Source organism: Leiobunum rupestre, chromosome 4, assembly GCF_980474605.1.
Source record: "Leiobunum rupestre chromosome 4, qqLeiRupe1.1.hap1, whole genome shotgun sequence".
Taxonomy (NCBI): Eukaryota; Metazoa; Arthropoda; class Arachnida; order Opiliones; family Sclerosomatidae; genus Leiobunum; species Leiobunum rupestre.
In genome coordinates, this window is record NC_143387.1 from 6148302 (window position 1) to 6220390 (window position 72089).

Here is a 72089-nt window from a genome sequence, read left to right on the forward strand (position 1 = left end):
TTCCGTTGGAAAATTTATTCAAGAAGAAGGCCACAAACTAAGCACCATTGACGATGAAACTCAGTCATTAATTGTGGCTCGATCTGGTGTGACCGATGAAGGAGCTGGGCATAATGTATGTAACCATCACTTTACAACTCTAATTACCAAATATGCTCATTACCAACGAAAATGCTGCGATCCATTTGATATGCACAAAAGAAATATCACAAGTGAGTTCTAGCTCGGTTCTAGCTAATAGGTCGATGTGAAATGTCAGTAGGTAAAATTTTCCTTACCTTAAAGGGAATATAACCTTTGAAAAATTAAAGGGGTCTTCCATAAAGATTCCTTTGCAGGTTATATTCCCTTTAAAACGGCGTTCACACGTACACCCCGAAACCACTTAGAATCGATTTGAAACGGTTTCAGGAGAGATCGAACGGGTTGAAAACCAGTAACCAAAGCGCTTTTTGAAGCGATTATGAGGTGTAAGTGTGACCGAGGGTTAAGTTTAGGTGAATGGGAGGGAAGACGAAGGAACAGACGACGTTACGACGTAGACGAACCGACTAATGGCTGGTTTTCACTAAGACAAAACCGTCGCGACGGTGGGTGTGACCGTCAAAAAATTGTAATAGGCCTAACGGGGATTTTAAAGTTGACGCTCACCGTCGCGACCGTAACACCAGATCGAGCCACAATTAATGACTGAGTTTCATCGACAAAGGTGCTCAGATCTGTTATTCCTTGGGTTTTACAATGGCTTAGTTTGTGGCATTCTTCTTGAATAAATTTTTCAACGGAACACATTTCTAATGGGTTTTCTACTTCCATACTATTAACAATTTAGAAAAAGATGTACTAAAAAACACGTGATAAAACTCGAATCCTTATGAACAAGTAACATAACGAGCAGAATCTAGAGCAGACCAAATAAAGATAAAAGAGGTCAAGAAATAAGTAGTAATATTTTAGTGAAGAGAACGACCGATATAATACGGGATAAAAAGGTCACCATCTATCTTCGTTAAGTTGGATATAAATGGTTTTTAATTTGTCTTCATCTCAACGGAAGTCAACCAAGTTGAAAATTCCCAAAATTTGCATAGCGAATGCACAGATTATATTTCAATCTAAATAAAATTTATCAGCGCTGAATAAAAATATGGTGTTTTTTTCTTAAAAACGTGTTTTTCGTGAAAATAATGTTTGTTTAGTTTTGGGATCTTAACGCCCCGATATCACAAACATATTGCACATCATATAAAAGCTTAGGCTTATGGCTATCAATATATAGAAGAAACATTAAAATCGGAGTATGCCCTTTTTCAGTACTTGGCTTCAAAGTTGACCCCCCATGCACTAAATATTTTGAAAAACGTTCGATTTTATAAACAACCGTTACAGATACAATATTTTTGTTAGCATTTTAGAAATCAACGCTATGAATTGTCCTTGAGACGAGGTTCGTATGATATTAGCCGTGGTCGCAAAAATGTTATTCATCATAACGACTTTTGCGCAAACGAAACCTTAAAAACGTGGGGTATTTTCAAAAGTCTACAATTTCGGAACCACTCATTTTATTAGGCTAAAATTTCACAATTGGCCCTCCATTAGCCACAATTTACCGTATGTAAAATTTCATAAAAATCGGACGACCCATGGTTCCCTCTGTGTTCGAACCTCCGTGGAATGACCCAAGTGCTTTCTTATAAAAATATTCTAAAAATGTCGAAAAAGCTTGATAGAGTTTTATGGTTTTATAGAATGCCTATGGTGCACTAATACAGTGCCATGGGTGGACTCTCTTGACCTAAATCAAGGCCCAGTATTCCTCTTTTTCTAGTACTGTAAGTAGTATTACGGTGCATGGGTATACAAATCCACAATTTTCGGTTTTTTATGTCTTGAAAAAAATCTACGACGGAATTTTGAACATCATTTATAATAATAATACTAATTAAAAATAACCAATTTCAGTCATTTGAATCCTGTGTGAAATAAAAACCGCATAAAAATAGAATTGCTCTTTAAATCTTTACTAGATTTTACAGTGTCAGTGTACAATTTACAAAAACAAATAATGAATAGATGATTATTTAGTATTATTAGTAGCTACCAGGCGGCTGGAGCCCTGTCCCAAATAATAAAACCTCTTTTTTTGCTAAAATAATTGGTTTTATTTGCATAGGGGTGGCGCCACAGGGCTCTTAAACCTACTTTTGGAAATGAAAACTTCTCACCCATTCGCCATTCCTACAGGATTTTGACCAAATAAAAAAAAACAAGTTGGCAAGCCAAAATATACCTCTCCTCGGAAGAGTTTTTAATTTTCAGTGAAGCGTAACTGTATCCGTGGCTCTGCGGTAGAACGCTCACCTGTCGCTCAAGAGGGCTCGGGTTCGAATCCCGACCGATTAAAAAATTATACTGCACCCAATGACAAAAAGAGGGTGCTTTTGGAAAACCCTTTTCCCTGATTCTAAGAAACTGGGTACGCAGTGATTACGCTTTGCCCCGATAATACGAACGCGTTCGCAGGCCTGACAGACAGACCCACAGACAGACAGACACGGTGGTTGTATAACCCCTCCTAGGGTACAAAGTCCCCTCGGAGAGGTAAAAATTTTTAATTTAATAAATAAATATGAAAAAAATATCTTATAATAATTTTTGAAAATTGGGTAGTTGTGAAATAATTATTTGATGAAGACGCTTCATATTCGGGGGAGGAGGTGGAAGCCTCTATTACTCGATCTTAAACAACCGAAAGGTGAAGAGCTCACAGTGCCGGATTTAGAAAGTCATCTGCCCAACACTACGTGGTCCTATCTCCACCTCCGACTTCGGTCAGGTAGGGGCTGGATACTGAGCTTCGGCTCAGGGTAACGGAGAGTGTCCGTGCAAACCAGCCACCTCGGCGGATTGGGTAGCCTGCCGTGGTGGCGGCGGGTCTCCGTATGCGGGCACGGCGGTCCTGTTTTCCATCCTTTAGGGGTCCACCGGGATCTCCGGTGCCAGCTGTGCCGGGTTACTTGGGCTGCTGTGTGCTCGTCGTTCCCCTTTAGGAGCTCTCTCCAAAGGGTTTGACTCCTTACCTACGTAGGTAGGGTGTCGGCTGGAGTTGCTATAGCATCCACTCTTAATCCCACTGCTATGTGCGAAGTGGAGATTGGTCCTCCCATTGCTGCACCTTCTGCTGGGTTGAGTGGCTTGCGTCTAAGGTGCGACCATCAGTAGTAGGGTTCTGCTACCCATGCTGGATTTGTCACCTGTCCGGGCTTGGGGACGCTGGCGTAGGGCACTATGATGATAGGCCTCCGGTGGTATGGTCATTGTTACTAGGTACACCGGGCTATAAATTCTGACACACTGCCCAACACTACGTCCTAATGTCTCAGCCCATGAACACAGAGAAATTAAACCATGGGCAATGTCTTCAATTAGAAATATGGACTAGTTCTATGTGGACCTGTTCATAACTCTTGATTAAAATAGATCTTGCAAATTAATTCAAGTGACCGGGTTACAATGCGTAGGAGGGTGGTGGCTAGCCCTTCATGCCACACGAGCCAACATATCCCTACACTAAGTATTACCGCTAACCTCAACAAGTTTTTATGGAAGGGGAAACCGAAGAGCTCGAGGGAAACCCCTTAAACCAGTGGGGGAGAGAACTTGCAAACTCAACGCAAAACGAGTTGATCTGAGTTTTCACCCAGTGCCACAAGTTGGGATCGAACCCGGCTCCTCTTGCTGCGAGGTGAAAGTGCTAACCACTCCGCCACCTCACAGGCTGTTTAAAAATTCAGTACAGAAAATTTAAGGTGTTATAGGGGTTGAGTAAAGATGTACAACTGTCTTCGTGGTAATCCTCTGCAACGAATTGGACAAGCGCTAGAATGTTTTAAAGTTGGCCTAAGGACGCCTAACCATAGGCTACCACGCGAACACAAGAACCCAGATAGGAAAGCCGATTTTAGGGGTAGGGGGAAATTGGGACTTGATAATTTTTTTTTAAGCAAATGCTCAAAATGTCGTCCTCCAATTCTTAGAAAAAGAAGGCAGTGGCGAAGAAGAGATGAACGTATGTCCTGGAACACTCCAGGAGTGGTACGAATGGGTTCTGCAGCGGCGTGAATTCGTACAACTAAATCCACGTCTGATTCGACTGGAGTTTCGTAGATAAGATCTTTCATCCAGCCCTACAATATGAGACCTTTTGGTTTTTGAGAGTCCCTTAGGAGTTCGTTTTTGGTCGACATTGTTTCCGATGGCCACTGGGGAGCTCTGCTGCGCAGCGCAGCGCATCCCGTGCCGGCCTGGTTTCCTCTTCGCCATGACGACCAACTTTGACCTATTTACCTAGTTTTAAAAACTAGCTTTTAGAATTTTCGAAGTTTGTTGTAGTGAAGTACGAGGACTAGCAGCTGTCAGCCTGCCTGTATCGAAACTTTCGTTTGATATTTGTATCGTCTCACGGCTCGCGCGCTTGAGGTTAGGTGGGCCTAACCGAACTTACCGAAGTTAACTAGTCTATATCAAACATATCCTATTTGGGAAATTGGATTGAAACTTTGAAAGGGAAGAAAAAAAGCTGATTTAAAAATGTAGGGGGGATTCGGGGGAGTCATGTGCTAATTAAACCTTGATAGCACAATAACTCAGAAAATCGGTTTCCACCATCCTCCGAAAGGTAACTTAGTCCCGGCGAGGCCCCTTCAAATCGCGAGGCCCTGTGCTGTAGCACACTTAGCGTAAAAGCAGTGCTCTTAACACTGAGCAGAAAAATCGATGGTGAGCAGTTGCACTCTTGGTTTATCTGCTTTGCTAGCCCCAAAATTCCTCATCTGATTTAAGAAAATATGGAATAACCTAAAAACTGATGCGAGAAATAATAATACTGGTGGCAGATCAGTGGCGTAACTAGGAACTCCGCCCCCCCCCCCCCCCGCGAAAAATAACTCAGGGCACTTTTAAAAAGCACCGATTTTAATCATAAACGTTTGGGGGCCCCTAGTTCTCGGGGCCGCGGGGTCTGCGTGGTTGCTATTTACGCCACTGTGGCGGATCATATCCATATATTCCTAAAAATGACCCACTTTAAAGAAAACAGTTGTACGGATTATTGCAGAAGCGCAGGACAACCCGGTGGTATTTAGAGCTATGAAAAATCTGCCAATATTTCGGTATAAATAGTAATAATACAAGTAGATAATTATTAATTGTTAGTAAAACGTAAATTCACCATTTACAATCTGACTGCTTCCAGAGAGAGGGAGACGTTCAGAAGATGATTAGTGCAGCTTCTGGAGTAGGGAAAATTGTTAAGTAAGAAGTAATTGCCATAAAATAGATATTAGCTATACGTATATTGGCAATAAATTGAGTTCAGTACTCTAGCTTTACCAATATTCCATCATTATTATTTTAATTATTTTCCAATTTTAAGAGGACGGGGTATGTTTCTCTAAATCCGGAAATCATGCAAAAGACAGCAGAATAAAATAATAGGCGAAAATTTAGTATAGGTCCCCTCTACACTAGCACCCATTCCGTTAATTGGACCTACTTCGGTAAACATAAAATTTATATATATGAAGTGTAGTAAATTTGATTAAGACATTGATGTTTGCTAAAACAATACTATGGTACGATGTCAGTTGGTACGATTTAACTATTTACGATGTCAGTAGGTGATATTTCTATAAACACCCACCGTGATTATAGATTATGTGGTTCTTTTTACTGGTGAGCTACTTCACATTTAGGTATATCCCGCTTGGTGGCGCTATTACACCGTTAGGTATTTACCGCTTGGTGGTGCTATATCACAGGGAGGTATTTACCGCTTGGTGAATGATGATGGCGTTACTTCAGAGGACCTATACTTCAGTGGCCCCATCTTTATTTCACTCTTAAGGATAAGCTAAGGACAATTAATATTTGCGCGAAAAACCGTGTTCTTGTATTTTTTTCTTATATGGGGAATTCTTTCCTTATCATCCGTCAGGATTAAACCGAAACTTGACCACGTGGCCTATTCTTAGCCAATAACGTTTCCCAAACTTGTCTCCGAAATGTTGGTTACGAGACGTTCGTTTTGTCTAAGCTTCATTACGCAGGACGAGGCTTCGCCAGAAAACATTGACACAGGAAAATGGTAAATCGCGAAGGCTCATTATTTAAAATTTAAAATTAAATTAAGAAAATAAATATTGAGCATAATTAAATTCTTAATATATTATATTAGAGAAGATATTACAAAAAAATAATCACTGTTAAATTCATGGGAACAAATATTTAAAAATAAGAGTAGAAATTAATTTAATAATTATATGTTTTATCTGAAAATCGCTCCAAGGTGCTTTTTTGTCAATCACTATAATAGCTAGATATAAAATTTAAATATTTATCAAGGTGGCCATCTTAAAATATGAGCCAAATATGGATCATTTTTGGTTCTTACGCCTTTAAGGAGAGTTTTACCCTCACTTTATCTTAAGAACTATTGTTCTTAAGGATAACAGTACTTACTACTTAGAATACGATATTTGGGATAAAACAATAGTGTTAAGGACCATTTTTGATATCAACGAATCATATGGAGGGTTGTAGAATCGGACCCCAGACCATCGTGCACAGATATAACCCAATCAATACATCGTGTATTATTGATGTAAGCCAAGTTGATTTGGTAGTACGTATCTGCAAATTAAAATATTCCTACTTAAAATTTAATAATGTTATCATAATTTACCTTTGGCTCTTCAATTTGATCATTTTGTACCGACAAACTGCACGTGTTGAGTTTAACAATGGTTACTATTTATTTGGTACTAAATTCGAGGGAAGATTTTACTTGATTTCCCCCGTGTCGCAGGTATCGAATTTATTTATCAGGACGTTAGAGCCAATTTTTATTCCGTTATTGTAGATAAATGATATCACAAATATAAATGCAATAAAAATAGAATTATTTAATTTGACTTTGGTATTTATCAGAAATCAATATACAGGGTGTCCACTAAAAAATGAATCAGGGCGAATATCTCAAAATCTCTTTTAGGTACGATATTGAAATTTTCAAGTTGTATACCAGATGTAGGGGGAAACCTACTGCGAAAATGTCGATGACCTTGAACCATGTCTTCAAGGTCATCCAAAAACTAACTCGAGAACCATAAGTGTTAGAAAGTTGGTTCCAATTAGAAAAGTGTTCCACGTGACCTTTAAGTACAAATAGCTTTCACCTGATCGTATTTGCCCAATATTAAGCCGAGAAATGCTAGATGAAAAACAAGAAGTTCGTTAAGTTGATAACGGGTCGAAAGCGAGGTTCAGGAGCTTATAACTCTAAAGATACTCGTGTTAGAGTAATAAAATTTGCTACACATCATCATCAGGATTGAGGGTCTTTAGTTTAAAAATTTCAATGATCAAAAACTAACGCGAGAACCGTAAGTGTTAGAAAGTTATAGAAGTCGGGGACAGTTAATCATTACCCATGTTTAAATTGATTTTTTTCGGGAAACAAAATTAAACAAAGAAATTTACTAGTTAATATTTCGGAAAATGATTAAAAACATGTATTATTCGTAAAATTTTAGCTTTTATCGAAAAAACTTCGTTTTTCTGATTAATATCACAAATTTATCAAACATTTAATCGGATAATACAGAAATATAAATTACTTGATTAAAACGTTTTACGAATAATTTTCAGAGCTTTATCTAATGAATAAAAGTAAGCCATCCCCGACCTCTAGAAAGTTGGTTCCAATTAGAAGTGTTTCACGTCAAATTGTAGGTCTAATTCGATCGAATTTGAACTGTTTTTCAAAATCACAAAGGTCGTTAAAATGAAAATTGAAACAAAACGCGGATAACTCGAAACCAATTCGTGTTACATCGAAATTTTCTAGACAAACTCATTATGGTGGGAGTTTATCAAGTTTGTAAAATTGGATGACCTTGCGCCAGATATTACGGCACCATAACTTTCAGAGGGGGTTTGGGTAGTCGTGGAGATCGGTAAGGAGGGAAGATTCAAAGAGTTCCAAAAGCAACCTTGAGAATCTGACCCACGCAGCAAACTCGAGGGAAATTTAAAACTTATTTATTTCCCCGTGCCGCAGGTATCGAATTTATTTGTTCGGGATCCTTAGAGTCGTTATTGTCACAGTGCAGGCAAATGAAATCAATTTAAGTTATGCAAAAAATAGAACTCGTGGTTTATTATAGGACCTAGTAACAACAGATTCAACTTTGGTAATTATATAAACATTGGTAATGATCTGAAGATATTTAATACTTATATGCTATGGCGGGCTCTTCGGGGTGTACAATGAATATAGCAGGGGTAACTTTGGTTAGGCAACTAATTAAGTAGATTGGCTATGGTTGGCCGAATCTTATTAAAAGTGAAAATAGCCCAATGCCAATTTACGATTACTGAAAAAGGTTTAGCTATTATGGAATCTGATTGAGTTAAATTTATACGCAATACACTTTAGAAAAAACAATAGAATGGAAAAAAGCAATAGTTTAAAAGTACTTATCGTTCAAATAACCATCCTTAAACCAAGGAACGAACCGCAAATAATTTTCTACACCAAGAATTATCACGCACAACCACGAATCCGACGCGAAATTCCCGCAACAATACCGTGCACATTAATCACGTCGAACCGCGTCACCGGATGCTATATACCACATCCTGATCACATACTTGAAGAAACGTTTAGGGTAAAAACTGACTTGCTGCCTAAAGCTGACTTGGCTTTATATACTAGATAATTAGATGACCCTTATCTTATCAGGGTTTGTCAATAACGAAAACAAACCTACGGGGCTGCCAGGATAGGAAAGAGGAATTAAACAAAAAATAATATTATGAGCTGGTCCCTAGATGGCTATACCGAGGGTAGAAACGATAAAAAATAGAAAAATAACAAGATGATCATTCCCGAAAGTTAACGGGTCGTGATATATCCCCCACTTTAAAACCCGGTTCGTCCTCGAACATAAAAATAAATTAACTTGAGGGGTATACTGATATATAAAATAAATACTGAAGTCCTAATAATAAACACTTGAGACTATTGAAAAAAGTTCTTTAAATATTCATCATCGTTCATAATGAATTCATGGTTTGGGTCGGTGAAGTAGTTTCGGTCGTCAATGGTTGTTCATTTTTTTTTCGTTTGTACTGTATGAAGTCGTTGCTGTTTCTTGGGTGAGGGATAATTGATGGTCTTTATGACCGGAATGATTGGATCATAAGGATAACGGGTGTGTGGCTGGGGATTGATGCTGGTGGAGCGTTCCGAGGTACCAAAGGTTTGTTCCTTCTCGGGCTCGTGCTTCCGGATTAGGATGTCTGCATTAGCGATTCCGTGTTCGATACCTCTTGGGGTTCGCAACCAGATACTCTGCGCTTTTGTTGAATTCTCCAGGGAGATTGGTATTTTTGCATGGATGTCCATGATTGTGGGGCGAGTTGATGGTACTCCCCTTCCTTTACCTTGTGCTATGGTTGGCATTGGTTCCGAGGTGGAGTCAGAAGTTGAAACTGTGGCTGGTCTCAAACCTCGTCCTCGACCTCGTATTAGGCGTGGTCTTGGTTCTTCTAATGCTGGCCACTGTTGCTTACTTAGAGCCGTCAGACATGGATGTTCTGGTGATCCATGAATGAGGGAAACCGTTGCATTCGGCTTCGGAGTTTGGTCTTCTATGTCGTAATTCGAAAAAGTCATTAGAAATGGATTAAAGTTACTCGATAGTATACTATGGTTGGTCTTTTCCTCTCTGCCTGGGTTTTGAGGATTGTTCGGCCTTGGCTGTCCTTGGGAATAGTTGTTACACCCGGGCTTTGGTTGACCGTGGTTACTCTTGGTTTTCTGTCATGAATTTCAAATGGACTTACCTTGTGATCGATCAGTACCCATAACCTCTGAACGGAAGTGTCGGTGACGTCTGGTTTTTTTCTGGTAGTATTACCATCCGTGATAGGAACAGTCCAGCTTGACCCGTTGTGTGTTACAGACAATAACTGTCGATTGTAGTCGATACTAGCTCTCAAGTGGAAACGCCAATCCGATCCCAGAATAATAGGTGCCACGAGTTCTTCCAATAGATGGAATTGAAACTTTACATTCGGACCTGTCGGAGACTGAAGGTGAAGCGTCTGTTCTATGGGACCGTGTTTCTTCACGATACGCCCTTCTGCAGCCAACTGCACCTGGTCTACTTCAAGAGATTCGATAGGATAGTCTGGATGACTCTGGAGAAAATGGTTTTATTGAAATAGGAATACTCAGCTCCAGTATCGATCATAGCTTCGATCCATTTCTCATTTCACAGAACTTTTAGAAACATGAGACCCATATTCCTTGCTTTGACCGGGACGTTCTTCACTTGTGGCTGAGTTATAGAAACGTCGGAAGTTGCAAGGATATCTTCTTTTCGTATACTTGAAAGTTCTGATAATGCGGAATAACTAGGGATCTGGTAGTCCTTGGTCGGTATTTGTTAATTTGAATAATAGTATTTAGATGATGCAAACTAGGAGTAGGTGTAGGATACTCATTTCCTGAGGAATCCAGAATAAATGTTTGATAGTTTTCATCTGGTTCCTCTGGAGATGTCTTTACGGATGATACGGGTGTCTTTGGTCATGTTCCCTCTGTTTTGTTAGGAGTCGAGTATAGAACTCTGGGACAATCTCGCTTGTGATGATCGGAAGAGCCACATCCGAAACAACGATAACCTCCTTGGATTGGTGGTAGGTGAAATTTGACATGACGAACCGCTTCATCATGCCGTTCTCTCTGTAAAACTTTTTGAAAATGTATTAGTTGAGGTATGATTGATTGAAAGTCTCTTATGGATGTAACCCGGTGAAAGGATAAAATTGCGTTAAAGTCTGGTAGTAACCCGGCTTTGATTTCTCGTACTATTAAGGCATCATGAGGTCGTTCCGTGACATCTAATTTATTATAGAGTTGAAGCATCCGTGTGACTTACTTATCCAGCGCTTCAGATTCTTCTTGTCTGTAGTTATGTATCTGCAGCCAGAATGTGTCTGTATAAGTACTGTCTAGAAATTCTTGATCAAATAGTCTTTTGAATTCTGTCCAGGAATGCATCTGACCTGTATGTTGTCGGTACCAATACTTTGCTTGGCCTTCTAACATTAGTGGTAAAATGGTTAAAAGTTCATCATTTGTTAGTTGCATGGCGCATTGGTATTCGAGGATAGAGCCTTTAAAGTCTTTTGGGCTCTCATTGTCTTCTCCACTGAATCGAATAGGTGGAACCTTGATTGGGTTACGATGATATTGAGGTTGCATGGGTGCATATTGCATTGGTACGGGTATATATGGTATCGAACCCTGAGAGAGGTCAGAATAACCAGGTGGTTGTGGAACCCTCCCTCCTATTGTACTTGTGGTAGGGAGAATGTTATAGGGATAGTGGGACCCCCCGAATAAGGGCTAAATTGTAGTGGTTGATAAGATACATAAGGCATAGTTGGTAGACTATGTCTAACATTTGTTGGCATAGCACTAGAATTATTGGGTAATTGGTTCAAATAACTGAAATTAAATGGGGTATTTAGAGATTTGTTGAAAATATTTTGGAGAATATGGGGTACCCTTGATGTCGCTTGTGATCCCACATACTGCGAATATTCATAAGGACTCTGCCAGTGGGGAATTATATTGCCACTAGAAACATTGAAGTTATCGCTTACATTTTGAGTACTTAGTCTGGGGGCAGTATTTTTCATTGTTGTCGAAAATATTCGGGGGCATTCTGCAGACTTTCTTAGAAAAGTTGGGATACGTCTTCTTTCTTTCAACTTGCTTATGCAGTTTTCATAGGGAGTGAAGTCACATGCCGCATTACGTCAACAGAGACCGTACAAATTCGACCCCTCGCTCCGATTGGTTTTCGTTACGTCATAGAAAGACACCACGTGAGTGTGAGGCTGTAATCGCCATCTATGCGACTCCGAAAGACAAGGTTCAGTTCAGTTCAAAACAGTTTGCGCCTGCAGCTTAAGCTTAACTTATTTTAAGCCCCATGTTAGCTCTATTGTCGTCTGCTAGTTTTCAAAATGGCGTTTCCTTGTGCTGCTGCTGCTGCGATTATGAAAACAGAGAAAGAATTTACAGAAGAACTCGTCGAAATGCATTTGAAATGCCCGATAGAGTTTCTTCTTCAATCTAGAATGAGAAAAGACGACGTTCGTTTCTTAATTGATGAGTTAAGACCTCTTTTACAAAAAGAGAGGGTCAACAAGTACGTAGTTACTGTAGAGCATGAAATCTTGGCTACCCTTCTATTTTATGCCTCTGGTTCATTCCAAGGAGTGGTGGCAGCCAATTAAGAAAATGGTATGAGTCAACCCTCCGCAATAGAGCGTGTAACAACCGCGATAAATCAAAAGCTACGACACTTAATTTCGTATCAATATCGTGAGGAAATTGTTGAGAATACCAAGGTATGTTTCATAAATAGTGTATGACTTGACAATATATTGCAATTCTGTATACCTTTAGATGTCATTTTTGAGGTGGTGCCAGCTACCCGATATTCTGGGAGCGGTGGACTTTACGCACATCTGTATGGAGGAGCCAAGGTTTAACAGCCAAAAATATTTAGATCGTTTAGGCAACTACTCGATCAATGTTCAATTGGTACTTTAATAAGGGTAGAATATTAACCCTGAATGAAACTAAAATTATACATTCTCGTAGGTTTCTGATAATGAAACCAGAATTTTGGATACGGTAATAAATTGGCCTGGATGCGTTCATGACTCTTATTTGGTGTCACTGTGGGTTATACCAGACGTTTGAAGGTGGAGAAATGCCAACTGGTTATCTATTAGGGGATAATGGTTATGAACTACAGCCTTGTCTTGTAACTCCAATCATGAACCCTAGTACCCCCAAAGAGTTAGAATTTAATAAACGTCATAAATGAGGTAAACAAAATATTCAGTTCGCAAGGACTGACTACTTGTTCTTATGAGCAATTAGACTATCAACTTTTCAATTCGTTGTGCGTAGACTATAGTTATGAAATAAAATAATATTTCACAGTTAGGAACATAATCGAAAGGGTCAATGGCATTCTGAAATCAAGGTTAAGATGTCTTGACACATCAGGAGGGGCTTAATGTTATCAACCAGATAAAGTTGTGGCAATAACATTTGCTTGTTGTCTGTTACACAACGTCAGTCTTGACAGAAAAGTTCCGAATCCTGTTCCACCAGGTAATAAGGTTTTAGATATGCATTACAATTTGTATTAACTATGCACATTTCTATACTTACAGCTCAACTTGAGTCAGCCATTCGTAGAATTTCCAATGAGCACCAAATGGTTCCAGAAGCATTAGCCGCTGCTGAAGAGGGAAATAATTATCTGCAAAGGGGTCGAAGATTGAGGCAAAGCCTAGTTGACCTATGTGTGGTTGGCAGAGGTAATGTTAAATCTAACAAATATAGCACACACCATAAGTTATAATTATTTCTTTTCCACACCACCCATGAGGTAGAAATAAAGGCGCGTTTTTTTAATGAGGTTTCCCTTCATAACACTTAAATGTGCTCAGGCCTATCCTCAGTCATAATTCTTATTAAAGATTGGACTGATTTGTAGGTGGAGGTTGAAGGTCAGTAATAGTTGCCAACAGTGCAGAGAGGGTGTTGTTCTGCCTCTCTTGAATCGCTTCTAAGCGTTCTTGGCTCGCAGCTAAACGCTCAAGAATGCTGGTTTTCCTCTCTAGAGCGTTAGGTTGCCTTTCCAGTGCTCGAGTTTGTTTTTTCGACCCCTCAAGCACTGCTTTCTGGTTGGCACTTATGGTTTCAATACTGACCAACAACCTCTTTTCATCAAGAACAATCTCGTCAAATGTGGCAGTCACCTTATCCTTAAATGGCAGTGCTCTTTTTCTGGATATGTTACCTGAGAAATTTTAATAGAGTTATCGTCTGAGGGGAAACTGTTCCTGAATACGACTGACGACAGCCAAGTAGCCAGAAACTATTGGGGAAAGTGACCTCAATAGTCTCGTAGTGGAGTTTTCTCAAGCCGTGACATGCCGATAACTGAAGTAGCATCTTTCGAAGCCATTATTAATTAAAACAAAACGTTTACCAGTAGATGCTCCTGCGCCTGAAGTGGTAGAAGATGATTGTTGGTGCTGGACCTTTGAGCTGCTTCCAGCTCCATTGCCATCACTGTGGCCATCGACATTAAAGCATTAGACAAATACAAAGTTAATGAAACCAATGACTTTAAAGGCTTAAACATCTTACTGCTCATCTCCTGGCCAAAGGTTGAAAGAAACTGGGCAAGGACGTTGTCTCTGAAAATAGTAACTGCATTGGAAGAATTGAAAACAAATTTTTAATTAAGGGACCTTCTTATTCTTACTGTGCATTACCATCCTGAGTCTGAACGATTTCAGCAGAATCCCTTTAAATGTAAATGATATTATCACATTGTGTAATTATCATTGAGTTATAATTCAAATATTTATTATTTTAGATTAGTTTGATTGAACAATCTACCCAAGTATGTTAAATTATTAGTTTTACAATTGATAATTACACTTATTTATATTTAAATGGCATTCATAGGTCAATCTCACTGAAACGGACATCGAATCTCACTGAAACGGACATCGAATCTCACTGAAACGGACATCGAATCTCACTGAAACGGACATCGAATCTCACTGAAACGGACATCGAATCTCACTGAAACGGACATCGAATCTCACTGAAACGGACATCGAATCTCACTGAAACGGACATCGAATCTCACTGAAACGGACATCGAATCTCACTGAAACGGACATCGAATCTCACTGAAACGGACATCGAATCTCACTGAAACGGACATCGAATCTCACTGAAACGGACATCGAATCTCACTGAAACGGACATCGAATCTCACTGAAACGGACATCGAATCTCACTGAAACGGACATCGAATCTCACTGAAACGGACATCGAATCTCACTGAAACGGACATCGAATCTCACTGAAACGGACATCGAATCTCACTGAAACGGACATCGAATCTCACTGAAACGGACATCGAATCTCACTGAAACGGACATCGAATCTCACTGAAACGGACATCGAATCTCACTGAAACGGACATCGAATCTCACTGAAACGGACATCGAATCTCACTGAAACGGACATCGAATCTCACTGAAACGGACATCGAATCTCACTGAAACGGACATCGAATCTCACTGAAACGGACATCGAATCTCACTGAAACGGACATCGAATCTCACTGAAACGGACATCGAATCTCACTGAAACGGACATCGAATCTCACTGAAACGGACATCGAATCTCACTGAAACGGACATCGAATCTCACTGAAACGGACATCGAATCTCACTGAAACGGACATCGAATCTCACTGAAACGGACATCGAATCTCACTGAAACGGACATCGAATCTCACTGAAACGGACATCGAATCTCACTGAAACGGACATCGAATCTCACTGAAACGGACATCGAATCTCACTGAAACGGACATCGAATCTCACTGAAACGGACATCGAATCTCACTGAAACGGACATCGAATCTCACTGAAACGGACATCGAATCTCACTGAAACGGACATCGAATCTCACTGAAACGGACATCGAATCTCACTGAAACGGACATCGAATCTCACTGAAACGGACATCGAATCTCACTGAAACGGACATCGAATCTCACTGAAACGGACATCGAATCTCACTGAAACGGACATCGAATCTCACTGAAACGGACATCGAATCTCACTGAAACGGACATCGAATCTCACTGAAACGGACATCGAATCTCACTGAAACGGACATCGAATCTCACTGAAACGGACATCGAATCTCACTGAAACGGACATCGAATCTCACTGAAACGGACATCGAATCTCACTGAAACGGACATCGAATCTCACTGAAACGGACATCGAATCTCACTGAAACGGACATCGAATCTCACTGAAACGGACATCGAATCTCACTGAAACGGACATCGAATCTCACTGAAACGGACATCGAATCTCACTGAAACGGACATCGAATCTCACTGAAACGGACATCGAATCTCACTGAAACGGACATCGAATCTCACTGAAACGGACATCGAATCTCACTGAAACGGACATCGAATCTCACTGAAACGGACATCGAATCTCACTGAAACGGACATCGAATCTCACTGAAACGGACATCGAATCTCACTGAAACGGACATCGAATCTCACTGAAACGGACATCGAATCTCACTGGAACGGACATCGAATCTCACTGGAACGGACATCGAATCTCACTGGAACGGACATCGAATCTCACTGGAACGGACATCGAATCTCACTGGAACGGACATCGAATCTCACTGGAACGGACATCGAATCTCACTGGAACGGACATCGAATCTCACTGGAACGGACATCGAATCTCACTGGAACGGACATCGAATCTCACTGGAACGGACATCGAATCTCACTGGAACGGACATCGAATCTCACTGGAACGGACATCGAATCTCACTGGAACGGACATCGAATCTCACTGGAACGGACATCGAATCTCACTGGAACGGACATCGAATCTCACTGGAACGGACATCGAATCTCACTGGAACGGACATCGAATCTCACTGGAACGGACATCGAATCTCACTGGAACGGACATCGAATCTCACTGGAACGGACATCGAATCTCACTGGAACGGACATCGAATCTCACTGGAACGGACATCGAATCTCACTGGAACGGACATCGAATCTCACTGGAACGGACATCGAATCTCACTGGAACGGACATCGAATCTCACTGGAACGGACATCGAATCTCACTGGAACGGACATCGAATCTCACTGGAACGGACATCGAATCTCACTGGAACGGACATCGAATCTCACTGGAACGGACATCGAATCTCACTGGAACGGACATCGAATCTCACTGGAACGGACATCGAATCTCACTGGAACGGACATCGAATCTCACTGGAACGGACATCGAATTTCACTGTAAGTGAGGTAGATATTACTTACAATTTATTAATATGACATTTCAAGTAAAATACTATGAAATTGGTTTTCGAAAGGTTATATATATCATCTTGCTTACTTGGTGTTTTCAGGCACTCCAGACGTATTTCCTGAGTATGTGAGATCATCGTGACTAAATAGGCAACGTACAATTTCATACCACAGATCTGCTAGGAACTCGGAAAATGAAATATTGTCACCAAAGGATAGAATTGGTCCTTCAAAAGATTCAATGAAACCAGGACATATTGTATAGGATGGCCCAATTATTTTCAAATCAACTCTTACCATGTACCACTAGTCAATTCAGAACCCTCTGCAAGAAAACCACTACTGTTACTAGTATTCCCATCATCAGGCACCGTTGATTCTCCACTGATTTATAATAACATTCTATAAACTTTGTGTTGATGTCAGCGGTGTAGCCACGATTTCAGTTAGAGGGGGGGGGGGGGTTCATTTATTATTGTGAAATAAAATACATTTCACATCCCCCTTCCATGGGCCCCCGCAGGTTGGAACAAATGGGGCAACTGCCCCACTTTGACTGTCTGTGCCCCGTTGATCTCCCTTAAATTAAGTTTTCCCTATGCAATTACGAGGTTTAATATTACAATTTTTGCACTACCCTGGATATTGGCCCCCTTTGAACGATGTCTGTGGGTACACATGCGTCCCTATTCGAACTACGTTACTGGCTTTATTACCTCTCCGAGGGGACAAATTATATTAATCATATATTTAATTAAATATTTATAAATTATATTAATCTTATATTTAATTAAATATTTATAAATTATTTTAATCTTATATTTAATTAAATATTTATAAATTACATTAATCTTATATTTAATTAAATATTTATAAATTATATTAATCTTATATTTAATTAAATATTTATAAATTATATTAATCTTATATTTAATTAAATATTTATAAATTATATTAATCTTATATTTAATTAAATATTTATAAATTATATTAATCTTATATTTAATTAAATATTTTTAATTATATTAATCTTATATTTAATTAAATATTTATAAATTATATTAATCTTATATTTAATTAAATATTTATAAATTATATTAATCTTATATTTAATTAAATATTTATAAATTATATTAATCTTATATTTAATTAAATATTTATAAATTATATTAATAATAATTAAAATAATAATAATCAGCTAGGCTAATACCCAAGGCACCACCTTAGGCCTAAGTCATCAAGCGACTTTTGAAGCCATTAATTCAGGTGCCCGGGTTTCAATGCGTAGGAGGGTGGTGGCAAGCCCTGCATGCCACGAGATCGAGCAAACAGCTCCCTACACTAATTATTACCATTAACCTCGACAAGTTTTTATGGAAGGGGAAACCGAAGAACTCGGGGAAAAACCTCTTAAATCAGTGGGGAGAGAACTTGCAAACTCAACGCAGAAGGAGTTGTTCCGAGTTTTCACCCAGTGCCACAAGCTGGGATCGAACCCGGCTCCTCTTGCTGCGAGGCGAAAGTGCTAACCACTCCGCCACCCCACTATTAATCTTATATTTAATTAAATATTTTAGTATTTTAATGTAAAATTTTATCGTGATCAGGAATTGAACTCGGGTCGCATTGTTACCATGCGGATAGTTCACCGCCGAGCCATTGACTTCCTTAGGGAAAATATTAATGTGAAGGAACCATTATGATAAGGCGGATTTTGTTACTAAACGGATGAATACAATATCTGTGGATATTTTTTATTGAACATTGTTTTTTAATTTTTGGGAACTTCTTAAAGGCTAAATATTTTACGTATGAAAATTTAAAAGTCAAATCTTGTTTGAGGTTATTTTTTCTTTGAAGCCTGATCGATGGAGTTAATATTATATATTTTCTATTAAGTATTTTTGTTTTGAAGGCTTATCGATTGGGTTAATATTAAATATTTTTTATAGGTTATTTTTGCTCTGAAGCCTGATCGATTGAGTTATTATAAATTTTTCTATGAAATATTATTGCTCTGAAGTCTGATTGGGTTATTATTATTTTTTTCTATTTATTATTTTTGCTCTGAAGCCCGATTGATTGGGTTGTTATTATAAATTTTTCTTTTGGTAATTTGGCTCCGAAATTTGGTCGATTGGGCTTTTGTATTTTAGTTTGTTGATTGTGTTGAGCTTTTGGGCGGTATTGTTAGCATTAATTTATTGTTCTTTGTGTGAAATGGTTTATGCCACGAGGTTTGTTTTATTGAATTTGGTGTAGTGCTTTTTAAATAAGAGTTAGTAAATTTTGAATATTAGATGGCAGAAGACGAGGATTTATCTAAAGAACTAAGAAAGGGTATCGGTTTTACCCAGGTTATCTTCATCATGGGCGAGTGTTGAAATAAAATGAGCGTTAAAGATGCGTCAAGTATTGCGTAAGTGAGAAACCTAATAACGAGTACCCTCTGTAGATATTTCTTTAATTGAAATTGGCTTCGTATTAATTGATAAACTTGTGCTGTTAAGAGGGTTAAACTCAATTGTACATTGTTTTAGTACGTCTAACTCACTCTTGTAACTACTTAGTTTATAATATTCTGAATAAATTAATTTCGGTTGTTTCGTCTCAATTATTTTTATTATAATTTAAATTTTATACCGGGTGGGATCGAACCAGGATTACGTTTTCAGTAAATAACTCTGAATTGCGGAGATATAATTAAGGGTCATCTCGATAAATTAATACAACTAGGGACAATCCTTCCGAGATGAGGTATATTTTGGCTTGCCAACTTGTTTTTATATTTACCTAGAACTAGGTAGGGAGGTATCTATGCCACGAGTAATTCCTGCGTAAGTCACTGACGGTAGTAGGGATTTCACCCTTTCCTCAGTGGGCGTCATTTGTGGAGCGTCAGTGCCTGATCCACCTCCTGTTTTCTTTACGAAAACTGAAACCTTAGCTGCGGCTTTCCGGGCTTCACTTTTTAGAACGCTCCACTTCTTTCGAACAACACCGGAGCTTCTGTTGTTATCCCCAACAGAATTTACCATTGCGGTTATACCTTCCCACTTTTTATGTGGGGCTTGGGTAAGAGACCCTCCTTTATGAAGTCGAATGTCTTCATAAGCTTGGGTCTCCATGGTTGACATCAATGCCTCCTTTTCATCTTCAGTCCACCTGGAACTTTTAATACTTGCCATTTTTATCGAAATAAATAGCCGATTTTAAACGTTAAATATATGCTATTTTACATAAATAAAGAAACTTTTACAAAATCAAATTTATTTGTTAACTACTGAAAAGCAAATTAACAAGTGACTTGTTTCTCAGAAATTGTGCATAAACACTCATCCCTACAAATGTTATTTGTTCCTATTTTAATTATAACTATGCAAATTTATTTTAATTTTATTCATAAAATAATTAATAGTAATAGTTAATTTCAAAGTAAATCAAAAAGTCAGTCAGCGCCACATGATAATGTACAATTCAAAAATGGTGCATTTAATTTACCAAAACAGTCTTAGATGGTGACAACATAAATAGAGTTAAAAATAAGCTCATGAAAAAAATTCAACTGAACCGAACAGAGCTGAACTAGCTCCTTCAGCGTAAAATAGATGGCGATAGAATTCATAAGGCCAAAAATAAGCCGAAACTAGGTAGCAAAACACGATCTGTAGTGAACAGAACTGATCTAGCTCCATTGGGGTCGCACAGATGGCAGATACAACATCACTCGTGTGGCGTCATTGTATGACGTAATAAGAACCAATCGGAACAAAGGGGTCGCAAATGTATGGTCGCACCCAATGAAAACTGCAGAAGAAAGTTGAAAGAAAGCCGGCGTATCCCAACTTTCCTAAGAAAGTCTGCAGAATACCCCCGATTGGGTATGTATTGGGGTTGTATAGTCTCTAGTAATTATTAAAATAGGAAAAAAACAACGATTTTTAAAAGTACACAAGAATGTTTATTTAAAATAATTGACCCGACTAGTTTCGGTCGCGTTAGTGCACCGTCATCAGGGGTATGACCCGTTTACATTAGTACCGTTTAATTTATAACCTAGTTTTTTGATTTTTTAGGATAACAATTTTTTCCAATTATTCAACCTATCAATTCCTGGTCCGTAATCGCGATTTAAACTTTTATTTTCGTTCATGGAAGTGTGGCATTCTCAAAATTAATTACATGATTGGTTTGTGATACATGGGTAGCTAAGGGGGATTTTTCAAATCGCTTATGTTTAACGTCAGCGTTATGTTCTTTTATACGTTTTTATACTGCGTTCAGTCTGGCCTATATATTCTTTATTACAGTCACATTTAATAATATATATACCTGATTTATCTTCTGTTTTTATCGAGTCTTTCAGTGATTTTAAACGATTAGTTAATTCGTTCAGAGGTTTAAAAGCAATGTTACAGTGTAGCTTGCTTTTTATATTATTAGCAATTTTTGAAGATAACCCAGGGTAATATGGTATACAAATGATCGGAGATTCCTTGTCAAATGGTTTCAAAGTAGTACGCTTAGCTATATCATTATGGTTAACAAATTTATTAACCGCTAAATCGACGATGGAGGGAGAATAACCTCTGTCAACGGCTACAAGTCTAAGGAATTCCAATTCTTGACTTAAATTGGTTTCATTCGAACAAATGTTTAAAGCTCTGTACACTAATGTATAAAAAGATGACCTTTTTTGAGAGGTGGGGTGTAGAGACCGATTGTGAGGAATAGTGCAGACTGAAAAGGGTTTTCTATAAACAGTAGTTTCAAGGAAATTGTCCACTTTTTTAACAAGGACGTCAAGATAAGGCAAAACATTATTACTGTTACGTTCTAAAGTAAATTTAATGTTAGGGTGAAGGTTCTCAAAATAATTATGAAATTTGTTAAGAGTGTCTAAACCATGCTGCCAAATTATGAAGATATCGTCAACATAGCGAATCCATGTTCGGGGTTTCAGTCGGTAACCAGATATTGCTTTATTTTCAAAATTGTCAAGAAAAATATCCGCCAATAGCGGGCTTAAAGGAGAACCCATCGGTAAACCTTCACTCTGTACATAGAATTCCCCATTGAACAAGAAGAAGGGTTCCTCCACACACAGTTTGGTCAAAACTAAAATATCATAAATATCTAAAACACTTAATATAAATGATAATGATATAATTGCCTCTTTTGATGTTGTATCTTTATTTACGAAAATTCCAGTTAAAGAAGCTATAGAATGTTTTGCCAACAGACTAATTCAATCTAAATTAACCCCTATTGAGATTAATGATAAAGCAATATCTGGTTACCGACTGAAACACCGAACATGGATTCGCTATGTTGACGATATCTTCATAATTTGGCAGCATGGTTTAGACACTCTTAACAAATTTCATAATTATCTTGAGAACCTTCACCCTAACATTAAATTTACTTTAGAACGTAACAGTAATAATGTTTTGCCTTATCTTGACGTCCTTGTTAAAAAAGTGGACAATTACCTTGAAACTATTGTTTATAGAAAACCCTTTTCAGTCTACACTATTCCTCACAATCGGTCTCTACACCCCACCTCTCAAAAAAATGTCATCTTTTTATACATTAGTGTACAGAGCTTTAAACATTTGTTCGAATGAAACCAATTTAAGTCAAGAATTGGAATTCCTTAGACTTGTAGCCGTTGACAGAGGTTATTCTCCCTCCATCGTCGATTTAGCGGTTAATAAATTTGTTAACCATAATGATATAGCTAAGCGTACTACTTTGAAATCATTTGACAAGGAATCTCCGATCATTTGTATACCATATTACCCTGGGTTATCTTCAAAAATTGCTAATAATATAAAAAGCAAGCTACACTGTAATATTGCTTTTAAACCTTTGAACGAATTAACTAATCGTTTAAAATCACTGAAAGACCCGATAAAAACAGAAGATAAATCATATATATATATTATTAAATGTGACTGTAATAAAGAATATATAGGCCAGACTGAACGCAGTATAAAAAAACGTATAAAAGAACATTACGCTGACGTTAAACATAAGCGATTTGAAAAATCCGCCTAAGCTACCCATGTATCACAAACCAATCATGTAATTAATTTTGAGAATGCCACACTTAAAAAACATTGTAAAAATTCAATAGAATTAGATATTTCAGAAGCTTACTTTATTAAAAATTCCATGAACGAAAATAAAAGTTTAAATCGCGATTACGGACCAGGAATTGATAGGTTGAATAATTGAAAAAAATTGTTATCCTAAAAAATCCAAAAACTAGGTTATAAATTAAACGGTACTAATGTAAACGGGTCATACCCCTGATGACGGTGCTCTAACGCGACCGAAACTAGTCGGGTCAATTATTTTAAATAAACATTCTTGTGTACTGTTAAAAATCGTTGTTTTTTTCCTATTTTAATAATTGTATTTGCACAAGTAGCTAGTAAAATTTTAAATATAGTCTTTAGTAATTAGGTTGGGTTGGGAGGACATTGGAGACCCCCCAATTAGGCTGTATATTGGTAAAAGTGGTTTCAGTTCCCTGCTCTACCCTAGTCGACTCAACTATTGACGGCATATCGTTACTTTTAATTTGAGTGGGCAAATTGGAATTGGGTGTTCTTAACTCAGATTATTTTCGGTATGGGATTTCTATTTACACTAGGGCTAGCTAAATTCCATTGCTTAAACTGGTTTATTAATTCTGGAGGTATTTGGGATGTTCTCCCCGAAGTATTAAAAGGATCTGTTCTATTGAGGAATTTGTTTGTTTCCCTTTATCTATCATTATTCATGGCTGCCTGGGAGCTATTAATATCTTCTTCGGAAGATGGATAATTTGTCGCTCCCCTGGGTAGCGCCCGCTCCATGATACCACTTTATTACAATTCACAATATTTTTGTAATTGACTTCATTTATCCAACTGTTAATCTAAGGATCCTGCCGACTGCGCCAGATATTACGGCACCATATTTTTCAGAGGGGGTTTGAGGAGTCGTGGAGATCGGTAAGGAGGGAAGATTCAAAAAGTTCCAAAAGCAACCTTGAGAATCTGACCCACTCAGCAAACTCGAGGGAAATTTAAAACTTATTTCCCCGTGCCGTAGGTATCGAATTTATTTGTTCGGGATCCTTAGAGTCGTTATTGTCACAGTGCAGGCAAATGAAATCAATTTAAGTTATGCAAAAAAATAGAACTCGTGGTTTATTATAGGACCTAGTAACAACAGATTCAACTTTGGTAATTATATAAACATTGGTAATGATCTGATAGTGTACAATGAATATAGCAGGGGTAACTTTGGTTAGGTAACTAATTAAGTAGATTGGCTATGGTTGGCCGAATCTTATTAATAGTGAACATAGCCCAATTACAATTTATTCCCGCAACAATACCGTGCACATTAATCACGTCGAACCGCGTCACCGGATGCTATATACCACATCCTGATCACATACTTGAAGACACGTTTAACGTAAAAACTGAAGAAAAACTGACTTGCTGCCAAAAGCTGACTTGGCTTTATATAATAGATAGTTAGATGACCCTTATCTTATCAGGGTTTGTCAATTACGAAAAAAGCCAATTTACGATTACTGAAAAAGGTTTAGCTATTATGGAATCTGATTGAGTTAAATTTATACGCAATACACTTTAGAAAAAACAATAGAATGGAAAAAAGCAATAGTTTAAAAGTACTTATCGTTCAAGTAACCGTCCTTAAACCAAGGAACGAACCGCAAATAATTTTCTACACCAAGAATTATCACGCACAACCACGAATCCGACGCGAAATTCCCGCAACAATACCGTGCACATTAATCACGTCGAACCGCGTCACCGGATGCTATATACTACATCCTGATCACATACTTGAAGAAACGTTTAGGGTAAAAACTGACTTGCTGCCTAAAGCTGACTTGGCTTTATATACTAGATAATTAGATGACCCTTATCTTATCAGGGTTTGTCAATAACGAAAAAAAACCTACGGGGCTGCCAGAATAGGCAAGAGGAATTAAACAAAAAATAATATTATGAGCTGGTCCCTAGATGGCTATACCGAGGGTAGAAACGATAAAAAATAGAAAAATAACAAGATGATCACTCCCGAAATTTACCGGGTCGTGATAACTTAACGACCTTCTTGTTTTTCATCTAGCATTTCTCGGCTTCCTATTGGTCAAATACGATCAGGTCAAAGCTACTTGTACCTAAAAAGTCACGTGGAACACCTTTCTAATTGGAACCAACTTTCTCGAGTTAGTTTTTGGATGACCTTGAAGACATGGTTCAAGGTCTTCGACATTTTCGCAGTAGGTTTCCCCCTACATCTTGTATACGACTTGAAAATTTCAAAATCGTACCTAAAACAGCTTTTGAGTTCATTTTTAGTGGACACCCTAGCTGTATAACGAAATCTTACAAACTAAAAATTACCACAACTCCAATTAGACTGGCTCTAGTTGTCTGAGCTTAGTTTCTGAGGAAAAAGACAAATTCGGTTGCCGCGTCTTTGGGTGATTCGACGGATCTGGATGTCATGTCTTTTGCATTTACGATTTTTAACGATACAATTAAGCTTACTAGAGTTCAAAGAGTTTAATTTAATTGTCCAAAGTTATACGGATTTTTATGGATTTAAGAGGTTAGGAAAAACCAAAACTAAAGACTACGGAATTTCTAATTTGCTTTACAGGGCTGAGTTTGTCTGCTATATTTTTAAACAGATCAGCACAGAAGGGTTTCAGCCTCCTGCCTTAATTACATAAACAATATTCTTTAATATAAAAGGTTCAGTATTATACTAAATTAAAAATAAATAACCAAAATCTACTTATGATTTAACTTACCGATCGTTGAGATCTTTTCCTCCTTAACACAAACGCAGGATATTAACACAAAAAAATTCTTGAACCGGATTCCGACGCATAGACAATTTCACTTTTCACTTCACTCGCATGTTACCGAAATCACGCCGGACCGCGGCCGAAGAAAAATAAAAACAAAAAAATCACGGATTAATCATGATCGTGTTTAATTTAAAAAAAGACAAAATATTGTCGATATCAAAAATATATTACAGACCAAAAAAATCTTAATCAGGAAGTTAATTTTGCTTGTTCTTTTTTTCTCGATTAAAATAATGCAGAAGGGGAGGTGGGAAGAGATGGTGTGAGATATCACCTTGAGGTAGATGGCGCTAGTGTATAGCCTACTTTTTTATCACGATAGAAACAGGTTTTTTGTATTGGTTTACGAAACATTTTGGAATTGAGCCTGGATGATGTTTAAGGGTTATGATACTTGGCTCATACTTGGCGAGCCTTAGCTTTAAAAAAACTCGATTAAAAACCTTATGTTCAACGATTGTCACGTAGAAATCCGATGCTCACTTCAGTAAAAATTAATATTTCCTACTCTAAGCCTATCGCTTCAATTCCGAGGACAGAAGCAACTCGCATTGCAGCTTCAGTCAAATTCACTTTACAAATGAAAATCCAAATGGGGGAAAACAAGTAATAAGTCATACTTGTGCAGCCCTTCAATTGGCCAAGCGAGACTGGCCGAAGCAAGGGCTACGTTCAGTAAAGCTCAGCGCTGTCATCGATTTCCTACTGTACGCATTTTTGGGTTTCCGTTTTTGACGTCACGATGCTCATCGATGAGTCATCGGATGGAAGAGTCGGTGTTTAGGCCGGGTGTGACGTCACCATGTTAGTGACGCTACTAGTGATAACGCAGTTTCCGGAAGTAACGTAAAAGGTCCACCTATTCAAAAATTAACATCTAGGTTTTTTTTATTTAGTAAAGGGACAATGCCATCTATTGTGTATTGTTTAACGCCATCTATTTAGAAAAAACAAAAGTAATAGCCATAAAATAATGCCATCTACTGTGTGATTTGGAAATAAATTGATTAACGCCATCTATTTACAAAGGGATACATGAATAGCCCTAAAATAGTGCCATATCTACTGTGTATTTTGAAATAAATGTTTTAACACCATCTATTACAAAGGGATAAATTAATAGCCCTGAAATAACGTTGAGTTTCGATTATTAATATTTTCCCTATTTAAAAATTAATAATCATTCTAAATATTCAAATTAAAATCGTCCACAAATATAAGTTTTGTCAATAGCAGTTTTATTACATAGAGCTTCAGTTTACAATTTATGGAAATAAATTTGCATATAAGTACAATCAACTTTCAATACTTGGTTGGACGGCAAAACCCGGCAAAAACAGATGGTAGATTTAAGTCATTTAAATTATCCAATTAAATCTTAATCTACAACAAAGTAACACATGTGAATTTAACAATTAATATATTCGTTTTCTTACAGTGTTATTTGAAAGTTGTTGTATGTAAACGACATTTTGGGGAAATAAATTTGGATTCATTTGGGTTTTGATTCTTGTAGTTAACATAAAAAGGCGGGAGTAGTGGCGTACTCCTGTAATCCCAGGCGTCTAGGACGGAGAATTTGTGGATGGCCGTGTGAGGACGACTACCAATGCCCCAACCGGTGGTTGGAATACTTCTGCCAGGGGTGTCCCCACATTTGTCCCCACGTATCCCCCGTTGGAGTGGCCGTTACATTAATCTCACCCTGATTAATCAGTTATTGTGTGCTGGTGTCACCGATTTGTGTATCTCAAAAAAAAAGTTAAAAGAAAATCAAATTTTGTAAACATTTAATTGTGCTTTATTAGTATGGGACACAAACTTAAAGGTCATCCATATTCTGTGGAGGAGGTGGAAGCTTTTATTTGACAGCTGGAGAAACTAAAATATGAAGGGCTTCGTCTTCACATAGGATGTGCTATTAACACCGAGCAACATAATCAATGGACCGAAATTACAGTCGCCGTTAATATGGTTGGATATCATAACTATTCCACAGCCGTTTTGAGGAAAAAATGGAACAATCTTAAGATTATGGCCAGAAATAAGGCTGCGGCAATAAGAAGTACCTAATTGAGAACAGTTGGTGGATCATCTTCGGATTTCCCCATACTGACCCCTTTAGAACAAAGGATCGTGGGGATTATTTCGAAAGTGTCCTACGCAGTAGTTCCAGGTGGCATTGACACCTCATCAGGGGACAAATGAGAACCATCTGTAAATATGTAACTATGAGCACACCATCAACAATTGATAGTTGATTTAAAATTCACCCTTTACAGCTTAAACATTGACAATCCAAATTCTTGAGGAGAGCGAAGTATTGAAATTGTTGAAGCTTTGGTCGTAGAGTAAGATTTGATGATAAACTGATATTACCTTAAAGTACCTTGGAGTTAACTAATTTTAATAAGTGATTCAATTACAAAGGATTATGCTTAATTTGAGAAATATTTCACGTAGCTATGCGAATCCTATGTCAAGGCTGTGCAGAGATGTTTCTGGTCCCGAAGTATGATGTGGAACCTTTTTCTTGCAGCTTTTATCCCTTTGCACAGCCCTAGAAATATTAAGGTGACACCCAATTAAAATATTGCAAATTCTTGTTTCAAGGGATAAAACTAGATAAAGTTATTTTGATGATGACGAAGAGCTTTCCCTTTAATTTAATCCCAATTAATTATATAATAAATTTTACTTTTAAGGGACAAGGATCTTTCAGGATCAGCCAGCACTTTGAATATCGCGGATAAAGTGATAGCTGATTTTGTACAGCATGAAATCATTGGTAAGTTTCCAGCATGATAGTTCGTCACTTAAATTAATCTATGTTACTTAATATACTGTAAGGCATCAGCGAAGAATCATTGACCAATTTTCTGAGTGTCGATTCAGTCGAGTATCCAAGCCCTGTAATTGAAGCTGGATCATCGGTTGCAATTAGAGATCGGCGGAACAAATAAATTAACCGTCAAATTTTCGATTAATCATAAAAACTTTGTTTAACTGTTTATTTACGAACATTTTATAGGAATAAACATGCAAAAATAATCGTTTTTTTCGGATATTTTTTGGATAATTGTCGGTTATGAATAAAAATAAATAGTTGGATAATTTCTTATTAAAACGCCGATCTCTAGTTTCAATCCATCATCCTGTAGCGTCAGCTGGACAATCTAGTAGTAAAGTTTTTAATTTCAAATTATAATAATGCGAAATGTATTATATACCAATACCTATAATCTGATACATTAAAGATAGCCACTGCAAGACTAATTTGATGACGGTTTCCTCAAATCAGTTTCTGGCTGCTTGGCCGTCAACAGTTGTAGGTAGGGTAACTTCCACTTGAAGCTAAAACTGAAGGACAAAATTAGTTGTTCCTTGGACGAAATTGTCCACGATGAAACGAAGCTCATCGTTGTCTCAGACGAAATTAAAGAAAATCAAAGATAAATGACAGCGGCTCTACAGAGAAATGCTGCTGGCATAGAATCACTGGTGCAGAGTTTGAAAGACACTAAAAATGCATTTGAAGCTTATATAGAGGAAAAGCGAAGCTTAGTGGCGTCATTCACCTTGTTTTTAAGAAAATTGGATTTATAATATCGGGAAAAACTCGGTATCCGAAATTTTAAAATAGGTAGCCAAATAATAATAGATGTCCAACAACTATTACTTTCTTTGTACCAGGTGCAACGGGATGAGGAATATGGATCTCAATGCAGAAATTATGCAAGAGGTAGCAGTCTAAAGTTATTTAACATACAACTGGTGGCTCGTAACATAGACTACCTCCAGTTTCGTCAAGACACCTGAACCTTGATTTCAATAATGATGTTAATGACGCTGAATAATAATAATAATAATTATAATATATAATATAATGTACCTCGTTTATGACGCCTATTTAATTCTATCTCTTGCGGTGTGACATGATTTAATAGTGGAGTTATAAGCCAAGGTTGAAGTGCATATCGATTGTCATCAAGTAGATATCCCGGGGCATTTCACCATTTTGAAATCTTCTACATAATCCCGAATTTCTCCAAATAAAATAATAATGTGTACAACCCAGCCAACGTGCTACGATATCGGTTATCCTCAAATCATTGTCGCAAACCAACTGTAAATTCATTGAATAGTTCCCTTTACGATCCAAATATTCGAGGGGATGTACACTCGGGGCCTTTATATTGATATGTGTACAATCCACCACGCCTAGGACATTTGGTAGCATACATCTATTCAAGAAAGACCTCTGAAAATAAAAATATATTTATTTCCAAGCCATAACAATCAAACAATAAATTGTAATAAACCTTTGCATCTTCAACTGTTTCAACAGGAAATACACAAGTGTTGAGTTTGGCCTCAATTATAGCAGATGTTACTCTTTAAATAACCCTACTTACTGGTGGGTGGCTCATACCAGTTTCATAGTTACTAGCCAAAATACGTTGGAAAGAACCAGAACCATAAAACATTAGCGTGACACAAACGTCATCTTCAACGTTTAAAACGTACGCATTGCGATCATGCTTTTCCAAAAACGGTCTTAACTGGTTACATAACATACGCACATCGTCTTTTCTCAATCTATACACTCTTTTACTAAGTCGGCCATTTCATTACAGGACTAATTTAAAATAGTACAGGCAAGGGCGCCTGCACGTGCTCATCAGCTCGTGACGTCGCGTGCACTTGACCGCGTGAAGCGGCCTTGCATGCACTATTTGAAATCAGACCTGTAATAAAATGGCAGCTCTCACAAATAAGGATACAAAAGAGTATATTGAGCAAAAAATTCTTTTTCCGGCATTAAAAATACATTACGACGCTCTCTACGATATATTTCACCTTCTTCCTCTAAGCCTAAGGCTTTAATTGCCGCGAGAGCCACAACTCCAGCAGCAGCTCCGGGAAAAGCCCTTTTACAAATGATAAAAAAAAATGAGGAAAAACTCACCCGGAAATTGAAAATTCTAAAAATCAATACGTCATACTAGTGACGTCACACCAGGCCTTCAACTCGCCAATCACTAGGGGAAATAAGAGGGAAATCGGTGGGCTCTCGTCGAATGGTAGCGCCGAAGCAAGATAGCCATTTCTTTTCTTACTTGGGTCATGCAGAATACGACAGATTATGTACCGCCATTTTGAAAAACCGATGACTGAACGAAACGCGTTCAACAAATTACTACGTCAAAGCTCAGCGGTTACAAAAACCCTTTCTATAAAGTCATTACGCTTGCCGAACATGTTTTAATGCATCGCTTTCGTCACGAAAAACGTAGGAGTTCAGTTCAGTTTTGAAGGTTAGATCTTTATAAAAAGGGCTACACATCGAATTTCAAATAATGTCTTGTTCAACTTGTTAAAATGTTCTTTAATATGTTAGCGTAAAAGGCTTGCGCATTTTTTAAATTTCAATAGCTATTTTCGTAATTTTATGCACGCCTGCGCAGTACGGCTTTGGGGGCCAAGTTATCAGACGAAGGTTTCTTATTGTGCGGGGATTTAATGCGATCTGATAACGCTGCGTGACATTTTAGGTTTAATCGTATACATTTATGTTATATCAACATATTTTTTATTTAAATAAATGTAAATATATCGTTGTCGTGTTATTTTGAACTGTTTTCTAAAAGGAAATTAACAGAAGTTCCCAGAAGAAGTTACCATAACTAAGCCTTGGAGATATGCCATGTTTCTGCTTGGTGGGTTGCAAAAGTCACTACCTATGGTGATAGTTATATTAAATTTCTTTGAATTCCTGTAAAGGCTCATTCACACTATCCAACTTTAGTCAGCTGACAAGCTGCCCGATTTTTGTCTGACCGAAAAGTACGGTAATGTGAATGCTTCACCTGATAAGATTTTTATCGGTGAAGCTTCCGACTTTGAATCGGGAAGAGAGATGATTAAAATCAGGCAGACTAGCTAGTCAGGTGGCAGCAGCCAATAGAAACCGAGAAAAAGTGACGTCATTGCGATCACGTGTGAAATCGCAGTGAGCGGACAACGTTAAATTTAGGTTTTTTTAATAAACTTTTCGACGTTTTGATCCTTGTGTGGAGAAAGTTTGATAGTAAAAGAAACCGTAAGTTTTATAACTATTTCCTTCCCTTTTTAATTATAACATAATTAATCTAATTGTTCGTTCTTTTTTCACCCTTGGTTTATTTACGATCAAAACAATACCTAATAAAGCAATTTTCTTTTATTCATCAGACTCCATATTTACTATCACTCAAAACAATAAATTTAACCAGTCACAATATTGAGCCAAAGACAACATTCCCAAATCAGAAAAACAAGCAGACAGCTTCTACCTAAATTTCCTTTCTCTGATTGGTTAATGATATATAAATGACCTCATGCGTCTAACGTTCGAACTAAACTACCCGACAAAACGCATCCAACACCAAGCTGACGAGTTGGATAGTATGAACGCGAAAGCTGACCTGACTAGTCGGGCTGACTAGTCAGACAGACCTAGTCAGGTGACTAAGGTGTGATAGTGTGAATGCGGCTTAAAACGGCGTAAATTCTGGCAAAGACTAATTAATCGTATAGAGTGGAAACTGCACGGGATGATAAAGTGTGCAGCAGGCATTTTGTTAGTGGGTATCCCATAAAAATGCTGTATCTGAAAACACTGTAGAAAACGATTCTTTTAAAATAATTAACCCATCTGATGACAGAGCGCTCACGAGAAAGTAGAAAGAAACCAATTTGCACATGATGAAAGTGAAGGGGAATGGAGCTTGTAAACGAAAATATTCAGATATTTTATTTTCCGTGAATTCTTTTTATTTTTTAATCTTCGCGCGGAAGCCACCACCCACTCGCTTTCCGTTTTCAGAGCCGTTGATTTGAAGCGTGCGCCGTTCACAGTGATCTCTACATTCGACCATGTTTGCATTCACAGTGACCTATACATTTGACCGTGTTTGCATTCACAGTGACCTCTACATTTGACCGTGTTTGCATTCACAGTGACCTCTACATTTGACCGTGTTTGCATTCAGAGTGACCTCTACATTTGACCGTGTTTGCATTCACAGGGACCTCTACATTTGACCGTGTTTGCATTCACAGTGACCTCTACATTTGTCCGTGTTTGCATTCACAGTGACCTCTACATTTGACCGTGTTTGCATTCACAGTGACCTCTACATTTGTCCGTGTTTGCATTCACAGTGACCTCTACATTTGTCCGTGTTTGCATTACAATGTAAGCAAATAAGGTTGCTATGTTCTTTCAATTGACGATTCCAAAAAATTGGCTTATCTCTTATTAATCACTTCGATTGCTTTTTCTTGTTGTACATGTTGTCAATTTCGCACTGGTTTCCATTGGGGGGCTAATGGTAATACCGTAAGTGTATATTATATTTTTACATAAGTGTGACATATCCTATTCTTCACATGCAAAGGTTTTACTGAGAGCTATTAACAAGACAGACTGCATTACGGGCTTCGTCGCCGTACTGCGTCCGCCTGCTCCCACGTCGCACATAGCGCTAGCGAAATTTTGAACTATTTCTAGCTCTCGCCAAATTTTAGACGCTAAAAGCTTCTATGAAAACCAGGCTTTAGCCGTACAAGTCGTACGCCTTAAACCGGTATTTATTTTCAAGTTTGCGTATTTTTATCGCTAGTAAATTCACTTTTCGCATAACATAGAGAGTTTCAGCAACCCATTTCTAGGCGTAAACGCAAACGACTTCGTCAGATCCGACAAATTTATCTGACGACGAGTGAAACTAACAACTAAGGTCATTTATTTAACTAGTTAGGTAGTACTGCAAACAAAATGTTGTGTGCCACTTTTTTTCAGTAAAGCATTGCGCCGATTTAATTTCGGTCGGCGGCTTTTTGGCGAAAAACACCCGGCGGCGGCGTTGATTTTTTTTCAGCGGCAGGGGCGTGAATGAAAAAAAAAAGAATAAAGTGAATAAATAAAATATCGGCGGCGCTAGGTTCTACTTATCAGTATCCAATTTGAAACATAGATGGCACCGTATTTTACTTCGCGAGACGTAAAAAATTTTGAAAACTTTTTGCTGATTGAAATTTTGACCCACACATCGGGAAGAGACGTAGACGTTCGCGTTTACGCGTAGAAATGGGTTGCTGAAAGTCACTAATCCACAACGTACGCCTTGTGTTTTAAAATGCCAAATTAGCTCTGCAGCAGACGGAAATATTGTACTAAATAGCTTCTTGCGTTGGCCGCTAAGTGGCTCTATGGAATTGAAAAGTGAATTTTACCTCGCTTCGAACATAACTACCAATAATTATTTCGACTACTTCACACATTTATTTAATCAGCCCAGCCGTCAGTCTCAGACCAAAAGCTATAGCTAAGCCCTCTTTTGATTGCCGTCAGAAACTAATTATATGGTGTGTAAGCAGACGCTTTTAGCTTTTGGCAGCCAGTTGCTCAGGGTCTTTCTTTGGAACCCACTAGAGGGTTGTGGTGGATGAAATGTAATATATACATTATTTTTACGTTTTATTTGAATTTGGCATTAGTTTGTGTTTCCTCCATTGCTACACAGATCAATAATGTCGCAAAAATTTAGGCTAATTTCTCCAAATTGACAATTGCAGGCGCTAGATCGCAAGATGAAGGCATAGCAGCACTACCCATACTCAGAATAACGCGAGAGTTAATTGTCAGGAGGCGTCAGACCGATTACGTTTGCTCTGCTGTCGGCGGCGCTGCATAAAGGAATTATTAGGTGCTCCAAATAGTGACTTCACTTTAATTATCTCTCACTATTCGGTCTTCACATTCCCTGAAACAACGTTTAATAGTCGAAGACAAGAGTGGATGATTTTATAACGAAGTCAGCTGCAATTAACTATATTGAGTGGGAGGCACATTGCTTACGAGTTTAGCTTTCCCGAGAATCTATTCACAAACATGGTTAATCTCCTAATCAAACACTATGGTATGTATTTTATTATTATGAATATTTCATATCTGAAGCTGGGCTTCTACTAACGCAACCTAAGAAGCCCTCTATTTTAGTTCGTAACAGCGGATGTTACAATCCTTTAATTGAAGAATGATAATACAGCGGGTCTTTTTATAAACGATTACAATTTAAGTCTGAATATTGGTTTGTATTTTGCCGGAAATTGAGTATTTTAGAATGGGTTCGTTCCCATTGGTAATCAACGTGGTGTTCTTTGCCTAAAAGATTTTTACCAATTATATAATATAACATTTAAAAAGTGTGTATAATTGGCACCGAGGCCGGTTGGCGTAAACCAAATATAAAGTATATCTAGAAATAAAAAAAGGTTTATTGGCCTATCTGTTAGATATTTCAATTAATATGTTACACGACAGAAGGCGATAGCCACTGTTGGATTGGAGAGATAACTTACCGACAGACATTAATTTTGGACCAGGGGGGCCTCAATGTTTCGTTAAAAATGTTCCTCTGAAGGTCGAGATCGCCCTTTAATGTCGAATCATAATGTAAGTTGTTTTTTTAATGATTTTCGTACGTTTTAGAAATACATTTTTTTAAAGGTTGAGGTCACCAATATCGAGGTGAAGATCGTCCAATTCTAAAAAACTTAATTTCGGTACTACTGTTTTTAGATTTCGTAAAAACAAGACTTTCTAGCTTTGAAGTGGGCTTGTGTTATTTTATAGTATGTATTAAAAGCATGCAATTTCGGAAGACCTAGAAAGTTTGGGGAGATAAGAACTGGTGTATGTCAACGTTATGTTGTTCCTTGCAGAGCAGTTCTTGCGGGAATTGAGAAGTGCGGGAATGCCGGAACTGCCTTCGAGACCGAAACATTTGTCGCTGATTACGGTCTATCCAGACGCGGCACCGAAGGACCAGATGTACTCCAGGAGAGTCTTGTTTGACAACTTGCCCTTCAACCGCAACCTAGGTACTGGTCTTTTGTGTACTTTTAAAAATAATTGCAGCAGGGGAAAAGTGGAGCTGCTTCCAAGTGTGGCCCTCGCTTTTCCGTTTTTTAGGTACCTTTACTTCTAGGCGTTGACTCTCGTCCTTGTGTGGGCTGGATGTCGGTCGGTGATACTAAAGCAAGCATCCTTAATCACACGGCTGTGCTTGAAGTAGGTCTCTTGGTGGGTTGCATGACTAGCGTCATAGGTGTCTGTCATCAGTAGGGTTCTTTGCTGCTGATATCGGTTGGTCACCCATTTTGGCTATGAACCTTATAACTGGGCATTTTATGGAACTACCGATAACATAAGAGGGTGGAGTGCGGGCCCGCGGCACAATGCCATATTGAAAATTCTTACTTTAGTTCAATCTCAGAAATATTACCATTTAACTTGGATTTATTTAACTGAGCTATCTAGATAACTAGTGTTCAGGGCCGTCTTAAGACCTTTTGGGGCCATGGGCTAAATTATTTCTTAAGACCTTTGCGATCCCCAACGGTCACCCTTTATATGTCCGTTGTCTAAATTGAACTACACAATAATCAAACCAAAGCTTTTAATTTCTAAAGTATAACATAATCCTACTGAAAATAAGATTTTTACTGACAGTGACTCGCTGTTAGGTTTTAGAAATTGTTGGTACCGTATGATACGCGATGTGGCGATGAGTCAAATTACTTTAGACGTAACTAAAAGATACATAATATAAATGAGTATAAATAATATTTAATTAACTAATCCCTTATCCCTAGAGTATGGATGGCCTTTCCGCCCAACTGGCTGGAGGCGTTGGGCTGTAGCCCACTTAGCCCAGGCCTTAAGACGGCCCTGCTAGTGTTTATAGTGGAAATATCTCCTACCCTTCCAACTGCCTTGCATAAATTCGCAAGTGTCTGGTTTCATACGTTTTTATGGTACCTGGTGGTAAGACGTTTAAGGCAATTAAGATTGCATCGGTCTTTTGGTGTAGATAAAAACATGGAGGTTAGGCCATAAGTGTTTCTGTTTTATCACTGAAATAAAAACGTTTTTTCATTTATTAATTTAGATCATTTATTTTGTTCAACGCGATCATCATCTTAACACTTAATTTCGTGTGGAAAATCCATTCCTTAATTTCGGTGTGCTACCAGAATATTTTTTGGGATTAATATCTACCACCTATTGGTATTTTCTACGTCGTAAGGTGGTAAATTGTTGACCATCTTAGTAGTTATTATTGAACACCAAAAGGTAGTGGTAAGTAGCAAACGATTTAAAACCAAAAATTGTTATAAATTACGTCGGCATGATTATAAGTTTTAAGCCATGTGGATTTAGGAAAATATTATTAAAGTTAGCACGCGCTTCTACTTTTATTTGAAGTATCTAGAGCCAATTATTCTAGTACTCTGCTAAACTACGAAATATAAATGGTAAATAAGCTGATTTTCCTAAATTTTGGAAAACTATCGTTTAGATTGGGTATTTACCCGAAATTAAGAACTTTATCTTTGAACTTCTTCGATATAAAGTTATCCACTAACATATGTACCTTGTTCTTTTTTTTATTTTAGAAGTTGTGGTTCTGAAATTGCGGAGCTACGGTAGATTCGATATTCAATGGAAGTGCAAAGGTATTGCTACGAAATCTTGTTATATTAAAAAGAACCGATTTCTGCAAGCGAAAAGGCCTAGAAACTGTTGTCTGCTAAATTGTAGCTTCTTAACAAAAGATTTTATTTTAACAATCAACTAAATAACTCTAATCAGTAATTATAACGAAGGTAAAATTGTAAAAGCCAAGGTTAGCATTGAAGTTTTAACACTGACCTAATACCTATCATTTTTAAAATTTATTTTCAAGGGACCCAATTTTTAATATTTTTGGTTACGTATCCTACGACTCTCATTTCTTTAAAAGCGCACTGAAGATGGCACTAACGACACGAGGGTCTTTCCCACTTATATTTTATAACCGAACGCGATACCCAATTGATGGCAGGTGTTAATAGGAAAGTGCCACCGAGCATGCTTAACGCCGATATTATTTTGTGTTGACAAGCGCCATCTTGAGCAAATTAAATTATATTTACCAAGTGACCCATATCATGTCTTACAAATTGAAGTCGTGGGTTTCGTACCAAAATGTTGGTCTCGTGATTGTCCAATAGATCTAAAACGTTAAGTTTTAACGTACCTCAAGGGCGAGATATCAAAAATTATTAACTCATTTTAGATTATGCTTTGATAACGTTTGAAGAGTGCAAATCAGTCTTTTCTTTAATCGAAGACAGCACCGTGAATGATTTGAATCAATACGTATATCATTACGGAGAAAAAAAATCGGTAGGTGCCATTTTTTTAAATGCCTTTTAAACTGTCATTTTCCCTTAAAGGGAGAGTTTCTTAAATATAATTTTATATGGAGACTCAGATAATTGTAATTTTGCGACTAGGAGTGTTGTTGATCGAATTTTGGGTGATTAGTCTCTACGAGTGTCCTGTTGTACCAGAAGATTCAGTCGTGGCCCACTAACGAATAGTTTATCAAAGAAACCATGCGATGAATAAATTAAAATGAGGCAAATCCCATGGGGGTAGTAGCGTTTGAATTGGTGCAAGCGAAATTTTAACTTTGAGCTTTGAGATATGGTTCGAATCGTCGTAAAATTTGGACTTTAATGGGTTTTGGATATTGGGTCCTCTTTTTAGATTGTATAGAGCAATAGAGCTATTTATTAAATGGGAATACCTATTTACCTAACTTTCATATCGGTGAAACCAACATAATGTTAGTCGTATAAGCTAGTTATGACTAACAACACTTGACTTTCCAAGAATGTGTACCGCTGAATAAATACATTGATATGGATTCATAAAATATCAATAAAATTTAATAAAAAAATCCAGGTTCGATACCGTCCGTGGAAACATCTCGATAAGCAATGCGTCTTCAAGATCAACGTTCCATTTCCGCAAGAGCAAACTGTTTTATTGTCAGGACTCCCCAGCACCTCTACCGCAAGTAAGAATATGATGTCTTCACCCACTGAAGGGCCATATAACACCGGAAGTTCTTTAAGATTAGCTATTTCCAAAATTATTAATGCTGTTACTCTTTCAGTCGAAATTGGGTCTTTGGTTGGAGATCGGTTTGGGTGCGTTTCTCGCGTCTCCGTCGAAACGGATCAGCTGGATTTCCCGACTGGAACAGCCACGGTCTCCTTCTACACGTACATGAGTCATTTCAACGCTTTGACGGCCAAAACGATACCGTTCTCCGACAATGGCAAATTCACAAATGTAAGTGACAAAAAGCCTCCGATTTAACACTTCTGCGATGTGGCAGCCAGGGGAGCGGTGGAATAGCTGACACCTGTGGCAGGTAGTTAATTCATCATACCGGTTGTTAATTTCACTTCAAGCCAAACAGTTATCAAATACGTACGTAACTATCGTCAAAAGCGTAGAGAAAGTTGAATGAAATCAGTGGCGGATACATATGGGGGGCGCCGGGGGCGTTCGTCCCCCCTTGACGCTTAAGCTTTGCATGTGACAGGATTATTTGTTTTATACCCTTGGCTCAAGATGCCTTTTTGCGCCCCCCCCCCCCGCCATAGAGTTTTTTCGGTGTCCGCCACTGAATTAAATGCACACTAGATGTTGACTTCTAAATAGCACAAGTATTAGCAGTATAAGACTGTAACGTGGAAATTTTCCAAACCACTAAATCCGCGAAATCTAAAGATAGTTTATTTCCTGGGTGCCAAGATTTCAATTAGACATCGCTTAACGTAGTGTTAGTTTATTTTCATAATAATACACTACGTTCAAATTGGTGTCATTTAGTAAAATCATCTCTCATAGCACCTTGTTTATCACGGAATATAAGATTTGTGGACCGTAAATATCAAAATTCTGAAATTTTTAAGCTATTATGAAGGTTACTATGCCAAGAAAAAAGTGCTCGATAAGTGCGAGCTAAAATTTAACTTTAAGAATCCGTCTTGCTAACTTCCGTTTACAAAGTGGACGGCGAATTTTCCGTAACATAGCATAAGCATTAGATTCAAATCACTTGCTCGAAATGTTTGTTTACCCGTAACAATTTGTGAATATCTCTATTCATATCAATTTAAAGTAGAATCTAAGTGCCAGGGTAGCAAACAGTTCATATAAGATGTTTCTCGTAACAGGTGACGATCAGTCCATATTTCAGGGACAATCAGATCTGCGAGGTGTGCTCCGACGACGAAGGCCACAAGGCCGTGTGGTTCTGCGCGGACCTCCACTGCCCGAAGTACTTTTGCGTGCGTTGCTGGAACGAACTTCATCGGAACAAACCGGACAAGCATGTCGTGTTCTTGCGGAGTAACTACGAACCGAAACCGTTCATTTTTTGCTCGGCTATCATTTAGTTTTAGTTCTTTTAGTATTTGATTTCCTACTCAAGTAGTAGTTGATTTTAAAATTGTGTACATATTTTCTAATTAAGAAAAAAATTCGACTTACTATTACCGTTTTACTTCTGACCAAAGTGATAAATCAATGTGATATATTTCATCTATTTTGCAATTAATGTAGATTTTGGTACACTAATAGTGTATTGCATGGGTATTTTATTGAAATAAAAGTTTTACAAGTATTTCGTTGAGCAAATTATTTTGTCATATAGGAACTTATCTCATCGACGTTTATTAAATCTCTTTTAAAAAGGATCTATCACTAGTTAATATCTGTATGCTACACGTATAGAATATCATAACCTTTATCGTCAAATATTTGAAATAAAATATTGAAATTCATTTCAAAATATTTTTCTAAATCGTTGTTGCCAGTTGAAGCCGGATTTTCACGGCTCTTACCGGAAAGCTAGAGTGCCGCTCAATTTACGGGAATTTAAGTGCATCTTTTAAAGTTTTTTGTTTTAGGCCTTAATCTAAAGCCCAAAACGGCTTATCTATCATGTTCAGGTGCCAATTTACTCTATATATATTTTACCCTTTGCAGTATATTGAGATTTTGACGTATGTATATATATGTAGTCTACATATATATACATACGTCATAATCTCAATATACGGACAGAAAACTTTGACCGGGACTCTACATAATGTAGAGTCCCGGTCAAAGTTTTCTGTCCGTTTTCATTTGGCCGCCCTTTTGTTTGTGTTGGGGCCTTTTTAGAAAGGATTTTCCCGCGAAATGCGATTCAAATAAAATGGTGGTTGAAGCTCCGACATTGCCAAAGGAAAATTGGTATAGTAAATCCAAAGATGACATTACTAAAAGAAACTTTTATTTACTGACGATTTTACGCGTTATGCCAAGCAGAAACAAAAACTAATAAAAAAGGAACGGTTTAAACTTGACAATTAGGATTAATTGAATTATTAAGTGAAACTAATCAAATTAAGTTTTAAGAAGGCGCTGAAGTGGGGAAAACAATATTGTTCAAGACCCCATTATTTTCCGTGTCTCCTTATGTTGTTAGCTTTGAAGGTTATGAAATTATGTATGGAATATTTAAACTTTTGAATTAAACAGGAAAATGTTGTTCCACGCGTTCCAGAAAAGTTTCATGTAAGTAACATAAAAGGTACAAGTGTGTAAGATCATATTCCCATAAAGATAATATTGAAGGGGCGCAGATAGGAACGGGTTTTATTGTCGAATCTGTGGCAGGGCTATTTCCTTTTCAGAGATCACGGGTTACCTCAATTGTTCTGCAGCAAAATAATTTAAAAGTGTTTTTCACAAATTAATATTCTATTACTCAAGGTTCGAAATTATTTTCTCGGCGGTTGTCAATTCTTAAGGAGGTAAAATTAGCGTCAATTCGTTTTAGACGTTTCAATGGTGCTTTGAGTTTTGATGCCCAAATAAAGTGACGAAAGTTATCTTTATACAGGGTGTTACGGTTAAGTATTTCCTAAATTTAAAAGCGTGTTCTTTGGGTCCTAATAAGGAAAATTGTCCTTGAAACATGGGTCCACAAATGCTTTAGTTTTAGAACCACAAAACCGGGCCTTAAAACAAATAAATAGCCAGTAATGGGAAGTTCCGTATCCTGCCTCGAACCCAATTATTACCATTTATTATTCAACTGTTTTTTTAATGGTGAAGCGACATGTAACAGTCTATAGTCTTGGGGTTTTACTGATTTTTCGGGAAACTGTTTGCCAGCTTGTTGACGAACATTCATGCGACTCGCGCCGATGGTTTTCGAATTGTAACGTACTGAACTGAGCTCCCATCAAAGACTGAGGGGGCAATTTTTGTCGGGGGGAGCGGGGGAAACATAGCCGGATTTTATGAAAACACCTCCCCCCCCCCAATGGATGCTGGAATAGTGCTTATTTTGGAAAGCGCACAAAAGTGAAATACGACTGTTAAGGAAACGGAATGGTACCTTTACTGTTGAGGATTCTGAAACGTATTTTAACTGTTGAGGACACGGATTGGTACTTGTTACTGTTGAATACGGGAATTGGTACATCCCATGTAGCACAGCACTGTTGGTTAGTAGTCGGTTAAGAGTCTGATAGTCGGATAACAGTCAAGTCGGTTCCCCCGACTGCAACCGACTCAAGCCCGACATATGAAATAAGTGAAAAAATGTGGTCCAAATTTCCTAATCTTTGCCGTCTGTTGTTCAAATAGTTATGCATGAGTCGGGCTCTCCGACAGTCAGTTTCAGATAAGTCGCATTTGCCGACTTTTTTTCCACCTCTAAATTTAAAGTCGGCAATACCGACCAATATTTTTATTACAGATAATAATATTGGTCTAATTTTTCGACTCTTTGCCGTCTGTTATTCAAACAGTTATGCATGAGTCGGGCTCTCCGACAGTCAGTTTCAGATAAGTCGCATTTGCCGACTTTTTTCCACCTCTAAATTTAAAGTTGGTAAAATCGACCAATATTTTTATTACAGATAATAATATTGGTCCAATTTTACGACTCTTTGCCGACTGTAGAAATTAGAATGTAAAATTACGTCTAGGCAATACTCTGGTCAAAATATTGTAGGGTTTACCGACTGAAGACTTCACACACAACGTTTCACCTTCAAGCCCGACCTTACACCAATACTTCTTTGAGTGGTTAAAATTGGTTTGGTATTTGCTATTCCAGTGGCGTAGCCAGAAATTTGCCAAGGGACGGGTTCATGTATGTAAATATTAAGAGGGGGGTTGAAAAGGGATTGGAAATTTAGTAGAGTCAAAGGTAGGCCCAAGAGGAGTGGTTTTGACTAGTTGTTTAGCTACTGTGCTATTCCGTTGAATCATAGACAGTATATATCCCTAAGGGGACGAGAATACGCTCTGATTTTTAGACCCTATCACAGTCGCTTTGCGGCCAGCTGCAAGAGTTCATGTAGATGCTAGGGCCCCAACTGAATAAAGACGGCCGTACTTTAAAAACGAGAACTTTCAAGGTCATTTGAAGCGCTTAGAAGCTTACGTGTTCCCCCTCCCCCTCTTTCAATAACAGAGCGTCAGTGAGAGAAACAGCGACGTTAATGCAGTGGAAGATAGGCGATTTCTCGTCCCCTTAGGGATATACTGTCTATGGTTGAATTACGACGGCCTCATATATTTGACGGTTTTTGATCTTAAGTTCGTCTGAAATAGACAGTTATATTTTGTAAACTATACTTAAGACATCGGAATATCACCCCTTATTTATATTATTATTTAAGAGACATGTTTTTACTATATTAGTACTGCAACGACGGCTAGCGCATTCACTTTTAAAATTCAAAAGTGTCCCATAGAAAGTCCCGATCGGAATTGGCCCAAACACTATTTCCACGGTTCCACCAGAGATACTGACAATATAGAGATATGAAACTCCCTATACATCGCTGCGACCCCCTTTTTTTTTCGTTAACGTCGGCGCCATCTATCAACCGGGAGAAAGCTTTTTCTTCCCATGTTTATTTGTAGTAGGTTTACGTTTTGAATGAAATTCAATGAATCATATGTGCAGCTTTAATAAAGAAATACGATTGCTTAGAGGATTTTCAATACAATTTATTAAGATAAGATAAAAAGTAAGTTTTTAATTAATTATATTTAATTATTTTAAGAAAGTTCATATATTAACTATTTTTTATGTTATTTTAGACCTTTGTTACTTGAATCAGGGCCAGAGGTTAAATTAATGATCATTAATCCAAGGGTATTTCTGGGATAAATAATTGGAATATTATTAATCCAAGTATATGTTATCGAAATGGTTAACGACTCAAATGTTTGGTAAGTATTTGTTAATGTTGAACCTTAAGTAATTTGCGATCTAGATGTTTCTGGGCTTTGTCATACTTGTGGTTTAAATTATGTTTTTCCAATGTACTAGGAATGGAAAGTTGTACAAAAAAATTGATTATTTCTTTCAAGTAATCAACACATGGAACATGCTGATGCATCTCATCTTTTGAAATAAACCAAGATTGATCGATTGTTCTTGAAATAATTCTGGTAATCCTCTCTTTGACTTTATTCATTTGTATTACCATTGGGAAAAGTTTATCAAACTTATCCTTGATCTCAGATACGTTGCTCTGGAATCTTTCAGTTGATATTGTCAAGCCACTGAATGTTGATGTATCACGAGACTTAAATGATGCTAATATATTTGACTGGTTGAGTGTTTGTTTTTCATCTACAAGTTTGGTTTTGCATTATTCACAATTGTGGTTTTTATTACAACGAGATAAGACATATCCTGAAATGTAAGATAGTTTGTTTTGTTTTCCAGGCCCTTGGCTTTCAAGTGAACTTTTACAAATTTTAAAGTCTTCCTCCGAACATGCCCTGGGATAATAATTATTTGCTGATGGAAGACTTTCATCATAATCATCTGGAATTATTATATGGGTCTTATATAAGTTAATGTTAAGACGGAATTTGTCTCGATATTAGGTTTAGTAGCCTGCTGAATTTCAATTGTAGGAATTTCCACTGATAAAGAAAATCATGTTAAAATTTAATAGTTGTTTTGAATGAAACTGTTTACAATCCTGTTCTGTAGATATAGTTTCGCTGGAACTTGCTGCAACTGATAATATTGTTGCGCTCTTCAGGGGCGTAGGAACGTTCTAGAAGTTGGAGGGGGCAAAGTGAAACCCAAAGGGGTCTGAAGAATGGTTTTGAATTTTTAATGGAGTGTAGCTTTTCCGAATGCATTTGTACATTTTTCTACTATATACATTGGCGGGAAAAGACTGAAATTTAAACACAGTTGAGGTTCTATAAGCTTTCTATGCTTTTAAAATGATAATTTGAGCCTTGCGAAGATTTTAACTGAGAGGGGGGAATAACATTAGTTGCCCCTCCCAGTAAAATTCTAGGGAGGTGCATTGCAATCCTTGCCCCCCCCCTGGTTCCTACGCTCTTCCACCATTTCTACAGACAGTTTACTAGATTCTATTTATATGACCCCATTACCAATGTATAAATTTCATCGTACCAGTGGTTTTATGATTGTCCTTTATATCATTTTCTACTAAGTTCTCCGGAACCTTTACGTTTGAGCAACTAGCTAAATTATCATTCCCTTGGGAAATATGTTTCATTTAAATTAACTTATAAATAAACAATACTTAAAACTCAATTTTTACTTGTTGGCTTAAATTCATTTGAAAATATTGTTGGAATAGCGTTTGATGTCAGTCTGTTTTTGGTTTTACTATTCATAAAACAAGAATCCTCAATGTAGGGCGCATATTTTATTATGATGTAAATGTATCGCATCTTTCAAATAAAGATAGCTTCTTCCGACATTATCAGCTATTTCTCAGAGCTAAGTTTATTGAAAAACCACATATTAAAGGTAGGCCTAACAATAGCTATTAATTAATTTTTCCCACCGTTCTTTCTCTTTTGGAAACTTAAACAAGGAGATCCTTTGCTTTACTTTGGAACTGTTACAAAATTTTACAGAACAATTACTTCCAGGCATATTTCTTTATTGATACAAACCCTCAAGATGATAATTTCTAAGCCAAAACGCGTATATACATTTTTGCGTCTGAAATCCGCTGTTTGGGATTTCGAAAAATACGCTTTCTCCCGGCCGTTAGGCGTCGCTCCGCTCAGGATTTTTTTAAAATTCCGGGGGTCGCTTTTCAGGTGGAGTTTCATATCTCTATATTGTCAGTATCTCTGGTTCCACCTACGCAGCTACACTTCTAAATAGCTAGAAGGGCAAGGTCGTACATATACCACGTGATACACTTTCGAGAGAAAACCGTTACGTTCGGAAGAATCGGAACGCGCAACAGGAGTCCAAGCGCAGTCTTGGTTTCGGGAATCGGGCAGATTGTCGGGGAAAGTCGGACCATTTTCTTCTCGAAAAAGTTTAATTTAAAATTATATTTTTGGTTTCAATACAAGACTAAAGGTAAGACGTTTTAATAATTCAAAATAAAATATATGTGGAAGATTAGAATATGTTACGTAAAGATAAGATTTAAACGGCGAAAGAACAATGTTTAGGCCTTTGCTCTCTTCCTTACAATAGTCATTGTCATTTTGAAAACGGGCAACGTCTAGTCATTAGTCTAACGTTAGTTACGACAACTCTTTCGAACGTATTTTAACGTAAACTTTGGGAAATATATCCCATAATTAATTCCTATTTTCAACTGGACAATTGATTTCCGATATATTTTTAACATAATAAGGTTATAGTATTAACTTGTTAATAGTTAAAAATTAAATCCTTAGGTAATATTATTGGGATCTTGAGGAGGAAGACATTCAAATGATGCAAGAAGAATAATTTTTAAAAACACCACGGCTCATGAACTAGCTCTTCAAATGAATTGGAACGATGCCAATGGCAAAATTGCCTTCCGGGAATTAAAACTAAAGGCCGCTATCATATGATCTGTCCAAATGTGATAAATATTCAAGCTGTCTGCCTCTATTTAATTTCAGACGCAGTTCCACAAAGGAATATGATGTCGAACAAGTTATGAAAGCTTGGGTGAAACACAAAGGATCGAGAAGGAGGGAGGGATGAAATAAAAAATAGAGACAATAAGGAATAGATAATTTTAAAGGCACATGTGAAACACGCCCTAAATATTTCTTTAAAATCCCCTTTAGTTAAGTTTTTTTAGTTCTTAGTTCTAATTTGAACTGTTAAACAAAACCCAAAAAAAAAACAAAAGTACCTATTGTTAAAAACAGGGTTGGCAAGTTTTAAACAAAAGGTTTAAAACAAGTGTTTAAAACACGTTTAAAACAATTATTTTAAACAAACACCAATTTGTTTTAAACGTTTTAAACTATCTGTTTTAAACATGTTTTTTATAAGGTAAATTTTCATTGTTTTTTGTAAGATTTTCGTTATTCAATATGAGGGAAAAGGTAGAAAAAACCATTCCAAGGCTCTAAGAAATGTAAATTGTATTTATAACGGGTAGTTTGATTTAAAGATTCTCTGAAAAGAGCGACTGAAAAGGCTCGATATGATTTCATAAATTTCCTACCAGTGCAAAAATCCTACGAGCGCATTGAATTTTGTCTTTTTGTTTAAATAGAATTTATATAGCTGCCAATATACATCTATTTGGGACACTACCTATGCACGAGATAAAAGTAGGGTTGCTGTTTAGTCGGATTGTGCCGGGTTTTAAGTAACAAGAAGCACGGCCGGTCTGGACAGATCGGGCTAAAACCGACTAGGCGGCACTCCAAGATAAAAATCAAGGGATTTCGGTCCCCTTTCTCGATTTTTTAGAAATTTTATGACGTGATGGAAGTTTTAAGATTATAGAGGTACCTAAAATCTTATTTTATGTAACATTGTTTATTTGTGATGATTTATGACTGCAGACGTGCACATTTCAATAAACCAAAACTAAAAACAATGGGTGGATATTTTCCCTTTTCTTAGTTCTATGCGACCAAAAATTCCAGGATGATAGCTATATTAAAAACCCTACTACGGGTTAGGTAGTATTTGCATGGGGCATCGAAAACCCTAAGGCCGTCAATGGTTGGTCAACAACGCTTAGCGAAATTCTTGGCTCGTTTAAATAAGCGTGTACTCATTGGTTCTTCTCCCTGTGAGTTTATTTATAATACCATAAGTGGCATAATTACCCTAAGTGTGCCAATAGGAGCCTTTCCCACAGAAAATCTTCAATTTGAGCTTGTTCTAAACAGACCAAAGAACCGTAGGACTCGCGAATTCCGTTCAAGTACTCTATATGGTATTTTTAATGCTCGCGCCGCAGACGCCGCTTCGCAAACACATTACGTAAATTTCGTCACTGGAAAAATGACGTCATTTACGTCAATTTCGTTAAACAAGGTATCATGGAAAAATTCATCTTATTGACACACTTAGGGTAATTATGCCACTTATGATAATACGTTTAATGATACGTAATATTACTTTAAATGAGTTTACTCGTGATTCATAAGTATAATGATTAGTTTAAAACGTGTTTTAAACATAGTTTTTTATTGTTTATTATGTGTTTTTTATTGTTCGCTTTAAAAACAGTTTAAAACAATGAATCTTGTTTAAAACAATAAAAAACATTGTTTTTGTTCTTTTTAAAAAAAACAAGGATTTTGCCAACCCTGGTTAAAAATAGCCGATTTGAATTTAAATCTTAGTTTTATGTAGATGGATTTGCCAAATTTCCATAATCCATGTTATTTTAACTATTTTGTTCTTTAAAGTCTTAAGAAAATGATTTTAAATAATTTAGATAATTAAACGTAAAAATTTTGTAGTAGCACTCTGTAAACAAAATGCACGTGCAAGCCATATAGGACAAAGATTGTTATCCTTTATCAAAAGATCTAAAATTTTTATCTTACCATATTTACTTTTTAAACGTTTTTTAATAAATATATTTTGTATTATAAATTTTATTTTGGTAAGTTTGGAATTTATATATACAGTTTTGGTAATACCTTGTAGCTATATAGATAATTGTTGACCTTACAATCTGCAAGACAAATTAGGGTTAACCGATTGTATAAATTCGACGGTTCAAAATATCCATATAGGGCCAAAGACCAAAAGGCGTGTGTTTAGTTGCCGTAGGCCGACGCGACGACTGAAAACCTGGTATTAAACTGCAGTAGGCCGACGTAGAAATCGCTAGTTGTGAAAGGGAAACTTTACTAAGTCGACCAACTATAAGGCGTATTTTACACTCATTTGTTAGGTAAAACGGTGTCGGTTGTGCAGTCCATTTAATGGTAACTGAAGAGTCGGGATGTCCTACCCAGCCTACTGCTGGCCGACTGATTTTACTTATACAGTCGACCCGACAGCAAAACGACTCTTTTCCGACTCGCATTTTTGAAGTCGGCTCTGCAGTCGTATTGAGGGCTTTTTCAATTCGTTTAAAATATAGTTTGATGCCGACTGCCGGCCAACCTAACAAATCTGAGTCGGTAAAGGGTCGTTATACTGTCGGGCCGACAGTATATCTAAAATCAGTCGGCCAACAGTAGGCTGGGTAGGACATTCCGACTCTTCAGTTGCCACTGAATGGACAGCACATCCGACACCGTCTTCCCGACAAAATTCGAAGCAGTCGGGCCGACTACTTTGTGCTACATGGGATGGGAATGTTTACAATTGCTTCAATTTTGTAATCATTAGGTTTTTCAATTGTGAAACGATAATGACAATAACTGACGTCATTAAAAGATCTAAGTATCAAGTGTCATAAGTGTGAGGGCCCTTCGTTTGCCTCAACATTGTCCTCTTTACTCGCTTTTTCGGTTTTCCCCAAGGGTCGTCCTTGGCCGGCATTTGTTCGTTCTTTGGTGGCGTTTCTGGCTGCGCTTCCCAGGTTTTAGTTTGGTCTTCTGTTTTTACTTAGTTTTTATCTATGTTGCTTGTTATTTCTAAACATGCTTTTTTTAATTACTCTTTTATTTTGTAAACTAAGTCTTTAAGACAGCCCCAGAGGTAAAAGTCGGCAGGCTTTCAATCGGGAGATCAAGCTGTCCACACAACTGGTTGACCGCGACCTATTCACCTTAAAGAAAATGTCGCGCCAATATGAACCTTTTGAAGGTGATTAGGATGAAATTGATGACCATATAGAATTCGCCAAACCATAACGTGATTTACAGCCAAATGTTTCCCAACTCGCCACGTACTAGTCCCAGGATCGTTTCCGACAATGTTAAGAACCTAAAGTAATTATTGTTTAAATCCACTTTTGTAAAGTAATTCACTTAACTAACAAGGAGACTACCCGAGGTGGTTATCACCGATTTTGTTGAAACTGGGGGGTTAGGTAGACCTTATGGTAGTTTGAAAATTAGCAAAGGGAAAAGTTGCAATGGGCTTTAGTTTTTCTATGGCAACCCAAAATGTTTTTGACCTCTCCATTTAAAAAAGCATGGGATTTTCTAGGTTACCCAAATTTTGTTAAAATTTAACCAACATTTATCAATTTTAGCCAAAATCATAGATCAATTTTACCCAAAATAGGTCAAATTAATCTTTTTGGGTATGTTTTGAAAATAAAAGTAAGTACCCTGTGAAACTGAGAAAATCCCATGCTTTTTTAAATGGAGATTTTTTGTTTTGAGAGATCAAAAACATTTTCGGTTGCCATGGGAAAACTAAAGCCCATTGCAACTTTTCCCTTTGCCAATTTTCATACTTCCCTAAGGACTACCTAACCCCCGAGTTTCAACAAAATCGGTGATAACCACCTCGGGTAGTCTCCTTGTAAGACGAATCATATAGAATAACATGTTTTCATCAAAAACAAGTTTGCACTCTCTCACGAGTTTGTCCGTGTTTCAGTGGCGTAGCCAGGGGGAGGGGCACATGCCCCCCCCCGAAACGTTTGGTCGTACGTACAAATAATATTTTTTTACTTTTTTTATGGTGTGCACCCCCTGAAACAAAATCCTGGCTACGCCACTGCCATGTTCTCTATGTGCGTCAATGTAAAAACGATCTTTGAGGGAACTGTAATCGGTACTTTCTTTGGGCTTCTACACTATTTCCCTGAGCATATCCACGTACTCAGAATTAGTAAAATGCGCCATACTTATTTTAAATTTTAATACAAAATAACTAATCGTCGATACAGCGCTACCTTTTATAGTAAAGAACGTAGCCTAAAGGGCCTCGCTATCTTTCCAAAAGGTCAAATAATGATATTTAAATTTACCTAATGACCTATTGCGTTCAGAGGAGATAAAGTTAAATAACGCCTACACAACTAGTATTAGTTCTCATTAAGTACAGCTTTGGCAAAACCTTCGATGTGGTATTGTAATTGTACATTTTTTCTAAAACTGTATCAGTACCATTCCGTGCCTTCAGCAGTTTCCTGAACACTCGTATTTTGGTCTTGTGCGCTTTCCAAAATAAGAAGCACTATCCCCGCATCCATTGGGGAAAATACTCTGAATTGGCATTCACCTCGTACAAGTTGCTTGTTTCAAAAATTTCTAACCATGTTTATTAGTGTCGATTAAAGTCGATTCTTTGAAATAATGGAACTTGGCATTAATAAAATTATTCTAGGACTAAGTAAACTTCTACTAGTTCGATAGTGCAATTTTAGCATTTGCTATTGGGTTTATTAATAAATGGAAACAATTGAACTCAAGGAAGATTCCGAACTTCGCATTACTTGCTATTTCATGGTTTTGGGGCCCGGGTTTTGTGTCTTAAACTCCAAAACGAACGAGGGGCAGATAACTCCCATGATTAAAACTGCGCGCTTGATCAATTAAATGCGATTAAAATGACTAAAAGGATTAAAGGGGGATTAAATCATGATTAGAATGATTAATTAGATGAAATCATGATTAAAATGATTAATTAGATGAAATCCCGATTAAATTAGGATTAAATCTAGTTAGTGATTTATTTGATGAAATCACGACTAAGTCGATTAAATCGTTATTAAAAAGATTAAATTACGTTTTGAGATAAAAGTACTCTGGACGATTAATCACATTTCTTATTATAATTCCAAATCGAACTTATAGTTTCGTCTAAAATAAAATATAGTTCGTTACCTCGTTCGTTACATACGTTCGTTCTGTAACCACTATATAAATATATTTAATTTATTTATGTAACCACTATATAAATATATTTAATTTATTTATGTAACCCCTATATAAATATATTTAATTTATTTATGTAACCACTATATAAATATATTTAATTTATTTATGTAACCACTATATAAATATATTTAATTTATTTATGTAACCACTATATAAATATATTTAATTTATTTATGTAACCACTATATAAATATATTTAATTTATTTATGTAACCACTATATAAATATATTTAATTTATTTATGTAACCACTATATAAATATATTAAATTTATTTATGTAACCACTATATAAATATATTTAATTTATTTATGTAACCACTATATAAATATATTTAATTTATTTATGTAACCACTATATAAATATATTTAATTTATTTATGTAACCACTATATAAATATATTTAATTTATTTATTTAACCACTATATAAATATATTTAATTTATTTATTTAACCACTATATATATAAATATATTTAATTTATTTATGCAACCACTATATAAATATATTTAATTTATTTATGCAACCACTATATAAATATATTTAATTTATTTATGTAAATAATATTTACCACTATATAAATAAATTTCATCTTCTTACGTATACACTATATAAATTATATATTTTTTAAAATATCGTAATGTTTCAAAAAGCTTAACCAATTACAAACTCCACAAGTTAATTAACTGCTTAATTCAAAGCAAAAGCCTAGAGATTTGTGCAACAGTACTAACAAAGCAATTAAGGCAGTTGCCATTCCAAAGAAAATGATGAAAAAACCTATAAGCAAATATATTTGAAAAATAAAAAAGTGGTTGAAACTTACCTTCGCGCCCCTCTTACAAAAGCCAACCTTATAGTGCGTCAACAGAATGGACGGATCCGTATTTGCTTAGACGCCCACAAGTTGGAAACTGTCATAAAACGGAAGCATTTCCCCGGGCCGACAGCCCAGGAGATCTTTGCTAGTTTACATGGAGCCACCTCCTCACTGTCCTTGACGTGAGAAGCGCATTCTGGTAGGTGAAGCTTACAAAACGGAGCTTATTTTTATGTACTTTTGCCACCCCATTTGGGACATTTTGATATATCCGTATGCCTTATGGCATAAGTACGGCGTCCAAAGTTTTTCAAGAAGTAATGCATTATTTTTTTCCTAGAGATGAGTTTCTAGGCACGCATATTTCCACGGAAGATTTTTTATTAAAGGCGAAGGAGGATACGCATCACGCTCAACTCCTCACTGCTGTCCTTGAACGTGCACTAGCGTCTGGCCTGAAGTTCAACAAGAAGAAGCTTTAACTGACTGTTCCTAGAATCAAATACTAAGGTCATATCATTAGCCCATAGAAGGGAGAGATTGATCCGGAACGCATAAGGGCAATTACTGAGTTTCCGCCTCCTCACGACCGGCGTGCACTCCAACGTTTTCTGGGAATGATGCATTATATTTCCCGATTTCTACCGTCATACTCCGAACAAGCTGCTCATCTACGGGCCCTTCCAAAAAAAGGACGCAGAGTTTTTATGGAACGCCAATTTACAAGCAACATACGATAACCTCAAATGTTTTCTCTCGTCTGCTCCGGTTCGTGCTGCTTTTAATCCAGAAAAACGCTGCAGAATTACGGTTGATGCTAGTCGTAACGGTATAGGCGCTGCCATTATCCAAGATGATAGACCAGTTGAGTATGCGTCAACCCAGTTTACTGATACACAGCGTCGATATGCACAGATTGAGCGAGAGCTCCTTGGCTCGTCAATGCGTGTGAGAAACTACAGTACTATATCATGGGTCGACATCGAGATTGACCACGGGCAATTGCCAATTAGTCATATAAGGGAGCAAGTGAATCACAGGCGCCAGGCCATTATGAAAGAGGAAGAGAACCACCCAGTCCACTTCAGCTGAAGTTTAGCGACAACGTATATTACCAGGATTCCCATAAAAGTTGGAAACCGGTCCAAATCATGGCGTTTGTTATCCGGACTGGGTTCGGTGCACTTTTGCGGATGCCGCAACAACCGGTTGAAGATATTCGTACGACCGACCAGGATCCAAGCTGACAGCACAGATTGTATTCATATGAGCACAGGGAAGACAGGTGTTCCTGTCCAAATCCCTTGAATTACGTTGCCATAATGCCGGCCAACACTACCACCACAGAATCGGGCCAATCAGATTGAGAGAGACAAACAGGAGCCTTCTCCTCCAGTTTCCGGCCCCTCCGGATCCTGCATACTTCCCATGACAGTTGATGCCTTCCCACGTTTAACTGACCATTCATATGCCTTAAAGGTTCCCCTTTCACGCTTCACACTTACGTGCCCTCAATTCCAACGGAATGAAGATGAAACCATGACTGAAGGGGTCCTAACTACACGCTCCAATCGAGAAGTTAAAAAGCCTGTGAAACTGAACATGAAGTTGTTGTAAAATGCCTAAATGGCGCTCAAAATGTAAACAATCATGTGATTAAATTTGGCTAGTTTTATTTCCAATAAATACGATCTGCCTGTATACATAAACGGCAGTACGATTCTGATCTTCATTTAACTAAATGTAAATAAAGTTTATTACGCTTTTACTATATGATCTCCGTCTTGATTCAAGAACTCTACTACAAAGAGTAAGGCTAATACGTCATTTTACTCCGATTCTATGGTGGCGAATAGTTTGAGTCGAAGTCAAAAACCGGTTTACAGGTTTACAGGTTTTTATTGCGGTAGTTGAACTAAACTCTTTTTGAACAGAGCGGCTCCTTGCGGAGCTCAACGAAATTAAAATACAGGAACAATATATTCAAATTCGCAATATTTTAGAATGGTAGTATACTTGAAAGAAAATCACATTAATATGAAAAAACCACAATTGAAAAAAAAATACATTTGAATAAAATAACATTTGATTAAAATATTATTTTTAAAAAAATCACATTTGAATGAAATATTATTTTCAAAAAAATCACATTTGAATAAAATAATATTTGAATAAAATAATATTTTTAAAAAAATCACATTTGAATGAAATATTATTTTCAAAAAAATCACATTTGAATAAAATAACATTTGATTAAAATATTATTTTTAAAAAAATCACATTTGAATGAAATATTATTTTCAAAAAAATCACATTTGAATAAAATAATATTTGAATAAAATAATATTTTTTAAAAAATCACATTTGAATGAAATATTATTTTCAAAAAAATCACATTTGAATAAAATAACATTTGATTAAAATATTATTTTTAAAAAAATCACATTTGAATGAAATATTATTTTCAAAAAAATCACATTTGAATAAAATAATATTTGAATAAAATAATATTTTTAAAAAAACCACATTTGAATGAAATATTATTTTCAAAAAAATCACATTTGAATAAAATAACATTTGATTAAAATATTATTTTTAAAAAAATCACATTTGAATGAAATATTATTTTCAAAAAAATCACATTTGAATAAAATAATATTTGAATAAAATAATATTTTTAAAAAAATCACATTTGAATGAAATATTATTTTCAAAAAAATCACATTTGAATAAAATAATATTTGAATAAAATAATATTTGAATAAAATAATATTTAACAAACAATCACATTTGAATAAATTAATATTTAACAAACAATCACATTTGAATAAATTAATATTTGACAAACAATCACATTTGAATAAAATAATATTTGACAAACAATCACATTTGAATAAAATAATATTTGACAAAAAATCGCATTTGAATAAAATAATATTACACGGGTCATTAGTTAATTTTGACTGGTGTCTTGTGAGGCAACCGATGACGTGAGCTGAGGGAAGGTTGATGGTCTTGTCTTTTGTTCCACGTATACCTCGTGAAAGTTTTGGGAAAGATCTTGGCTTGGGAAGAGATGGGGGTTTGTATTGCACCACGGTCATTAGATTATTATTTATTTTAAGATAAATATTAATATATTTACTTAATTTTATAATGTAAAGCGAGGGTAGAACAATTTCTATTATCTGTATAAACTATATTCGTTTCTTATGTGACAGTCAAAAGTTATTTTAATTTTAAGCTAACGTTAATTTTAATTACTATTTAAAAAATGGGATTGCTTTTATTTATTAGATCTTCGAATTGTAGGCAGTGGCGTAGCCAGGATTTTGTTTCGGGGGGTCACACCATTGAAAAAAAGGAAAAGAAATAAAATATTTGTACGTACGACCATACGTATCGGGGGGGAGGTCATGTACCCCCTGTGCGCCCCCCCCTGGCTACGCCACTGTTCTAGGAACCTTGGCATTTTAAACTTTAGGAATACTCAAGAATAACTATCAGTAAAAAGCTAAACTGGTATCGTATATACACACAACAAAATGGTCAAGACCAGTTCGTTTTTGCACTTCGACGGCCTATTAAATATTGGTCAAGAGTGAGGGGAAAAGTGAACCTAAATGGTTACATACATTTTAATTTAGTTATGTGTTGAAGTTATGTAAATTTATAAAGCTAATTTTAAACGTCTACCACGTTTAATTTATACATCGTTTCTGATTAATTTTTTTTTATAATATTTCGGACAATTCCGAAGGTGCGCAACGCGAGCGAGGATCAGTCATCCTTATCTTCCCCAGCATCGATGGCTCAAAACAGCGAGAGAACACTCTGAAGTAAAAGGAAAGTCGGTTAAGGACAAAGCCTACATTTGCGAATGCAAATACGGGATTTACAATATATAAAGAATTTTCAACAAAAATTACCCATGAAAAGGTTTAGTCCTTCTCTAGTGAGAAAAACGAGGTGCACTCGTTTAAGTTGAATCGAACTAAATTTGATTTTTACCTTTTGCGGCGGAGTTCCCAACAATTTTTTTTTCATAAAATAGGCTTTTACTAAGATTTTGTTTCGATAACACAAGCTCGCTTACAGAAATGTGGTGTAAACGTGTAATCCGGTAAAAGTAGTTGGCGTCTTTTTCGGCACTTAAAAGGCAAAACTAAACTTGTTTAAAGAATTTAATTGTATTTTGTGACTCAATTATCAAATATATCAGATATTCAATAAAACTAATAAAACTAGGAAAAAGTTTTTTTTTAAATAACCAAACTACCTTTAATTCTGAAGTAGAAGCTTTTAGAAGCTGTGGCTTCCCTAGAGACGTGGACATGCATAAGATTTATAGCCCGGTGTACCGCTAAGATTGAAACCACGCCACCGGAGGTCCATCATCAAATGCCCTACGCCAGCGTCCACACGCCCGGACAGGTGTCAAAACCAGCATGGGTAGTAGAACCCCACTACTGATGGTCGCACCCTCGACGCAAGCCGCTCAACCCAGCAGAAGGTGCAGCAATGGGTCGACCAGTGGGAATGAGAGCGGATGCTCTGGCAACGCCAGCCAACACCCTACCTAGAAAGGTAGAGAGCCAAGCCCCTTGGGGAGAGCGCCTAAAGGGGAACGGCGGGCACACAGCAGCCCGCATAACCCGGCACAGCTGGCACCGGATATCCCGGTGGAACCCCAAAAAGGCCGGGAGAAGGGTCCGTTAGCCTGGGCCGAAGCCCAGTTACCAGCCCACACCGGACCGAAGTCGGAGGTGGAGATAAGACCATTTGGACGGAGCTGACATCTCCCAGTGCGCCACCGCCCGTGCTGGGTTACAAGAGCCGGACCCCGACTTCCTGGTAAAGCCACCAGTTATTGCACACTCCGACCCCTCGTGGGCCCTAGAGACGGTGGTACCTGATGCGGTAACTCATATGGTGTTATTATCATTCAAAAAAATAGGTTTTTTTAACTATTCGAAAATATTTCTAAGAAATGGGGTAAAATAAATATTTTATATTTTGAAAAATAATTATCCTAATTGTAATTATTCGTGCACCATGAATAAAATAAGTATACAATTCATTTGAGCTATTTAACGGATGTTACTTGACTGGGGTTTCTGGCAGAAAATTCAAAATTGGTAATAAATAAAATTTCATATATGCTGTGTTCAGAAAACGCAAAAATAAGTCTCATCAACTTTCATTATCCATTAACTATTATTAATGCCCATTGTTAATCTTACAATTCTAACTAAGTAGATCATCCAATTTTGATGTATGCAAAATAACGCTTAGTTTTAAAATCTCTTGTAAATTAATTAGTCACAAACCCTTGTTTATAGAATGAATGATGGGAAATAGTGCAATAAAACTTAACCTTTGTTTTTGTTTTTACCTCTCCGAGGGTACAAAGTCCCCTAGGAGGGGTTATACAACGACCGTGTCTGTCTGTGGGTCTGTGGGTGGGTCTGTGGGTGGGTCTGTGGGTGGGTCTGTGGGTGGGTCTGTCTGTCTGTCAGGACTGCGAACGCGTTCGCATTTTCGGTACAAAGTGTAATCACTGCGTACGCAGTTTCTCAAAGGGTTGGCAAAACCACCGTGTGACGGTGAGCGTTAACGGATGCATTTGCGGTTTGGTTTGGATGGTGTTTTTTCGCTCACCGTCGTGACGGTTTGGTGTATTACGTTTTTGTAATGTTTATGCGTAGTTTGTGAGTGTTGAATTTGTTGTGTTTGTGTTCTGATGGTTGTGCATGTTGAGTCTGTTGTGTTTATATGGGCGTTTTCTCTCCACCTTCTTCTTAATGACTTTGGGACGGACCGAGTGCTGAGTGTAATGCTACCTCTCAACGTCCAATGGCAGGGTTTCCACCAGTTGTACACGGTATTCGTCTTAGTATCAATTTGCGATCGCATCGGGCGGGATTTGAACCCGAAACCTCCTGATTGACAGGCGGACGTTCTACCACAGAACCACCGACACTTGTTACGCCTTATTGAAAATTAGACCTTCAGCTTTATCGGAAGCCTATTTAATAGAGTAGGAAATTTTGGTTTAATTGAAATAGAATTGAAATTGAAATTATTGCATCGAAGAAATTCTAATTTAGCGTTTCTCTATTGATTAAAAACAAATGCGCCACCCAGGTTTCGAACCCAGACCATTCGGCTTGGCAGTCGAGCGCTTTACCACAGAGACACCGATAGCTGCTTAGATTCACTGAAATTAAGACAGGCATCGTAAGCATAATAGGTAATAAAGTCTTTTTTTATTAATGAATTTATGAAGGCCTAATCTGGTATTTTTTAAAGGTTAAATCCAGGGTTGGCAAAATCCTTGTTTTTTTTAAAAAGAACAAAAACAATGTTTTTTATTGTTTTAAACAAGATTCATTGTTTTAAACTGTTTTTAAAGCGAACAATAAAAAACACATAATAAACAATAAAAAACTATGTTTAAAACACGTTTTAAACTAATCATTATACTTATGAATCACGAGTAAACTCATTTAAAGTAATATTACGTATCATTAAACGTATTATCATAAGTGGCATAATTACCCTAAGTGTGTCAATAAGATGAATTTTTCCATGATACCTTGTTTAACGAAATTGACGTAAATGACGTCATTTTTCCAGTGACGAAATTTACGTAATGTGTTTGCGAAGCGGCGTCTGCGGCGCGAGCATTAAAAATACCATATAGAGTACTTGAACGGAATTCGCGAGTCCTACGGTTCTTTGGTCTGTTTAGAACAAGCTCAAATTGAAGATTTTCTGTGGGAAAGGCTCCTATTGGCACACTTAGGGTAATTATGCCACTTATGGTATTATAAATAAACTCACAGGGAGAAGAACCAATGAGTACACGCTTATTTAAACGAGCCAAGAATTTCGCTAAGCGTTGTTGACCAACCATTGACGGCCTTAGGGTTTTCGATGCCCCATGCAAATACTACCTAACCCGTAGTAGGGTTTTTAATATAGCTATCATCCTGGAATTTTTGGTCGCATAGAACTAAGAAAAGGGAAAATATCCACCCATTGTTTTTAGTTTTGGTTTATTGAAATGTGCACGTCTGCAGTCATAAATCATCACAAATAAACAATGTTACATAAAATAAGATTTTAGGTACCTCTATAATCTTAAAACTTCCATCACGTCATAAAATTTCTAAAAAATCGAGAAAGGGGACCGAAATCCCTTGATTTTTATCTTGGAGTGCCGCCTAGTCGGTTTTAGCCCGATCTGTCCAGACCGGCCGTGCTTCTTGTTACTTAAAACCCGGCACAATCCGACTAAACAGCAACCCTACTTTTATCTCGTGCATAGGTAGTGTCCCAAATAGATGTATATTGGCAGCTATATAAATTCTATTTAAACAAAAAGACAAAATTCAATGCGCTCGTAGGATTTTTGCACTGGTAGGAAATTTATGAAATCATATCGAGCCTTTTCAGTCGCTCTTTTCAGAGAATCTTTAAATCAAACTACCCGTTATAAATACAATTTACATTTCTTAGAGCCTTGGAATGGTTTTTTCTACCTTTTCCCTCATATTGAATAACGAAAATCTTACAAAAAACAATGAAAATTTACCTTATAAAAAACATGTTTAAAACAGATAGTTTAAAACGTTTAAAACAAATTGGTGTTTGTTTAAAATAATTGTTTTAAACGTGTTTTAAACACTTGTTTTAAACCTTTTGTTTAAAACTTGCCAACCCTGGTTAAATCTTGTTTTAGCGCAGTCAGCCGAGATTAGAGGGTTAAAGGGTAGACCCTGTGGGTGGTCCACTTTCTTAACGACCTATATATAGTTCTGTTAATTCAAAGGAGATAATTTAACGTTAATTGCTTTAAGAGCTGGCGGTTAGTCAAGTGGCTCTCTGTGCTTTGTTGATAGTAAGGTTTTTGCTTCTTGTAAATACATTTGGTGTGGATATTTGGATATCTACGATTTCTAACGCAGTCAATGATTTCTTGGGTGTGCGAGTCATTATATGATATTGGAAATTGGACGGCATTGGTCTTTTTCATGTGGTATGCGTCACAACGTCAACAGGAAGTGAACGAGTCGTCCACTACCAGATATCTACGGTATCTTCATCAAGGGCGAGTGTTGAAATAAAATGAGCGTTAAAGATGCGGCAAGTATTTCGTAAGCGAGTAATTCCAAAAAGCCTCTGTAGATATTTCTTTCATTAAAATTTGCTTCGTATTATATTTAACTGATAAACTTGTTCTGTAAAAGGGTTTAATTCAATTGTGCATTGTTATAGTACGTCTAACTTACTGTTGTAACTACTTAACTTATGATATTCTGAATAAATTAAAATTGGTCGTTTCGTCTCAATTATTTTAATTATAATTAAAATTTTATACCGGGCGGGATAGAAATGGGTTAATATTTTTAACAAATAACTCTAAATTGCGGAGATATATCTTTAAGGGTTATCTCGAGAAATTAATACCACTAGGGACAATTCTTCCGAGGAGAGGTATATTTTGGCTTGCCAACTTGTTTTATTTTATCTTATGTTTTAGATTATTTATTAAGTATATTCCGGTCAATAACTTATCTGAGTATAATAACTAATATTAAAATGGTTACGCAATAATTTCGTGAAAGTTTAAAACTACCTTTTATCAATCCTACTAGGATTTATGGTCTAGCAATCATCCACATAATGATTACAGATAAAACCAGTGCTATTAAACAATTTTTATTGTTTCAGCGGGAAATTAAAAATTAAAAATAATATTTTTTTGTTTCGTGCTCCCCGGATTGGGTTATTTAAATCCATAGATCTAGAAACTTTTGTAAATTGTTTTTAAGAATATTCCGCATCTTATGGTGGGAAAATTAAATAAAGTTTTTAAACAAGTTAATTTTTTAGATTAACTCCGTATTTTAGTTAATTTTTAGTAGTGGTTTTCAAAAGATTGATCAAAATGTGACCAAACCATATTTTCATATTGCTGATTTATTACTTTAAAAAAATGAAAGCTGCGAAATTTTTTTCAATTAAAGGAACTCTTTCGAATGATACCTAATTAATCGTAGTCAGTCACATAAATGCTGAAAAACTCAAAAGTCTTTTTATCGATTGCTCCCCTGGTGTTGAGACCGGAAGACAAAATTCATGAATAATAACACGGATGACAAAAAAAACAAAGATTTGAACAACAAGGCACTTTTAAGTTTTACATATCCTTTCGATTGCCTTAAATCAACCACTTTGCTCCTGCCATGGGTTCCAAACCACTGACCCCCGTGTACAGAATTTGGGCACTGCTCCGTGAGCTTTAACCCAGGACCGTAGCAAGGGCTGGGCGCCAAAATTGGTCCATATTATTATATTAGAGGGCGCCAAAATTGCAGCTCGCCCCTGGCGCCATTTTCTCTAGCTACGGCCCTGCTTTTAACCACCAGGGCACGTGGCCAGTCTCTTCTTGAATCCACACTCTGAAAACATATAATGATAGACAGTTGTGTAAAAATTACAGGTGTTTGCTATATCGTACTGCTGTAAAAGTAAATAGTTGGAGTGAGTGCGTAACGTAGAGGATGAAGTACAGAGCAGCTAACGTAGGATAACTCAAAACCATGTCTACGTATATAATTTAAAATGTGTAAGTTTGTATCTTTAATTTATATAAACTTAAACAATATAACGAAAACGTCACTATTTTGAATATTAGCTGTTGATAAACAATACACGTTCCATTTATCCACGCATGACGAGAGATAAAAACATTTAAAGGAGGGGCATTGGAAAGCGGGAAACAGTGTCAGTGAACCGGATGTACGTAACATGTCTCTTATGGTAAAAATATTCTACTCCCCATATTGCTGATGTTTTTCTCTGGCTTTCGATGACTGTTCAAAATGCTTTCCGTAGGAACCAAATAGTGCTGGCCGAAATAGAGCATATAGTTAGTTCCTAAAACTATTACTTCGGGAATAGATGGTTAAAAACAGGGCTTTCCAAATTTCCAATTTAACATCTCTATTTTCAAAGTAGTTTATTTAATTGAAAAATTGTAGTATATTTTCGAGATTTACATTTTGAAGGTCGATTTTGCCATTTTCAAAGGTCCAGGTCGCTTGTTTTAGTAAATATCACCAATTTGTGTACCCCTACTTAGTTTAATTTTCACAAAGGTCTACTAGCCTACATGCCTTAATGGATCAACCTTAAGTACCCTTATGAAAATTTTCTGGGGTTTTCTAAAGGAAATTTAACTTTAAATTTTTAAAGAATTCCTTTAGATTATCCTAAAGAATATTTCGGAATATTGGCCCCTTTTTCTTAAGATAAATATTGGGTTTTCCTATAGAATTTTATAAAGATTTTCTCTAGAAATACCCTTACATTTTTTATTAAATACCTTATTTTTTTCTACCAAAAGAAAAAATTAACGCCCTAAAAATATTTTCTAAAGATTTTTCTCAAGTTATCTATAGAAATATTTTACTAAACGTGTAGTAAGAAGTGTCTTTAAAAAATTATATAGAAATTCTCTAGAACTTTTCACTAGACTTAGAAAACTTTACAACCCCTTAAAGCACTTTATAATGTTCTATAGAAAAACATAGAAAGTTTTCATAAGGGTAACCTTTTGCCTTGAAGTATGGAGCTGGGGTCTTGCGAAGAAATACATCTGTTAACTTCTGGCGAAGATGACGTTGAATGTAATTACCTTTCAAATTATTATTGTGCAAGTTTATTTGTAGTGCTTGGGGTAATTTTTCGTGTGACGTAAAGGAATTAATTACTCCCGCGAGTAAAAATAACTATTTCTTGGGATCTTTTTATGTGTTACTGATATTACTTGGAACTTTGTCCTTATTTCTGGCCCGTCTCTTCACCCTTTGCTAAATGAAAGGACCCTGAAGCTACAGTCAAAACCCTTAAAACTACACCTTTTGTCTAGTTGAAATTCAAAGTTCTTAAACATTATTAAGATTAATAGATTGTGACAATAACAATTTACATAATGCAAAAAATCGACCTCATTCCAAAAATACATATCAAATACTCGAGATGATAACCACTTGCTATCAAATACTCGAGATGATAACCACTTGCTATCAAATACTCGAGATGATAACCACTTGCTATCAAATACTCGAGATGATAACCACTTGCTATCAAATACTCGAGATGCACCACTTGCTGTAATCGGTGTACACTTCTGGCTGATATTATTACGTAATCACTGCGAAATCACTTTTTTTGTGTACTCAGTTGTAATCACAATAATTTTGTAATCGCTTCGTCGCCCTATAATCGCTGTATTCTCTGTATTAACGGTTTTCGCTCTGTAATAGTGTCGGATTATGGACTGCAACTAGTTTTGCTATTAGCACTAAACAACGTGAAATCTAGTATTTCCAATGATAATTACATTTTTGTTATAAAAAGAACTTGCGAAAGACGTAATTTAAGAAGTTCAAAAATCCCTGATTTCCAATTAAAATATTCACGGTAGCAGGAATTAGGCACCAAACTAATTATAAAATATTTTTCAATAGGGCATTTAATACCCTTCGGCGTTAACGTTAAAATAGCTTATAATCAAGAAAAACCAAAATCAAAATCTCAAAATTACCGCTGTAGTGTGAACTACGCCTGTAGGTCGCGCCACGAATACGAAATGCAGCGTTTCAAGTAATTCACCATTCTACAGATAATGACGCGCTTTATACCTTTGCTCTGGAAACAGAACAGGGTTCTGCCATCAGTTAAAAAGGATATGATGGGAACCATTTATACAGACGAGACTGAAAAATTAATATTTCCCGCCTAAAATTGCTTTTTCATCAGTTTTAAAAGTAGAGTGTGCATTAATTCGAAAGTATTCCTTTTATTTTACTTTTTTTTTAATTTGACTACTAGCTTATTTTGCGACTAAAATCTAAATCATCAAAATTTGTAGTTTAAATATTAAGGTATTATGCGCTTTTTGAATAAACGTTTTCTTAAGGTTTTCTTTAAATACCGAAATTTACTTCCTAAATACAGGGACGGCATTGCCCCCATTGCCATGAATTTTTATAAGCTTAAAAAGTTCACTAATTTTTCTTATACCAACTTAGAATCGGATGAAATACAAGGAATATTTTGGGAAGATGTTTTGTTCCGTTTATTATCCGGAAAATCACTAGGAATTATGCAATAACTATTTCGATTAAAAATCTCAAAAGTATTAAATTTGACGCGTTTTTGACCCAAAAACCAACGGTTTTCCGGGGCTCGAGTTCTGTCCCCTCCTGAAAAATCCGGAATTGGCGTCCCTACCTAAATAATTTGGCACAAATGTCAAGCAAATTATAAAATATTAATATGAAATCCATTTAAAGGGATTTTGCTTTCGACGGATTTCCCCCAATTTGAAACATGTTGTTAAGCTTGATCAAAGGAGCAAAATTTTCAATTGCCATTTTTCCCTAGCTCTTATAGTTTATCCAGTATCAGCGATCAAAAGTGGACAAAATTTAGAATAGTCGATTTGTTAAAAAATATCATGGCCCATCGGTTTGCGTTCTACGTTTAATTCTAATATTCAGCTAGTCTATAACCCAAGGCACCTTAGGCCCAAGTCATCTAGCGACTTTTAGTGCTTTAAACAGGTGGCCGTGCTACAATGAATAGGAGGGTGCCATGCTAGACAATAGCTCCCTACACTAACTATTACCGTTATTTTATTTATAGTAATTTACTTAATAGTAATAAAATTATTAAAATAAATATACTATATAATAATTAAAATGAATAGACTATAAAATAATTAAAATAGACTAAAATATTTAAAATAGACTAAAATAATTAAAATAGACTAAAATCTTTAAAATAGACTAAAATCTTAAAAAAAATAGACTAATATTTAAAAAAAGACTAAAATAATTAAAAAAACTATTATATAATTAAAATATATTCTAAAACAATTAAAATATACTTTAAAATAATTAAAATAAATATACTATAAAATAATTATAATAAATATACTATAAAATAATTATAATAAATATACTATAAAATAATTAAAATAAATATACTTTAAAATAATTAAAATAAATATAGTATAAAATAATTAAAATAAATATACTTTAAAATAATTAAAATAAATATAGTATAAAATAATTAAAATAAATGTACTAAAAATCAAGGATCATCTAAATGAATCAACATTTACAATTTTTAAACCGCGAAAAAGCAAATTAAAATAAATTAACTACAAAATAATTAAAATAAATTAACTACAAAATAATTAAAATAAATATTCTATAAATAATTAACATATATTTAGGTAACTATAAAATAATCAACATATATTTAGGTAACTATAAAATAATCAAAATAGATATAGGTTACTATAAAATAATTCAAATAAATATAATATAAATAATTAAAATAAATATACTATATATAATTAACATAAATATAGGTTACTATAAGATAATTAATATAAATATAGATTACTATAAAATAATTAAAATAAATATAGGTTACTATAAGATAATTAATATAAATATAGATTACTATAAAATAATTAAAATAAATATAGGTTACTATAAAATAATTAAAATAAATATAGTTTACTATAAAATAATTAAAATAAATATAGGTTACTATAAAATAATTAAAATAAATAAGGGTTACTATAAAATAATTTAAATAAATAGGGGTTACTATAAAATAATTTTAATAAATAAGGGTTACTATAAAATTATTAAAATAAATTAACTATAAAATAATTAAAATAAATATAGTATAAAATAATTAAAATAAATATGCTATAAAATAAATATGCTATAAAATAATTAAAATAAATATGCTATAAAATAATTAAAATAAATATGCTATAAAATAAATAAAATAAATATGGGATTCAACGAAACGGTTAATCATATGTATTCTGATTTCTTAAGTATTTAATTTATGTTATGTTATGTTTTACTTAATTATTGCTCATAAAATATTGCATAATAAATAATTCCACGTACGAAAATTCATCGAATAATAAGTTGCGAGAAAATAAATAATGAATAATGAAATAGAATTGTAAAAACTCAAGGCAAGAAAACTTGTAGCCCTTCAGGTTCATCTTCCCCCACTAACCTACATTTGTTTTATTATTGTGTCATTTACTTTTGCCATTACATTTTTCCCCGCACTCTTGACCATCTTTATTGATAGTTAATCTTAAGTATTCTTAAAGTCCATTATATCAAATGTCGTAGAATTCAAAGATCCATTTAATAAAAATGAATCCCAGTTGTTAAATATAATTGAAATTAATGTTAAACTTAAAACTTTAATAACTTTTGAAAGCCATTTACGAATTAAATATAGTTTTTACAGATAATAGAAGTCGATCTACCCTCGCCATAAAATATAAAATTAGGTTTATTGATGAAACAGTTATCGTAAATTAAATTATACACTAAATCTCTGCCTTCAGCCGAGGGGCAGGTCACTTCCTAGATTAACGACGCACCCCTCAAAAGAATAAATTTAATTTAATCACGATTATGTTGATTAAATTACGATTAATCATGATTTAATGAGTATATCTGATTTAATAAGGATTAAATGATTAAATCTGATTAAAATGATTAAATCCTGATTGACACGATTAAATCCTGATTGAAACGATTAAATCCTGATTGAAACGATTAAATCCTGATTGAAACGATTAAATCCCGATTGAAACGATTAAATCCTGATTGAAACGATTAAATCGTGATAAGTATGATTAAAACGTGATTAGTATGATTAAATCGTGATTAGTATGATTAAATCATGATTAGTATGATTAAAACGTGATTAGTATTATTAAAACGTGATTAGTATGATTAAATCATGATTAGTATGATTAAATCGTGATTAGTATGATAAAATCGCGATTAGAATCAAACACAATTACGATAGAACCATCATTATTAATAATTAATATTAAATAATCGTATTTTAGTTTTGATTTTAGTTATAAAATCTCGATTCAACCAATTTTATTGATTAAATTTAATTAAGATGATTAAATCTGATTTAAATTATTAAATCTGATTTAAATTATTAAATCTGATTTAAATTATTAAATCTGATTTAAATTATTAAATCTGATTTAAATGATTAAATCCTGATTAAAAAGATTAGATCATGATTAAAATGATTAAATCTCGTTTAAATCGTGATTAGATTGATTAAATCGTGATTAGATTTTTTAATCTTGATTATCCTGATTTAATCACGATTAATCTAATTTAATCATTTTACTATGATTAAGACGCACCCAAAATGGAAGTGACCTGCCCCTCGCCTTCAGCTAAACTAAAATTAAATCCCTCTTATAATAGTGCTAATCTTTGTGTTTTTCTCGCTGTCGTATGACCGTGGTGCATAACATTCCCCAAAACTTTCCAGCCCAGGTTTTTCTCAAAAATGTTTCCGCAGTATAAGTTAGACTAAAGACAAGACTAGAAATATTCCCTCAGCTCACAGCGATTCCATGGAATCATTTTCATGTTCGCGGGCCTCGGGCCTACCCCCAGGTAACAAGACCCCAACGAAAGAGCGATTTTCCAATGCTGCAGCCTCAAGGTCTAGGGTGCGACACGAGTTTCCGCTAGAAGACCAAACAACCCCGACACCCTCTGGCATCACCCCCCTGCAACCACGAGCAAAGTTTCCTAGGTCAGACGACGTCATCCGTGACATCACAAGACACGAGTCTTAAGTGCACCAATAAGCCATACGTGAGGTCATCATTTCTTTTTATTTCAACTCCGCCCAACAATCCCCAGAACAAAACCAGAAGACAGAGCTTCATAAGGACATAGTTCTGATCATCAAGAGTCGTACAGTTCGAGTGCAAGGGACTTCTGATTCTCAAGGGTCAGAAGAACTCTGATTCTTGGAGTGCGAGAGAAACATTGCGGAAGAAAAATAAAATAATGCGCGATGTTGTCGCCTTCGAATATTCTAAGTGAACCGTTCGCTCAAGCCACGAACTAAATTCTCATCGCTAATCACCCAGATGACATCCATCCAGGGAATTCTGATCAGAAGGTGATGATCAGAGCAGTAGAAGATCCACGAAGAGCAATGTCTTCACCCCCCTCATGCAACCTGTTGGTCACCGATTACCCAACAATCTCGAGAGCGGAAAACCAGATGAAAGATAAAGATACCCCCGCCTAGCCAGACATTTCAGTACCTACACCCCCGTCAGCTTGTAAATAAGTCAGAATAAAGTGAAGAAAAAAGAGTATAAGAAACCCGCAATCCGGCCACCAAACCGTAGACGGGTATTAAAGAGTAGAAAGAGAATCGTGAAAAGAGTGAACTAAAAACGCGTAAACAAGCAACCCCCAAAAACGTCCCGTTCTGTGAAGTGCGTGTGTCGGGCATCTTGCCTAAATCGAGGAATGTGAAAACCCGTAAACGGAAAGACGACAACGTTAAGTAGCGGAGGACATGAAAATCAAGTAGGAAGTAGAAAATTTTAACTCCCCCCCTATTGAAGAGTACCCAGGGTCAAAATCTGAAGTATCTAGTGAAACGTAGAGAAGATATCTTAGAAAAAAAGGTTTAATCATTAGCTATTGTCGGAGGAAAGGTTTTAAACGAGGTCCCCACGAGGCTAAGAGTTCATTACGCTCCGTATATTTATCCCGTTAGGAATATTGTATTTTTTGTGGGTTTTGAGCCTCGCCAATATCATTTGAGTCAGTGATTTGTTTATTTAAAAGTTTAAGTGTCACTAATTTAATTGTAGTATTTTTAATATAACTGTTTTATTATTTAGTGTTAGTGTATTTTTGTTTTTAGTCATAAAACCACCGGCGTATCTACCTGTTGGAACTGATCCCATGGAAAATGGTAAGAAATAATTTTGTTCAAAGAGTGTATTATTTTATGTTGAAATGCCCCGCTTATTGTATTTTGAATAAAAAGACAAGTTGGCAAGCCAAAATATACATGTACCTCTCTTCGGAAGAATTGTCACAAGTGGTATTAATTTCTCGAGATAACACTTCAAGATTTATCTCCGCAATTATTTGCTATAAATGTTTTCCTGGTTCTATCCCGCCCGGTATAAAATTTTAATTATAATTAAAATAATTGAGACGAAACAACCAATTTTAATTTATTCAGAGTATTATTAATTAAGTAGTTACAACAGTGAGTTAGACGTACTATAACAATGCACAATTGAATTAAACCCTTTTTACAGTACAAGTTTATCAGTTAAATATAATACGAAGCAAATTTTGATAAAATAAATATTTCTACAGAGGGTGTTTGTATTTTTCTCGCTTACGAAATACTATAGCCACACCTTTAACGCTCATTTTATTTCAACACTTGCCCTTGATGAAGATACCGAAGAAAAGCTATTTTCGACATCTGGTAGTGGACGACTCGTAGACTTCCAGTTGACGTTGACACATACCGCATGAAAAATACCAATGCCGTTCAATTTCCAATATCCCCCGGAAACCAATGACTGTATTAGGAATCTTAGATATCCAAATATCCACACCAAATGTATTAACAAGAAGCAAAAACCTTACCATCAACAAAGCACATAGAGCCACTTGACTAAACGCAAGCTCGAATTTCAATAAACGTTAAATGAACGCCTTCGCTGTATTGCAACTATATTTAAGACGATTAGAAAACCCGTAAATAAGTCACAAAATATTAATAAGATTATTATAATTGATAAATATTTAATTAAATATAAGATATATTTAATTAAATATTTATAAATTATATTTAAGATATATTTAATTAAATATTTATAAATTATATTTATCTTATATTTAATTAAATATTTTTAAATTATATTAATCTTATATGATTAATATAATTTATAAATATTTAATTAAATATTTATAAATTATATTTATCTTATATTTAATTAAATATAAGATTAATATAATTTAAAAATATTTAATTAAATATAACATAAATATAATTTAAAAATATTTAATTAAATTTAAGATTAATATAAATTAAAAATATTTAATTAAATTTAAGATTAATATAAATTAAAAATATTTAATTAAATATAAGATTAATATAAATTAAAAATATTTAATTAAATATAAGATTAATATAATTTATAAATATTTAATTAAATATTTATAAATTTTATTAATCTTATATTTAATTAAATATTTATAAATTATATTAATCTTATAAGATTAATATAATTTAAAAATATTTAATTAAATATAAGATTAATATAATTTAAAAATATTTAATTAAATATAAGATTAATATAATTTAAAAATATTTAATTAAATATAAGATAAATATAAATTAAAAATATTTAATTAAATTTAAGATTAATATAAATTAAAAATATTTAATTAAATATAAGATTAATATAAATTAAAAATATTTAATTAAATATAAGATTAATATAATTTATAAATATTTCATTAAATATAAGAATTATATAATTTATAAATATTTCATTAAATATAAGATTAATATAATTTATAAATATTTCATTAAATATAAGATTAATATAATTTATAAATATTTCATTAAATATAAGATTAATATAATTTATAAATATTTCATTAAATATAAGATTAATAAAATTTATAAATATTTCATTAAATATAAGATTAATAAAATTTATAAATATTTAATTAAATATTTATAAATTATATTAATCTTATAAGATTATATAATTTAAAAATATTTAATTAAATATTTATAAATTATATAAATCTTATAACATTAATATAATTTAAAAATATTTAATTAAATATAAGATTAATAAAATTTATAAATATTTAATTAAATATTTATAAATTTTATTAATCTTATATTTAATTTAATATTTATAAATTTTATTAATCTTATATTTAATTAAATATTTATAAATTTTATTAATCTTATATTTAATTAAATATTTTTAAATTATATTAATCTTATAAGATTAATATAATTTATAATTATTTAATTAACTATTTATAAATTTTATTAATCTTATATTTAATTAAATATTTATAAATTTTATTAATCTTATATTTAATGAAATATTTATAAATTATATTAATCTTATATTTAATGAAAAATTTATAAATTATATTAATCTTATATTTAATGAAATATTTATAAATTATATTAATCTTATATTTAATGAAATATTTATAAATTATATTAATCTTATATTTAATTAAATATTTTTAAATTATATTAATCTTATATTTAATTAAATATTTTTAA

At 35.5% G+C, this 72089-nt stretch overlaps 1 protein-coding gene and 1 long non-coding RNA gene across 3 annotated transcripts; both read left to right on the forward strand.

Moving 5' to 3' along the window:
* The first annotated feature begins 34854 nt into the window (after window positions 1-34854).
* Window positions 34855-40592, forward strand: LOC149945949 (cytoplasmic polyadenylation element-binding protein 3-like). 2 transcript variants are annotated; one of them, XM_090171904.1, is made up of 7 exons: window positions 34855-34943; window positions 35754-35907; window positions 37486-37545; window positions 38148-38257; window positions 38822-38936; window positions 39036-39214; window positions 40108-40592. In XM_090171904.1, exons 1-7 carry the CDS (start codon window positions 34941-34943, stop codon window positions 40327-40329), a joined length of 843 nt encoding a protein of 280 aa, XP_090028030.1. In that variant the 5' UTR covers window positions 34855-34940; the 3' UTR covers window positions 40330-40592. The 2 variants fall into 2 exon arrangements, with proteins under 2 accessions (XP_090028030.1, XP_090028029.1); XM_090171903.1 differs by having other exon boundaries at window positions 34861-34943; window positions 35749-35907; window positions 40108-40590.
* Window positions 40593-43882: 3290 nt separating this feature from the next.
* On the forward strand, window positions 43883-44355 carry LOC149945950 (uncharacterized). The gene is made up of 3 exons (XR_016480317.1): window positions 43883-43971; window positions 44045-44176; window positions 44277-44355. It is a non-coding gene; the product is annotated as an uncharacterized LOC149945950 (long non-coding RNA).
* Window positions 44356-72089: the final 27734 nt, after the last annotated feature.

Excerpts from the sequence above, each read along its gene's own strand:
- LOC149945949 (XM_090171903.1), top strand. The coding sequence starts at position 34,916 with ATGGTTAATCTCCTAATCAAACACTATG. Across the intron at positions 37,546-38,147 it reads TATTCAATGGAAGTGCAAAG|ATTATGCTTTGATAACGTTT; the intron begins GTATTGCTACGA and ends AACTCATTTTAG. Across the intron at positions 38,937-39,035 it reads CCCCAGCACCTCTACCGCAA|TCGAAATTGGGTCTTTGGTT; the intron begins GTAAGAATATGA and ends TTACTCTTTCAG.